At 40.5% G+C, this 72089-nt stretch overlaps 1 protein-coding gene across 1 annotated transcript; it reads left to right on the top strand.

Moving 5' to 3' along the window:
* Window positions 1-36158: 36158 nt before the first annotated feature.
* LOC126168751 (sulfotransferase 1C4) lies at window positions 36159-64178 on the top strand. The gene is made up of 7 exons (XM_049920627.1): window positions 36159-36369; window positions 36910-37009; window positions 37233-37431; window positions 39700-39826; window positions 40090-40184; window positions 56369-56552; window positions 64057-64178. The coding sequence occupies exons 1-7, from the start codon at window positions 36159-36161 to the stop codon at window positions 64176-64178; spliced, it is 1038 nt and encodes a 345-aa protein (XP_049776584.1).
* The last annotated feature ends 7911 nt before the right edge of the window (window positions 64179-72089 follow it).

Raw genomic sequence — 72089 nt, 5'->3', positions numbered from 1 at the left:
AAATTACTTAATTAGAACTGAATGCTCCCGTCGGAATTGTTCTCGAGCTGGTATTCATTAATGGATCACACTTGAGTATACGTCGTTTGTGGAAATGAACGAAGTTTTATTGTCCTTAGTGTCAATGAAATTCTTCTCGCACATGAATTAGCGTTTGTCTATTATATATACCGATGTATATACAAATTTCATTTATGATCTCGCAAAGGCTAACTATTTGAACGCCATAATAATTAATTCTTAACAAGAACAAAAGCTTACTATCTAAGAATAATCATCTAATCGCACTACGTCACAGAGTAATAAAGATTAACTTTGTCTCTCTCTCGCAGTGTCACATTAATGCATATCAATCTTATTACATGATACATCATATTGAGTCACCACAGTCATAAATATAACAAATTAACCCAATGTTGTGGCATAGCACAATGGTTGGTGTATAAATCTGACCGTGTAGAAAGTCGTAGGTTCAGATTTCGTCAAATATAACGAAATTCTTTTTATTTCTAAATCTAATCAAAAGAGTTTGATTATTATTTTTATTGATTAATTGGTTCAAATATAATTTTTTATTTCTAATTCTTTGCCACATAATTTACGTCATCGTATTTACTTTATCTTAGTTTTCTTCTTATTCTTTTTCGTATGGAATCTGTGTATGTCGCCTATAATGTGCAGCCAAGTCCCAACGAGGACTGACCATTTGGTTGGTAACGCGGCAGCTCGTGCAGCCAGTGTGAGGATAGTTCCAGATAATCTATGATATCGAGAGCCGCGCGGTCTAGGATGCCTTGTCACGGTCCGTGTGGCTCCCCCCGTCGGAGGTTCGAGTCCTCCCTCGGGCATGGGTGCGTGTGTTGTCCATAGCGTAAGTTAGATTAAGTAGTTTGTAGGCTTAGGGACCGATGACCTCAGCAGTTTGGTCCCATAAGACCTAGCCACAACGACAGCCAGAAACCGTAGTTTGCTTTTAGCGCTGAAAGCAAATTATTTCTGTCTTCAGTTTACTCGTCGAGGTTAGCTTTAACAGCAACGAATAAAACGATCGTTATCTTAGTTCTGCCACAAATTGTTGACCACCTTTTACTCGGATACGTTTCACAGCATGAGGTTGTGGTTAGCTTGAAACACGGCGAAACTGACGGTTTAGTCGACTTTCGTCATCATCATCTTGGACAGTTTCCAGCCACTGGCTGGGTCTGTCGGGAACACGAGCCTCTCCATCGTGTTCTGTCTTTCCACCATTCCCCCTCTTCCACCTTCGTCCAGTTCTCTCCACTTGGCATCACACATTCCTTCACTCCCATCACCCATCTATCCCTTGGTCTTCCTCTGGGCCTCTTCCCCTCCAGTTGCAGATCAAACATCCTCTTTGGAATTCTTCCCTCCTCCTTTCTCTTCATGTGTCCATACCAATGCAGTCTTGATTTTTCTATCCTGTCCTGTACTGGTTCCTCCTTTAGTCTTTCCCTCACATACACATTTCGCAATCTGTCTCGTCTTGTTACACCCAACCTGCTCCTCTGGAACTTCATTTCACTAGCCTGTATTCTACTTTTGTCGCTTTTGTGCATTACCCATGTCTCACTTCTGTATGCCAATATGGGGACAAAGTAGGTTCGGTATATAATTCCCTTGGATTTCTGTGGCACCTCCTTGCTCCAAATAAGCCCCCTTATGCATTTGTAGAACTGCCCTGCTTTTCTGCACCTATCATTTATTTCCATTGCGTTTCCCCCCTTACTTTCAATCACGCTTCCCAGGTACTTGAAGTTCTCTACCACTTGTAGTTTTTCCCCTCCACAAGTTATATCCACATTTGGCCTATTCTTCTTCCTTGTTGTTACGATTATTTCACTTTTCTTTGCAGAGAAATGCATTCCATATTGTGCTGCCGTTGCCTCCCATGCATCTAACTGCTCTTGCACCCCCTTCTCGCAATTTCCCCATAACATCAGGTCATCGGCAAAAAGCAGTACTTGTAGGCGTTTTTATATTTTGAGAATTGCGTTTGGCTGGGCTGGCAATTTCACACACAGACAGCAAATCAAAGCGGGCCGAAGGCGACCATTAAATTAACGCAGGTTGTAAAAAGCGACGCCGGCGATAGGTAGGACAGCGTTCGCCGAAGGCTGTTTTGTGTAGCGGACAGGATGAAAGGACGCCCATCGCGGGTCGACACATTGCGGACAGGAGGTAACGCCGCGGAGGAGTCATTAAAATTCTGCACGAGATGACCGCCGCTCCCACGTCCCTCAAACGTTTTTCTGCGGTTGAGGGCATTGTTAAGTACAGCAAAGATCCCAGAAGGTGGGCAAGAGTGCGCCTTGGGCGGAGAACGCGGTGAAAACGGCGCCAGTCTGACGACAGGAGAGCCATATGCTGTAGACACTGCGCAGGCTCTGTGAAAGCTGCAGGTATTTATGGCTCTATGCTCTCGGCGCAACACGGCAGGCGAGATTGCGGATTCTGTTAGTGTGAGACTGCAAACTTTCTCGTCCCAAAACTACGTGTACCTGACTCCGCACGTATATAAAGCAGGTACACTGTTACACTATGTTATCAAAAGTATCCGGACACCCCCAAAAACATACGTTTTTCATATTAGGTGCATACTGCCACCTACTGCCAGGTACTCCACATCAGCGACCTCAGTGGTCATTAGACAACGTGAGAGAGCAGAGTGGGGTACTCGGAGTGAGCCGTGGTAAAATTTGCTATTTTGAAGAGCGCGGCGCAGCGCGTAGTGTGAAGCAGTCGCCCTCCGTTTCTGGCGGTGGCGCCGCTGTGGCAGTTGCAGCTTTGGTGTCTCCCTCTGGTGGAAAAGGGGAAAGGTTGCCTGTTCACGTGCATTTAAGGGGCGCTATAAGCTCGCCAGTGGCCCCTCACCCCCTGGTTGCTCCTCTCCTCTCCCATCCCCGCCCCCTGCCACGTCTTCACCGTTGTGTCCCCCCTACCCTCCATCTCTACACCCTCCATCTCCTTTCCCAAGGTGGCTTCCGTCAACTCCCCCTCCCGGACGATGCCCTCTCTCCCTCCATTTATCCTTATCAACTCTGATCCTCACTCCCCCTCCTTTCCTCTGTCCTTTCCCTGGGCTCCCTCTTCCCCCCCTTCCGTCCTGTTTTCTCCCCACTAAACCTCTCCCTACCTCCCTTCTCCCCCCCAAGTCCTTTTGTATTCCCCTCCTCTGCCTACCCCACTCCCTGTCGCGTCTGCCCCCCACCCCTCTTATGGGTCCTCATCCTCCATCAGCTCCTTTCCCGGTTTCCCCCTTCGCTTTTACTCTCCTTTGCCCCCTTTTTTGTTTTCCCATCTTCTGTCCAGTTTCCCCCCATCTGCTCTCGACTGTGGTATGTCACATTTGCCAACCTTTTAGTGCAGTGTTCCAGTGACTATTCAGTGTTGTTTGTCTTTCTCGTGTTGCGTACAGAAACCATGCTGTCGCTAGGTGTGAATTTTATGTCTTTTGGGAACAGAATCCAGACTGTCGCCGTGTTTTTTAATTGTCTGTCTATTGTTTTCCCTGTCTGCTTCGTATGTATTTTATTAGCATCATCATCCCTCTGTTGTTTGTTTTAAGTTCCACGATTTCTTTTCGTCATGTAACTCTTTAAATCTCCGATTGTATCGCCTGTTTTTCATTATTTATTCTCTTGAACTTTCTCGCAAAATCTGTAGGCTGAAGAGCGGCATACTAAGCTGCTGCCAGCCCGCCCCCTTCAGGGAGACCTGAAATTCAATAAAGAAAAAAAAAAAAAAAAAACTCGCCAGTGGCAGTTGCTGGTCGGTCTCTCGTTCACATTTGTGCGGCAGTTAGTGTCTGACTGTCGTCGGAGTGCTACTAGGTCTGTCGTTTGGATCAAACTTTACAGCCAGAAAATGAGAGTCTTGCCACTCAGCCAGTAACAGATCTTAGCTAGTAGTCGCCCGGTCGGGGCTGAGTTCCTGCGTCTGAGTCCGCGCCTTAGCCCGCCAGTCTGCGCGAGTTGCTGGGGCAACGGTCATTGGCGGTTGGATCTATCGGTTGGTCGGTCGCGCACTGAGACACGAGACTGCAGCGAATTGACGCATGGTTCAGGGAATGGCAATTGAATCTCAATGTAGACAAGTGTAATGTGCTGCGAATACACAGAAAGATAGATCCTTTATCATTTAGCTACAAAATAGCAGGTCAGCAACTGGAAGCACTTAATACCATAAATTATCTGGGAGTACGCATTAGGAGTGATTTAAAATGGAATGATCATATAATGTTGATCGTCGGTAAAGCAGATGCCAGACTGAGATTCATTGGAAGAATCCTAAGGAAATGCAATCCGAAAACAAAGGAAGTAGGTTACAGTACGCTTGTTCGCCCACTGCTTGAATACTGCTCAGCAGTGTGGGATCCGTACCAGATAGGGTTGATAGAAGATATAGAGAAGATCCAACGGAGAGCAGCGCGCTTCGTTACAGGATCATTTAGTAATCGCGAAAGCGTTACGGAGATGATAGATAAACTCCAGTGGAAGACACTGCAGGAGAGACGCTCAGTAGCTCGGTACAGGCTTTTGTCAAAGTTTCGAGAACATACCTTCACCGAAGAGTCAAGCAGTATATTGCTCCCTCCTACGTATATCTCGCAAAGAGACCATGAGGATAAAATCAGAGAGATTAGAGCCCACACAGAGGCATACCGACAATCCTTCTTTCCACGAACAATACGAGACTGGAATAGAAGGGAGAACCGATAGAGGTACTGAAGGTACCCTCCGCCACACACCGTCAGGTGGCTTGCGGAGTATGGATGTAGATGTAGATGTAGATGACGTGTCCGCCTTGAGCGTCAGCGCAGGTGAGGTCGCCAAGTGAGTCCAGTGGGCCGCGCCGTATAGAAAGGGGTAGTGGCTTCGCGGTCGACACGAGACCAACAGGAGTCAACCTACAACATCGGTCTGGCCGGTGCGAGCTGCGACGTCGCGAGACGGGAGATCGGCGCGCCTTCCTGCGTCCGTTGAAGCGGCTGGCAGCGGACGGTTCGGGAGAGCGTTGGGGGTGCTGCGCCAGGTCTTCGCCAGAAATCGCAGTTTATTAGAAGTTAAGTGATTGGAGATATGTTGTTTCATTTACTTGTTAAATTCTATTTGTTTTCTTGGTGGGGTCACCAGCCGCTTTGTTTTGGGGTCGTCCCACCATTCTTCTCCGTTTGCCCACCCGCGGGAAGGTCGTTATTTATGAATTGGGTGGTCAGTTTTTCTCTTGTGGAGTAGGAGCGGGTTAGAGCAATCTGCAGTTCGGGTTGTTCAGTAATCCCCCTGTCAATCTGCCATACGTTAATAGCTGCCCCTGTCATGTTTGTCGGATTCGGTGTTAACGAATTTATTGCTTAAGGTGTAAAGGCCGAATTCGAAAATGGTTCAAATGGCTCCGAGCACTATGGGACTTAACATCTATGGTCATCAGTCCCCTAGAACTTAGAACTACTTAAACCTAACTAACCTAAGGACAGCACACAACACCCAGCCATCACGAGGCAGAGAAAATCCCTGACCCCGCCGGGAATCGAACCCGGGTACCCGGGCGTGGGAAGCGAGAACGCTACCGCACGACCACGAGATGCGGGCAAAGACCGAATTCCTGAAATATGTTTTTATTTTGTCTATCATCTTGAGAGGCGGTATATGTATAATGTAGAGCACGTTTGTACATTTTATGTAAGACTGAATTTCATGGGTTTTTATTTACATGGTCATTTTAGTATATAAAATTGCCACCCTTCCACCGTAGGAGTTTTCTTTTAAAAACAAGTTACACTTTCGGTGGCAAGTAATTTTTTTTAATGTGAGTGTTTTGTACCATTTCCATCCCTCCTACGGGATACATAGTTATGTGTTTGTGTGAGTTGTTAAAATTTTTAGTTTAAAGTAATCTGGTGTGTTGCAGATTTGCACCAGTGTAGTCTTTCAGAGGTTGTTGTGAGCGGTCGTGTCAACGGCCGTGTTTAAACGGAGCGGCAACGTTCTCAGCCAGAAAGCTCATACTGTCAAAAAAAAAAATATTTGTTATTTCTGCCTCTGAATAAATTGTAACTTGATATTTAGAGGGTGCTTTCTGATTATAATTTTTAAATCTGTTTTTTTTTTTTAAAGAAAGGGTTTTTAGGAATAAAATTTCCATTTCTTGAAAGAAATTTGTTTTCATCAGTAACCCACTGGCAACTACTTCCACGCTCACGTAGTGTGATTAAATGTGTTAATGTTCTTGATGAATCGCTAGTAAATAAAGTAAATTCTTTAAGAAAAGATTATGAAAGTAAATCCACGGTACACCACGGAACTCACGGACTTCAGACATGGTCAGGTGATTGGGTGCCACTCGTGTCATACGTCTGTACACGATATTTCCACACTCCTAAATATCTCTAGGTCCACTGTTTCCTATGTGATAGTGAAGTGGAAACGTGGAGGGACACATACAGCACAAAAGAGTGTAGGTCGACCTCGTCTGTTGACTGACAGAGACTGTTGACAGTTGAAGAGAGTCGTAATGTGTAATAGGCAGACATACAGGGCTATTACAAATGATTGAAGCGATTTCATAAATTCACTGTAGCTCCATTCATTGACATATGGTCACGACACACTGCAGATATGTAGAAAAACTCATAAAGTTTTGTTCGGCTGAAGTCGCACTTCAGGTTTCTGCCGCCAGAGCGCTCGAGAGCGCAGTGAGACAAAATGGCGACAGGAGCCGAGAAAGCGTATGTCGTGCTTGAAATGCACTCACATCAGTCAGTCATAACAGTGCAACGACACTTCAGGACGAAGTTCAACAAAGATCCACCAACTGCTAACTCCATTCGGCGATGGTATGCGCAGTTTAAAGCTTCTGGATGCCTCTGTAAGGGGAAATCAACGGGTCGGCCTCCAGTGAGCGAAGAAACGGTTGAACGCGTGCGGGCAAGTTTCACGCGTTACAGGACACGTGTATCTGGACATGCTGGAAAATTGGCTCATGTCACAACTGGAGACCGACAGCGCCGACTCCATCTTTCAACAGGATGATGCTCCACTGCACTTCCATCATGATGTTCGGCATTTCTTAAACAGGAGATTGGAAAACCGATGGATCGGTCGTGGTGGAGATCATGATCAGCAATTCATGTCATGGCCCCCACGCTCTCCCGACTTAACCCCATGCGATTTCTTTCTGTGGGGTTATGTGAAAGATTCAGTGTTTAAACCTCCTCTACCAAGAAACGTGCCAGAACTGCGAGCTCGCATCAACAATGGTTTCGAACTCATTGATGGGGACATGCTGCGCCGAGTGTGGGAGGAACCTGATTATCAGCTTGATGTCTGCCGAATCACTAAAGGGGCACATATCGAACATTTGTGAATGCCTAAAAAAACTTTTTGAGTTTTTGTATGTGTGTGCAAAGCATTGTGAAAATATTTCAAATAATAAAGTTATTGTAGAGCTCTGAAATCGGTTCAATCATTTGTCATAACCTTGTATATCCAGACCATCACACAGGAATTCCAAACTGCGTCAGGAGCCACTGTAAGTAAAATGACAGTTAGGCGACAGGTGAGAAAACTTGGATTTCATGGTCGAGCGGCTGTTCATAAGCCACACCTCACGCCCGTAAGTGCCAAATGACGCCTCGCTTGGTGTAAGGAGCGTAAATATTGGACGATTGAACAGTGGAAAAACGTTGTGTGGAGTGACGAATCATGGTACACAATGTGGCGGTATGATGACAGGGTGTGGGTATGGTGAATGACCTGTGAACGTCCTCTGCCAGCGTGTGTAGCGCCAACAGTAAAATTCGGAGGCTGTGGTGTTATGGTGTGGTCGTGGTTTTCATGGAGGGTGCTTGCAGCTCTTGTTGTTTTGCGTGGCACTATCACAGCGCAGGCCTACATTGATGTTTTAAGCACCTTCTTGCTTCCCACTGTTGAAGACCAATTCGGGGATGACGATTGCATCTTTCAACACGATCGAGCTCCTGTTCATAATGCACGGCGTGTGGCGGAGTTGTTACACGATAATAACATCCCTGTAATGGACTGACCTGCACAGAGTCCTGACCTGAATCCTACAGAGCACCTATGAGATGGTTTGTAACGCCGACTTCGTGCCAGGCCTCACCGACCGACTGGATAACTCTCCTCAGTGCAGCATTCCGTGAAGAATGGGCTGTCATTCCCCAAGAAACCTTACAGTACCTGATTGAGCGCATGCCTGCGAGAGTGGAAGCTGTCATCAGGGCTAAGGGTGGGCCAACACCATATTGAATTCCAGCATTACCAATTGTGGGCGCCACAAACTTGTAAGTCATTTTCAGCCAGATGTCCGGATACTTTTGATCACATAGTGTAGGAATCTTAGGAGGGTCGTATGAAACAATACGCTAAAGCGTTCTTTCGAGACAGGACAGAGGCAAAACACGTTCCTTTCTTTGTCAGTAGGCTTCTGGGCGCGAAAATGTGGGAGTTTCATTGGTCAGCCTGGTATGACGTAGTAGTGTTGAAAAATCATTGAGAAGTGGGAGGACGCTCCAGGAGAACTGACACTGGTCATCGAATGACCGCTCATGAGAGGCTAGGATTGGCTCTCGAAGAAGGGGCGAATGTTACGCGGGAAGACAGGAGAAACTAAGGTAGCTTTCCGTCCACTGCTAGTGAGAGAATCGCTTCGAATTCTTCTCGCAGAATTCAGTGTGGGAAGTAGTCATTTCACTTTGCAGCTCCAGATGGACCATTGGGTAAAGTTTGCGTTAGGTAGCTTTTCGGGATTTGAGTAGGAGGAAGACTTCCTTCTGACGTGCATAATTTTAAGAACTCAAAGTTTGGCAATCATTGTCGCTAAATCGCGGAAACCGATCATTGTGCTAATAATATAGTAACCTACCTATCGGTTCATTGTCTTGAATTCCCGCCTACCTTAGCTACTTTAACGGTTTCATGTTCGTGTGATAATTTGTCAGTGAATAGGATATTGTTAAACATGTTCGTGTTATACTTCAGTTCAACTACTGCGCTCGTTTTGTGTGAGGACTTATAATAAACAATATGACTTATGGTGATTTTGACTTTCATTTTATACGTATCTCACTTGATTCTTCTGAAGTTTGTAGGGCCATAATTTAGCGTTAATAAAAAAAACCTTGCACAACAAATGGTAGTTTATAGTTTTCGTTGGGCATCTACATATCGATACAGGTTAATTACGCGAAGACGTAAATGATGGAGTAGTACAGGCATAGCACACGAGTCTATACGCCTTTCATCATAAGAGTAAACCTGATGTAAACAAACACAAATGCGATGATTGGTCAGCAACCGTAACTCCCGTACACTGGTGCTGTTCCGCTCTTGGAAGTAGGTCCAAATTATGTATTAGATATTTTATTACTATGTCTGTCCTGATGTATTTTTCCCAAAATCGCCCCAGGCAAATGTCGGGATGGTTACTTTGAAAGGGCACGGCTGACTTCCTTCCCGGACTTCCATTATCCGATGAGACCAACGACCTCGTTGTTCGGTTCTCTTCCCCCAAACAACCCCAACCCATTCTGATGTATTGTTGTTGTTGTTGTTGTTGTGGTCTTCAGTCCTGAGACTGGTTTGATGCAGCTCTCCATGCTACTCTATCCTGTGCAAGCTTCTTCATCTCCCAGTACCTACTGCAACCTACATCCTTCTGAATCTGCTTAGTGTATTCATCTCTTGGTTTTCCCCCTACGATTTTTACCCTCCACGCTGCCCTCCAGTACTAAATTGGTGATCCCTTGATGCTTCAGAACATGTCCTACCAACCGATCCCTTCTTCTGGTCAAGTTGTGCCACAAACTTCTCTTCTCCCCAATCCTATTCAATACTTCCTCATTAGTTATGTGATCTACCCAACTAATTTTCAACATTCTTCTGTAGCACCACATTTCGAAAGCTTCTATTCTCTTCTTGTCCAAACTATTTACTGTCCATGTTTCACTTCCATACATGGCTACACTTCATACAAATACTTTCATAAATGACTTCCTGACACTTAAATCTATACTCGATGTTAACAAATTTCTCTTCTTCAGAAACGCTTTCCTTGCCATTGCCAGTCTACATTTTATATCCTCTCTACTTCGACCATCATCAGTTATTTTGCTCCCCAAATAGCAAAACTCCTTTACTACTTTAAGTGTCTCATTTCCTAATCTAATACCCTCAACATCACCCGACGTAATTCGACTACATTCCATTATCCTCGTTTTGCTTTTGTTGACGTTCATCTTATATCCTCCCTTCAAGACACCATCCATTCCGTTCAACTGCTCTTTCAAGTCCTTTGCTGTCTCTGACAGAATTGCAATGTCATCGGCGAACCTCAACGTTTTTATTTCTTCTCCATGGATTTTAATACCTACTCCGAATTTTTCTTTTGTTTCCTTTACTGCTTGCTCAATATACAGATTGAATAACATTGGGGAACGGCTACAACCCTGTCTCACTCCCTTCCCAACCACTGCTTCCCTTTCATGTCCCTCGACTCTTATAACTGCCATCTGGTTTCTGTACAAATTGTAAATAGCCTTTCGCTCCCTGTATTTTACCCCTGCCACCTTTAGAATTTGAAAGAGAGTATTCCAGTCAACATTGTCAAAAGCTTTCTCTAAGTCTACAAACGCTAGAAACGTAGGTTTGCCTTTCCTTAATCTTTCTTGTAAGATAAGTCGTAAGGTCAGTATTGCCTCAAGTGTTCCAGTATTTCTACGGAATCCAAACTGATCTTCCCCGAGGTCGGCTTCTACTAGTTTTTCCATTCGTCTGTAAAGAATTCGTGTTAGTATTTTGCAGCTGTGGCTTATTAAGCTGATTGTTCGGTAATTTTCACATCTGTCAACACCTGCTTTCTTTGGGATTGGAATTATTATATTGTTCTTGAAGTCTGAGGGAATTTCGCCTGTTTCATACATCTTGCTCACCAGATGGTAGAGTTTTGTCAGGACTGGCTCTCCCAAGGCCGTCAGTAGTTCCAATGGGGCCCTGTTTCGACTCAGGTCTTTCAGTGCTCTGTCAAACTCTTCACGCAGTATCGTATCTCCCATTTCATCTTCATCTACATCCTCTTCCATTTCCATAATATTGTCCTCAAGTGCATCGCCCTTGTATAGACCCTCTATATACTCCTTCCACCTTTCTGCTTTCCCTTCTTTGCTTAGATCTGGGTTTCCATCTGAGCTCTTGATGTTCATACAAGTGGTTCTCTTATCTCCAAGGGTCTCTTTAATTTTCCTGTAGGCAGTATCTATCTTACCCCTAGTGAGATAAGCCTCTACATCCTTACATTTGTCCTCTAGCCATCCCTGCTTAGCCATTTTGCACTTCCTGTCGATCTCATTTTTGAGACGTTTGTATTCCTTTTTGCCTGCTTCATTTACTGCATTTTTATATTTTCTCCTTTCATCAATTAAATTCAATATTTCTTCTGTTACCCAAGGATTTCTACTAGCCCTCGTCTTTTTACCTACTTGATCCTCTGCTGCCTTCACTACTTCATCCCTCAAAGCTACCCATTCTTCTTCTACTGTATTTCTTTCCCCCATTCCTGTCAATTGTTCCCTTATGCTCTCCCTGAAACTCTGTACAACCTTTGGTCCTTTCAGTTTATCCAGATCCCATCTCCTTAAATTCCCACCTTTTTGCAGTTTCTTCAGTTTTAATCTACAGGTCATAACCAATAGATTGTGGTCAGAGTCCACATCTGCTCCTGGAAATGTCTTACAATTTAAAACCTGGTTCCTAAATCTCTGTCTTACCATCCATGTATACAACCTTCTATCATGATTCTTAAACCAAGTGTTAGCTATGATTAAGTTGTGCTCTGCGCAAAATTCTACCAGGCGGCTTCCTCTTTCATTTCTTAACCCCAATCCATATTCTCCTACTACGTTTCCTTCTCTCCCTTTTCCTACACTCGAATTCCAGTTACCCATGACTATTAAATTTTCGTCTCCCTTCACTATCTGAATAATTTCTTTTATTTCATCATACATTTCTTCAATTTCTTCGTCATCTGCAGAGCTAGTTGGCATATAAACTTGTACTACTGTAGTAGGTGTGGGCTTCGTATCTATCTTGGCCACAATAATGCGTTCACTATGCTGCTTGTAGTAGCTTACCCGCATTCCTATTTTCCTATTCATTATTAAACCTACTCCTGCATTACCCCTATTTGACTTTGTGTTTATAACCCTGTAGTCACCTGACCAGAAGTCTTGTTCCTCCTGCCACCAAACTTCACTAATTCCCACTATATCTAACTTTAAACTATCCATTTCCCTTTTTAAATTTTCTAACCTACCTGCCCGATTAAGGGATCTGACATTCCACGCTCCGATCCGTAGAACGCCAGTTTTCTTTCTCCTGATAACGACATACGACATCCTCTTGAGTAGTCCCCGCCCGGAGATTTTAATGGGGGACTATTTTACCTCCGGAATATTTTACCCAAGAGGACGCCATCATCATTTAATCATACAGTAAAGCTGCATGCCCTCGGGAAAAATTACGGCCGTAGTTTCCCCTTGCTTTCAGCCGTTCGCAGTACCAGCACAGCAAGGCCGTTTTGGTTATTGTTACAAGGCCAGATCAGTCAATCATCCAGACTGTTGCCCTTGCAACTACTGAAAAGGCTGCTGCCCCTCTTCAGGAACCACACGTTTGTCTGACCTCTCAACAGATACCCCTCCGTTGTGGTTGTACCTACGGTACGGCTATCTGTATCGCTGAGGCACGCAAGCCTCCCCACCAACGGCCAGGTCCACGGTTCATGGGGGGGTCTGATGTATTAACAGCCATCAAAGTTTTTCTTAATCATACTTCAGAAACGTAATTTTTATTTCGAAAATCGTGAACAGTCACAGTCTTTCGGCGTTACTTGTGCTCTGACTGTCTCGCTCTTCACATGTACTGTGAAAATGGGTGTCACAGCTTCCTGCTTCGCAATGAAACACGCGCGCGGAACACCGTTAATGGCTTGAGACAAGTTGTTCTTAATGTTTTTCACAACATTACAGAGAAAACTGAGCTTTGACGTTTGTTGAGAAAGACGATATAATAAATATAACAGACGCAATTATAACTGTAATCGTGGCGTAATCTGTAGTGTCGTTAGCTGGTAATCGTGTGGGCGGTGGTGCATAATCCGTTGTGAGCAACAATTTCTTTTGTTCCGTTTGAATACCTAAATCATTTAAATAAGAAATTTATCAAAATGTGGTAATTAACTTATTCGATGCACGTCTTCTAGATTATGATTACGTATCACACGCAGAATTCTGGTTTTCATTGGAAATACACATTGTTAATTATCGTTGTATTATGAAGGATTGTTACAAATTTTCAAGTTAAGGAAATACTACAAAATTAAATTTTTTGGAGAAAAATGAAAAATCAAATACTCTTTGTTTGAATACGCCCACTGTTTTATAGGACAAATGTGGTCTCACACGAGACAGAGTGATAAGCGTCGTAGAAACACGGAAAACAATTTTCACGGCGTCGAGCACACTGTGCAAATGCTGCATTTCTACAGTTGCCACCGTACCACTGTTATCTGAACCCAGTAGAATTGATCTGGAGCAAGAGAAGGGATTTGTTGCGAGAAATAACAAGACATTTAAGATTCCAAACTTACTGGACTTAATGCACGAAGCTTTGTGACACGTCACTGCCGAACGATGGCGAAATGCAGAACAGCACGTCGTAAAAGCGGAGGAGTAAATGTGGACTGTTGTATGGAAGAAGTTCAGAGATTACCAGACGACTGACTGTTATACCCTCAGTGGCTTCAATATTTAACTACAGCAGTGCTCTTTTACGCCGCATATTGCTCATGCAGAAAAATTACGTTTTCAAAAGTCAGGAATTTTCATCACTCTCATTTTTAATTACAGTACCACGTTAGCTAAGATCGAGAGCATGATTCCCTTCAGATCGCGTAGAATGCGTCCGCCCCCGGTAGCTGAGTGGTCAGCGTGACAGAATGTCAATCCTAAGGGCCCGGGTTCGGTTCCCGGCTGGGTCGGAGATTTTTCTCCGCTCAGGGACTGGGACCCTAGCGCGTCGCGGCCATGTGGACACTTGACAGCGCAAAAAAAGCAGACGGACACGGTGCAGTTCCTCACAGATATCTGGGATGAGCACGAGAGAGCCAGGCAGAAAAACAACTACCACCGGCATAAGTTCCAGAGCTATCTGCAGATAGCGCTGGACGCCGCCGTCAAGGACGCCCTCCGTCCTCAGACGCGGCGACCGCTGCCGCCGCCGCAGCCACCACATCACGCCCTGCCATAGCCCCTCACGCCACCGTTGTTGCTGACGCAGACACCCTCCCACCCTCCAACATTCTCAAAGTGCGTGTTAAATACAGGGTGTTTCAAAAATGACCGGTATATTTGAAACGGCAATAAAAACTAAACGAGCAGCGATAGAAATACACCGTTTGTTGCAATATGCTTGGGACAACAGTACATTTTCAGGCAGACAAACTTTCGAAATTACAGTAGTTACAATTTTCAACAACAGATGGCGCTGCAGTCTGGGAAACTCTATAGTACGATATTTTCCACATATCCACCATGCGTAGCAATAATATGGCGTAGTCTCTGAATGAAATTACCCGAAACCTTTGACAACGTGTCTGGCGGAATGGCTTCACATGCAGATGAGATGTACTGCTTCAGCTGTTCAATTGTTTCTGGATTCTGACGGTACACCTGGTCTTTCAAGTGTCCCCACAGAAAGAAGTCACAGGGGTTCATGTCTGGCGAATAGGGAGGCCAATCCACGCCGCCTCCTGTATGTTTCGGATAGCCCAAAGCAATCACACGATCATCGAAATATTCATTCAGGAAATTAAAGACGTCGGCCGTGCGATGTGGCCGGGCACCATCTTGCATAAACCACGAGGTGTTCGCAGTGTCGTCTAAGGCAGTTTGTACCGCCACAAATTCACGAAGAATGTCCAGATAGCGTGATGCAGTAATCGTTTCGGATCTGAAAAATGGGCCAATGATTCCTTTGGAAGAAATGGCGGCCCAGACCAGTACTTTTTGAGGATGCAGGGACGATGGGACTGCAACATGGGGCTTTTCGGTTCCCCATATGCGCCAGTTCTGTTTATTGACGAAGCGGTCCAGGTAAAAATAAGCTTCCTCAGTAAACCAAATGCTGCCCACATGCATATCGCCGTCATCAATCCTGTGCACTATATCGTTAGCGAATGTCTCTCGTGCAGCAATGGTAGCGGCGCTGAGGGGTTGCCGCGTTTGAATTTTGTACGGATAGAGGTGTAAACTCTGGCGCATGAGACGATACGTGGACGTTGGCGTCATTTGGACCGCAGCTGCAACACGGTGAACGGAAACCCAAGGCCGCTGTCGGATCACCTGCTGCACTAGCTGCGCGTTGCCCTCTGTGGTTGCCGTACGCGGTCGCCCTACCTTTCCCGCACGTTCATCCGTCACATTCCCAGTCCGTTGAAATTTTTCAAACAGATCCTTTATTGTATCGATTTTCGGTCCCTTGGTTACATTAAGCCTCCGTTGAAAACTTCGTCTTGTTGCAACAACACTGTGTTCTAGGCGGTGGAATTCCAACACCAGAAAAATCCTCTGTTCTAAGGAATAAACCATGTTGTCTACAGCACACTTACACGTTGTGAACAGCACACGCTTACAGTAGAAAGACGACGTACAGAATGGCGCACCCACAGACTGCGTTGTCTTCTATATCTTTCACATCACTTGCAGCGCCATCTGTCGTTGAAAATTGTAACTACTGTAATTTCGAAAGTTTGTCCGCCTGAAAATGTGCTGTTGTCCCAAGCATATTGCAACAAACGGTGTATTTCTATCGCTGCTCGTTTAGTTTTTATTGCCGTTTCAAATATACCGGTCATTTTTGAAACACCCTGTATGTGTGCTTGTGTAAAAAGTGGCAGTGCTTCATCTGTGTTCTCATATGCGACACAACAAATTATATCGTCACACAACTAGGGAAAAGTGTTAAAATACTGGAGATCTTCTGTGTGTCCAAAAGGTGTTTATGTAAATACCATACCAAATAAGCAATACGACTGCAATTCATTTCAATAATCATGCAGGTCACAAACAATTGTGACTCGATGCAAATATGACGATTCGCAAAGAGTTCATTTATCATATATCAAATGTTTTCCTCTCTCTCTCCCTCTCTCTCTCTTTCTCTTACTCTCTCTCCTTGTCTCCTCTCTCCCTCTCTCTCTCTCTCTCTCCCCCAATCACAATCTAACAACTACTTCTCGCTAGAAACAATATCCATATGTATATATATGTGTTGAGTGTAGCCATAAGTGTATGTCATGCCTAGCTATTTTTCTTATTGAGCACTGCTCAAAATGTTGCAATTTGCTGCTGACATTAGAGGGGTCCAAGATACCGTTAATTCATCTTCTGCAGTCTAAGCTTGGTAACCTTGCAAAGAGCCTTAAGTTACTAGAGGATGCATTTTTTATTTTATTTTTTTTATTTTTCGGGACAGCCCAGAAAAACTTCTTAAACTGCCAGAGCATATGCAAGTACAGTTAACATCACTCTTCCAGTCTGTAGGTAGAGGAAGTCCTACAAAACTGAACCACTTGATGGAGTGTGATACAGAAAAAAATGTCATTTCTTCTATAGGTAAATTGTTTGATCCGAGAAACATAACAAAAGGCAATTTAGACAGTGCTGAAATCTCTCAGCTGATAAAGAAAATTCCCATTCTACAACAACTTCCAACATCAGAATTTCTTGTACCATACACATTGTTTAGGGATTTAGGAGCTAGTTCTTGTAGAGAAGGTAAATATGTTGATGTGATAGTATTCTTCTTTCCCTGAAAGCAGAGTATGGACTTTTTATGGAAGCTGCAGTGAAGGCTTTGTGGATCCCAGTCAGTAATGCTGATGGTGAGAGATCATTTTCTAGGTATTGCAATATAATGTCTGACAGGAGAACAGCTCAGACTCCCAGTAATATGGAAGTCATGGTATCCTTGTCTTTGTCAGACTGACTTGTGTGTTGTGAACATAGACTAGGACAGGATAAATGTTTTCCAAACTTTCATGATTTGGTATTTGTGTTTTAATAAGATTTATAATTTTTATGCTTTTTCAATTTATGTAAAATAAAAGATTTTTCACTGCAAATGTGCCATAAATGTATTTCCTTTACCTTTTACTGCTGAAAAGTGGAAATAAAATTTAACGAAATTATTGACGAAATGGGAAAAAAACTAGCGAAAAATATACCGAAATAGCTTTTTAAAAATGACGAAATCGGGCAACAATTTTCACCGCAAACAGGTGCCTCTAGTCATAGTCACTAAGTTCAAACCAAATTTAAAGGACGCCATCATTTGGCACCAATCAAAATTAATCTCACGAAATATCATGTTTTTTTTTACAAAGACAGCATTATCAATCTCATACAGAACTATAACTAAAAACAAAAAGACCACAGCACTGCCATAAATCAGGCTAGACAACAAACAAATACAACCAAGTAGATAATTAGAAACAAAAGTTGCATATCAGAAAGAACCAAAGTAAAAAGAAAACATAAGAAAAGTAGCAAACGATAGGAAAAGTGTATGTGTGAAACTTAAACGTACCTTTGATCAAAGCAATGTAATTGTTAACTTGTAAATAAAAGTTAATAGTTACAAAAAAGGTGTTTTGTTGTCCTAAACTTCATCATTTTTCATCCCCATCGACGCGCAAGTGGCATCAAATCGAAAGACTAGCACCCGGCGAACGGTCTACCCGAAGGGAGGCCCTAGTCACACATTTACATTTACATAAGATTCGTGTCGCCTGAATTGTACCATTATTTCATTCTGTTCAAAAATTAAATGACATTCAAGGCTTTATTGTTCTCAGCTCGTCTCTCTTTACGTCTTTACTACAACTGTCCACATCACTGGAGATTAGTTGGACCAGATGGCTGGCCATGACTTTCCAAGTTAAATGTGACGGTAAAGTTGTTGACCTGTATTATCGCTGAGTCGATGTACCCGTAACGCACAGCATTAAACGTATCCTTATTATCGTACTTGACTACTCGAAATACACTCCTGGAAATTGAAATAAGAACACCGTGAATTCATTGTCCCAGGAAGGGGAAACTTTATTGACACATTCCTGGGGTCAGATACATCACATGATCACACTGACAGAACCACAGGCACATAGACACAGGCAACAGAGCATGCACAATGTCGGCACTAGTACAGTGTATATCCACCTTTTGCAGCAATGCAGGCTGCTATTCTCCCATGGAGACGATCGTGGAGATGCTGGATGTAGTCCTGTGGAACGGCTTGCCATGCCATTTCCACCTGGCGCCTCAGTTGGACCAGCGTTCGTGCTGGACGTGCAGACCGCGTGAGACGACGCTTCATCCAGTCCCAAACATCCTCAATGGGGGACATATCCGGAGATCTTGCTGGCCAGGGTAGTTGACTTACACCTTCTAGAGCACGTTGGGTGGCACGGGATACATGCGGACGCGCATTGTCCTGTTGGAACAGCAAGTTCCCTTGCCGGTCTAGGAATGGTAGAACGATGGGTTCGATGACGGTTTGGATGTACCGTGCACTATTCAGTGTCCCCTCGACGATCACCAGTGGTGTACGGCCAGTGTAGGAGATCTCTCCCCACACCATGATGCCGGGTGTTGGCCCTGTGTGCCTCGGTCGTATGCAGTCCTGATTGTGGCGCCAAACACGCATACGACCATCATTGGCACCAAGGCAGAAGCGACTCTCATCGCTGAAGACGACACGTCTCCATTCGTCCCTCCATTCACGCCTGTCGCGACACCACTGGAGGCGGGCTGCACGATGTTGGGGCGTGAGCGGAAGACGGCCTAACGGTGTGCGGGACCGTAGCCCAGCTTCATGGAGACGGTTGCGAATGGTCCTCGCCGATACCCCAGGAGCAACAGTGTCCCTAATTTGCTGGGAAGTGGCGGTGCGGTCCCCTACGGCACTGCGTAGGATCCTACGGTCTTGGCGTGCATCCGTGCGTCGCTGCGGTCCGGTCCCAGGTCGACGGGCACGTGCACCTTCCGCCGACCACTGGCGACAACATCGATGTACTGTGGAGACCTCACGCCCCACGTGTTGAGCAATTCGGCGGTACGTCCACCCGGCCTCCCGCATGCCCACTATACGCCCTCGCTCAAAGTCCGTCAACTGCACATACGGTTCACGTCCACGCTGTCGCGGCATGCTACCAGTGTTAAAGACTGCGATGGAACTCCGTATGCCACGGCAAACTGGCTGACACTGACGGCGGCGGTGCACAAATGCTGCGCAGCTAGCGCCATTCGACGGCCAACACCGCGGTTCCTGGTGTGTCCGCTGTGCCGTGCGTGTGATCATTGCTTGTACAGCCCTCTCGCAGTGTCCGGAGCAAGTATGGTGGGTCTGACACACCGGTGTCAATGTGTTCTTTTTTCCATTTCCAGGAGTGTAGATCGGCTTCTGCTCCACGGGAAACTAAATCCAATGAGATTCCAGTAGATGCGAAAAAATACATGGTGTAATGTTTACATGAAGTTTATTCTTATGATGAACGGAGTATACACTCGGGGTTACAAAACGCGTCGTCTGCCGCAGTTGTCATTCGTCACTTAAAACCAGTTGCTCTCGCAGCAGCCACTTCCAATCCAACATTGCTCCGCTTTATACAACTACAAGTTGAGTCAACCAAGTTTCTAGGTGTACACATTGACAACAGTCTAAATGGTCTGAAAATATTTTGCACCTCCACAAAAAACTCAGCTCAGCAACATTCGCTGTTCTTATTATTTCCACTGTATGTGACCGAGACACCACAAAAACTGCTTATTTTAGTTATTTCCATGCATTATTGCTGTATGGCATAGTTTTCTGGGGTAATCAGCCACTATCCAAAAAAATATTCATTGCCCAAAAGAGAGTTATTAGGATAATGAGCGGAGTCCAGCTTAGACATTCTTGTAGGAACCTTTTCAGAAAATTAGGGATGCTGACAACTGCATGCCAATATACCTACTTCCTGTTATGTTTCATGGTAAAAATGGAGAATCGTACAAAAGCAATGATTCATACTATACCCATAATACCAGGAGGGAGATGGACTCCCATTATGAATCAAAAAACCTTACTATTGTACCAAAAGGAGACCATTACATGAGCTGCAAGGTGTTCAGTGCTCTCCCACCACCATTGAAATTACTTATCCACGAGCTTCCCAAATTTAAACAACAGCTCAAACAGTATTTATTAGATAATTCCTTCTATTCGGTAAAAGAGTATTTCAGTAGAGTTAACTGTAATTGATTTTTTCATTTACTAATTTGATGTGCTATTGTGCATTACGATACAACCACTGTGTATTTCATTTAGCTATTAAGATCTACCATATTTTTTAATGTAATTTTTTCTATACCTATTAGTGTGTACTTTGGCTTATACCAGATATCCTCTTGCAAGAGGTACTTTTATGTATTCCTTTTGTATTATTTGTAATAATTCTGACACGTCCTACATCCATGCGAATGCCTCGCAGTATTGGATTTATGGGATATAAATAAATAAATAAATGAATTAACAACATTTGCGAAGTGACAGGACAGTAGCCAGCAGCCGATGTGGCAACACTGTAGCAGCAAGTGACAGACATAAACTGCGAAGTAATTCTGCATCAGCATCGAGCTCTGTTGTCAAATCTACCACTGATGGTTGCCTATGCTGCTTTACGAAGTGTGCAGGCCTCTGACCTCCACATTCTGTGATGAGGCGTCAACTTTTTGTCACGTACTCGACTGTCCCACCGTCTTTCCACGACAGCAGCACATGAACAGTCGACCAGCTTTGCCATGTCCGAGATGGTCGTCGTCAGCGTTGTCAGAGTCGCCTGTGTCAGTGAATTTCTCTAACTCTGGCCCATGTCGCCAGTCATTCATTTCACTATCTTATGGAAGATTCTGCAGCAGTTGTCGTCGAACTGCGGCCCACGCGTCGCATGCTCCTGGAATCAAGTATTCATGCAGCCCTCGGTTTTCAGCCGTATTTTATAACAATATGAACCTAGCAACTAACAGCCAAATCTAAAACGTCAACTAACATTAAAAGCCTAAGAGTGTGGTTTTCCTGCTCAATAACAAAGAATAATAACTCATGGAAACCATAATACAGTGTGTATCAAAAAGAATCATCCGATTTGGTACTTCTATATTTCTGAAACTAATAAATATATAAAATGAATTTTGTTTTTATGAACGGGAAAATCAAAAAGTTTTTTAATACTTTTTCATAAGTGTTCAATATGCCCTCCCTTGAGATGCACGGCATATGTCAATGCGATATTCAAATTATACCCAAGCTGTAGCGAGCATGTCTTGAGTCACAGCTTCCACAGCTGTTGTTATGTGATGTCTCAGTTCATTCATTGTTGTTGGTAACTGTGGCACATAAACAAAATCTTTTATAAACGGCCACAAGAAATAATCACATACAGTCAGGTCCAGTGACCTTGGAGGCCAGTAATGTAAGGCTGAATCATCTGGTCCAATGCCACCGATCCATCATTCAGTAACCCGTTGATTTAAAAATTCCCACACTTTCAGATGACGGTGTGGCGGTGCCCCATACTGTTGGTAAATGAGTCATTCGAATCAGTCTTCAACTGTGGGAAAAGAAAGTTCTAAAGCATATCGAGATATGTACTTCCTGTAACAGTGTTCTCGGCAAATAAAAATGGACCATACACCTTTTCCCGTGAAACTGCGCGAAACACATTAAATTCTGGAGAGTCCCTCTTGTTGTACAACTTCATGTGGTTGTTCTGTACCCCATATTCTCACATTATGACAGTTCACCATTCCATTTAAATAGAGTGTTGCCTCGTCACTAAACACTAAGAATGGAAGAAAACTGTCATTTTCCATCTTGCCAAGGACGAAGTTACAGAACTCCACATGTTGTTGTCTGTCACCTTCCAAAGATCTTGCAGCAGTTGAATTTTGTATGGTTTCATGTCTAAACGGTGACGAAACTCGCGCCAGACAGGCATCCGGGCCATGTTGAGCTGTCGAGCTGCACGGCGAATGGATTTCTGTGGACTCCTTGTGAGATTATGGCGGATGCGTTAAGTGTCTGTGTCAGACACTCGGGGATGGCCCAGCGATCTGAGTTTTCACCAACAACCTGTTTCTCGGAATTGTTCATGCCATCAAAAATGTTCAGTTGTGTGTGAAATCTTATGGGACTTAACTGCTAAGGTCATCAATCCCTAAGCTTACACACTACTTAACCTAAACTATCCTAAGGACAAACACACACACCCTTGCCCGAGGGAGGACTCGAACCTCCGCCGGGACCAGCCGCACAGTCCACGACTGCCGCGCCTCAGACCGCTCGGCTAATCCCGCGCGGCTTCATGCCATCGTCTAATGCTCTGTGCTGTAGGAGGATTCACACCATACCTAGCGTGAAAGTCACGCTGAACCGTTATTACTGACCCTCACTGCACAAAACGTAGAGTCCGCAGCTCGTGGTCGTGCGGTAGCGTTCTCACTTCCCACGCCCGGGTTCCCGGGTTCGATTCCCGGCGGGGTCAGGGATTTTCTCTGCCTCGTGATGACTGGGTGTTGTGTGCTGTCCTTAGGTTCATTAGGTTTAAGTAGTTCTAAGTTCTAGGGGACTGATGACCATAGATGTTAAGTCCCATAGTGCTCAGAGCCATTTGAACAAAACGTAGAACACAAATCGCTTTCTGTTATCCCGACACCATTTTACTTTACTAGAATTGAGGTGGGTGCACACTGCTGCTACCTAGCAGGAACCGTGTAAAACTCCAGAGTTTGCCCTTTCCAACAGTATGTTGTTCACATACTTTTCTCAAACAACATAATAGTTATGATTTTTTTTAAAAATTGCACGATTCTTTTGATACACCCTGTATATTAAGATGTTCTTAATTTTAAACGATGTTGGTGAATTCCACCGTGGACTAAGTAAAGTTGGCAGCTTACTGCAGGGGCAGACAGGTAAGTAGAATGTCCTCTGCAGGGCTAGAGGATGTGACAGATGGAATGTTTTATTGTTTGTATTCCAGCACTTACATAACTGGTGGGTGTGCGTAACTTGTTCCGTTCAGCTGTTATGGTATAAATTATGATATAGAAGTAACATGAATTTGAGAATGCGTATTACAGAGAGAGTCGTTTTCAAATGTGGTACACATTTGTATCAAGGAATATGAAATGAAGGTTGTTGCAATACAATGCAATGAGTAGAAGCAAAATGACGTTTAAAACAAATTAGTTAACATTTGTGATCGTGGCTTATATTGCATAACGCATTTAAATGAATGTACAGTTTCTGTTAGTCTAAAACTTGGGGCTTGTTGAAGGTGGCAGCAATCAACTAGAGCAGTTGACACAAAGTGTTCTGAATGGTCAGTACTGGAGGGGGGGGGGGGGGGGGGTGGCGGCCAAATGTTCGCACCTTTATTATAGCTAGTGTATTATGGGCTCATAATATAATAATTTATGTAGGTTAGCAATTATTAATATGATTAGTATACAGTGTGTAACCAGTATAAGTACAGATAATTTAACTGGTGAGTGAGTACAATGTACTGCACAACATTGTATCAGTATAATTTGCAGACTGATAATTCTAGCTATTAGAAGTAGTATTTTTTTAGCATGGTTAGTACCTCCAAGTACATGTGGCAGATGTTTAAATGTGAACATGTGGACACAAAAAAAGTAAGAGCCTACGGAATATCAGACCAGCTGTGTGGCTCGATTGAAGAGTTTTTAGCAAACAGAACACAGCATGTTGTTCTCAATGGAGAGACATCTACAGACATTAAAGTAACCTCTGGCGTGCCACACAGGTGTGTTACGGGACCATTGCTTTTCACAATATATATAAATGACCTAGTAGATAGTGTCGGAAGTTCCATGAGGCTTTTCGTGGATGATGCTGTAGTATACAGAGAAGTTGCAGCATTAGAAAACTGCAGTGAAATGCAGGAAGATCTGCAGCGGATAGGCACTCGGTGCAGGGAGTGGCAACTGACCCTTAACATAGACAAATGTAATGTATTGCGAATACATAGAAAGAAGGATCTTTCATTGTATGATTATATGATAGCGGAACAAACACTGGTAGCAGTTACTTCTGTAAAATATCAGAGTATGCGTACGGAACGATTTGAAGTGGGTCATATAAAATTAATTGTTGGTAAGGTGGGTGCCAGGTTGAGATTCATTGGGAGAGTCCTTAGAAAATGTAGTCCATCAACAAAGGAGGTGGCTTACAAAACACTCGTTGACCTATACTTGAGTATTGCTCATCAGTGTGGGATCCGTACCAGGTCGGATTGACAGAAGAGATAGAGAAGATCCAAAGAAGAGCGGCGCGTTTCGTCACAGGGTCATTTGGTAAGCGTGATAGCGTTACGGAGATGTTTAGCAAACTCAAGTGGCAGACTCTGCAAGAGAGGCGCTCTGCATCGCGGTGTAGCTTGCTGTCCAGGTTTGGAGAGGGTGCGTTTCTGGATGAGGTATCGAATATATTGCTTCCCCCTACTGATACCTTCCGAGGAGATCACGAATGTAAAATTAGAAAGATTCGAGAGCGCACGGAGGCTTTCCGACAGTCGTTCTTCCCGCGAACCATACACGACTGGAACAGGAAAGGGAGGCAATGACAGTGGCACGTAAACTGCATTCCGCCACACACCGCTGGGTGGCTTGTGGAGTATAAATGTAGATATAGATGAACAGAAGTCAATACTGCAGGTGTAGTCCACTCAGTGGTGCAGTTACAACTGCGCAGAAAACATCAAGTAGTAAATTATGTAATGCGACCATTTGACGCAGAAAAAAAAAAGCTGACAACCAACAGACTAATGAAATTTTTACTCTGCAGCAGAGTGAGTGCTGATGTGGAACTTCCTGGCGGATTAAAACTGTGAGCTGAACTAAGACACAAACTCTGTGAAGTTTGAAAGGCAGGAGATGAGATACTGGCAGAAGTTAAAATTTGAGGACAGGTCATGAGTCATGCTTGGGTAACTCAGTTGGTAGAGCACTTGCCCATGAAACGCAAAGGTCCCGTGTTCGAGTCACGGTCTGGCACACAGTTTCAATTTGCCAGGAAGTTTCAACACATTGATGTGTGTATATATTAAGGTGCCACATATACAAATATATGAGCTTATACTAGTTACAAACTGTACATGTGGCTCGAGACGACAATTCACAATGTCAGTATTGGATCTTGAGCGAAAAAGTTTGATGAAGACGGCTACAACTGGTACGGTGCTATGTACCCTCTACCATGCACTTCACAATGATACACTTCATGCAGATGTAGATGCAGAAATAATGTGGAGATTGTTCACACTCCCTAGGCCCAGCCAATTGAGCCTTTTATAAGCCAACAACATGGTGAAAGTTACAGAGCTAACAGAACACATGTACAAACACAAGTGAGTGTATGTGTGTTCTGTTAACTCTAATGAAGGATTTCTCTGAAAGGTTATCAGTGTTCTAACAAGGGAACCTCCCCATCGCACCCCCCTCAGATTTAGTTATAAGTTGGCACAGTGGATAGGCCTTGAAAAACTGAAGACAGATCAATCGAGAAAACAGGAAGAAGTTGTGTGGAACTATGAAAAAAATAAGCAAAATATACAAACTGAGTAGTCCATGCGCACGATAAGCAACATCAAGGATAACGTGAGCTCAGGAACGCCGTGGTCCCGTGGTATGCGTGACCACCTGCGGAACGAGAGGTCCTTGGTTCAAGTCTAACCTCGAGTGAAAAGTTCGATTTTTAGTTTTCAGACAATTATCAAAGTTCAGGTACTCACACATAATCAACTTCGCTCTCCAAAATTCCAGGACATGTTCAGATTTTCTTGGACATATGCAGGATTTGACGGTATACACACGGAAAAATTTGAAAACGTTAAAAACATATGTTTTGACAGAGCACAGGGAAAAGTGTGCGACTGTGAAACTGTTGCATTCATTTGTTGCAGTTTATGTGACAAACTCTTATGTTTTCATCACTTTTTTGGGAGTGATTATCATATCCACAAGAAAACCTAAATCGGGCAAGGTAGAAGAATCTTTTTGCCCATTCGCCAAGTGTACAAGTTAGGAGGGTCGACAACATACTCCTGAAACTTCCTGGCAGATTAAAACTGTGTGCCCGACCGAGACTCGAACTCGGGACCTTTGCCTTTCGCGGGCAAGCGCTCTACCATCTGTGCTACCGAAGCACGACTCACGCCCGGTCTCACAGCTTTACTTCTGCCAGTATCTCGTCTCCTACCTTACAAACTTTACAGAAGCTCTCCTGCGAACCTTGCAGAACTAGCACTCCTGAAAGAAAGGATATTGCGGAGACATGGCTTAGCCACAGCCTGGGGGATGTTTCCAGAATGAGATTTTCACTCTGCAGTTTCATATCAGCGCACACTCCACTGCAGAGTGAAAATCTCATTCTGGAAACATCCCCCAGGCTGTGGCTAAGCCATGTCTCCGCAATATCCTTTCTTTCAGGAGTGCTAGTTCTGCAAGGTTCGCAGGAGAGCTTCTGTAAAGTTTGGAAGGTAGGAGACGAGATACTGGCAGAAGTAAAGCTGTGAGACCGGGCGTGAGTCGTGCTTCGGTAGCTCAGATGGTAGAGCGCTTGCCCGCGAAAGGCAAAGGTCCCGAGTTCGAGTCTCGGTCGGGCACACAGTTTTAATCTGCCCGGAAGTTTCATATCAGCGCACACTCCGCTGCAGAGTGAAAATCTCATTCTGGAAACATACTCCTGTCGTGTGACGCACATGCCGTCACCAGTGTCGTATAGAATATATCAGACGTGTTTCCTGTGGAGGAATCGGTTGACCTATGACCTAGCGATCAAATGTTTTCGGTTCCCATTGGAGAGGCACGTCCTTCCGTCTACTAATCGCACGGTTTTGCGGTGCGGTCGCAAAACACAGACACTAAACTTATTACAGTGAACAGAGACGTCAATGAACGAACGGACAGATCATAACTTTGCGAAAATAAAAAAACTGAATTTTTTACTCGAGGGAAGACTTGAACCGAGGTCCTCTAGTTCCGCAGGTGCTCACGCTAACCACGGAACCACGGCGCTCCTGAGCTACAATTATCCTTGTTGTTGCCTATCTTGCGCATGGACTACTCAGTTTGTATATTTTGCTTTTTTTTTCATAGTTCCACACAACTTCTTCCTGTTTTCTCGATTGATCTGCGTTCAGTTTTTCAAGGCCTATCCACTGTGCCAACTTATGACTAAATCTGAGGGGGGTGCGATGGGGAGGTTCCCTTGTAAGTATTCTTTATGCTATAAATGAAAAGCGCAAAATTATGCTGTTCTGCTTTATTAAATTATTTTGTTGCCAGTTTATAGCTTACAAGGTCACCACAAGATCATAACTAGCTGCTCATTGTAGTATGATTATGCACTGTAAGCAGAAACTGGTTAGCAAAATAAATATGTACTGTAGAATAACATCATTTTTGCTTATGATTTATATCCACATGAAAACAAACAGAAGAACAGTTAGGAGGTGTCGATAAAATTTGAGTTTGATTACGCACAAAATCAATGGACAGTGTGACGTCCCTCTCGCCTTTTGTTGTCGCTGTTGATGAGCCGCTACTGCTACAGCTCGGTCGGTGGAATGGAGACGCGACGCGCAATGATGGTTGTCCACGTCGGATAACGTGGAACAGCACCTGAAAATCTCTAAAGAAAATTGTTCCTCGCGTAATGTATGAAAGTCCGTTTGCGAGTCCGCACAGTCTTCTCAGCGATGCAAACTGCTGATTTTAGTTGTCTGTTATGGTTTTATGATGATTTGCTATGCCCGGTTAGTTAGTTATTGCAGTATTGAGTGAATCATTCATCACCGGCGTCGTTTCACACCACTGAAGCGAGGAAAAATTCATTTGCGATTCAATATCTGTAGTTGTTGTTACGTTGCTGCGCAGAATTGTTCACTAGGCACGACGCAAATCCAGAAATAATCTATAATGCTATCTCGCTTTCGTGCGTCGTAATATTTTTTCGGCGAAACACTCCTTTCAATGCTCAATGTTCATCAAGTCACTCTTTCAATTAAAATGTTCACAGTTAATTAATTTTGATCATCAACTACCTCACAGTTCAATTAATGATGGAGCCAACGCGTGAGATTTCCATTACGAACAATTTTTATTGTTTTTTCTTAGCAGTTAGTTTATAATCATTAAACTACCAGCACACCGATGGATCAGATCAATTACGATTCTTTTCAGTTCGGTGATCGTGACAATTACAACTTTTACAATCGGCATATTTGTATTATTTTCGTGTTGTCGTATTAATGTTTCCTACTTACGGTTAAACAGGTATTGCAGTCATCGATACTATGTGCATTCTTCGTTGTAACTGTTCACTTTGATGAAGGTTGAGTCCAACAATGATATCTCCAATAATTAAAGTTCATTAGCTCGACGTACACTATTAAAATATCACTTCAGTTCAAATTCTCAAGAAAGTCCGCTCATGTCTATAACGCAATAGTACTTTTTTTAATAGAAACAATCTCATAGCGTTCCGTTTGTAGTACTATAACAAACGGTGCTCTCTCTCGATTTGATTGCAAGCAAGCTAGCAAGCGATTAACATTTCCACGATCGAGCATTGTAGACGCATTGAATTTCCTTTTCGCCACGTGTACAACTCTCTTTCACAATAAATGTTATCTCTGACCGACATATTACTTTGGACTTAGCTTTCGTCGTACTGATTTGCAATTATTACTGACATGTTTGATAGATAATTAAAAATAACCTTTCTTTCTTTCTACCTTTATATTATGACATACTCAGTAATTATTGAAATTCGTGTTCATCAAAACTTTAAAGTGTTATATTATTGTCAAAGTTGTACCTGTCAGGATAACACTGTTCCCTACTTTAAATTGTCATGACATTCTTATTTGGGTTCTCGGGTTTCTTGGGGTTTTAAAACAGTCAGTATTGACATTCTTAGCCAGTGGCATCCATTGATGGGCTATATTATTAAATAATAATTAAGGCTACTGATAGTTTAATTTGGATAAGCAACACAGCATGAAGGTGGTACTGAAATTAATGTTAACATGAGCTTGGTTGGGTCTAGTCATTGTTAGAAAGTGTTACACTTATATGAACTCGGCAACCAAAATAAATTGTATGAACAGTTGTGTTTTGAAAGCGCTCTTTTCACTTAAATGGAAGGACTAATTGATTTAATATCCATAAATACAAGAGAGACATACTTGTCCTGGCATCATAGCTAGGGTTTGTACAAAGGATATTGTCGAGGTTACAAATACACTACCCACTTGTCAAGGAGCTTTACCAAATAACGTTGTTATTTTCCATGTGGCTTATGAGAAATAACAATGCTTGAATCTAAGTAATGGGTAACTGATATGAAAAGTGGATACTGAAGTCTTTCCTTAATTTTCTTTGAACTGATAGTGATTTCTGACTTCTTATTTTAGATTATAAGGGAGCTCACTGAAGATCTTTGCACGAAGGTACATAATTCCACTATAAAGCATCAAACTGAGGCAAAGTCTACACAATAATTGTTTTTGCATCTTTTATTGTGATTGTGCAAATCACTGGTCATCTTACAATTATTTTCGCTATCAACAACAAATATCATTGTAGTCTCTTTCCTCAATGTTCCTGTAATTCTACCAGAGAAATATGTGAGTTATTCTGCAAACTGAAGTGGGATTCATTTGTTTGAAACACACTGATGAGCCAAAACATTATGACAACTGAAACTTCCTGGCAGATTAAAACTGTGTGCCCGACCGAGACTCGAACTCGGGACCTTTGCCTTTCGCGGGCAAGTGCTCTACCATCTGAGCTACCGAAGCACGACTCACGCCCGGTACTCACAGCCTTACTTCTGCCAGTACCTCGTCTCCTACCTTCCAAACTTTACAGATGCTCTCCTGCAAACCTTGCAGAACTAGCACTCCTGAAAGAAAGGATGTTGCGGAGACATGGCTTAGCCATAGCCTGGGGGATGTTTCCAGAATGAGATTTTTCACTCTGCAGCGGAGTGTGCGCTGATATGAAACTTCCTGGTAGATTAAAACTGTGTGCCCGACCGAGACTCGAACTCGGGACCTTTGCCTTTCGCGGGCAAGTGCTCTACTATCTGAGCTACCGAAGCATGACTCACGCCTGGTACTCACAGCCTTACTTCTGCCAGTACCTCGTCTCCTATCTTCCAAACTTTACAGAAGCTCTCCTGCGAACCTTGCAGAACTAGCACTCCTGAAAGAAAGGATATTGCGGAGACATGGCTTAGCCACAGCCTGGGGGAAGTTTCCAGAGTGAGATATTCTGGATTATGACAACTGCCCACCGCAAGGCTGTATGCTGCGTGGTGACACTGAGGGCACATGATGCAGTAAGAAAAGTCTGTGAGTGGATGAATGGAGAATTATCATAGCGACAATAAGTGCCGCTAATGTGGAAATCTGGTGACTTAAGTGACTTTGACAAAAGCCACGTTGTTGTGTCTTTGTGCCTGGCAGCGAGCATCTCAGAGATGGTGAAGCTGGTTGGCTGTTCAGTCGAGTGTCTGCTCTCTAAGGCAGGGCAGGCAGTAATCTGTGGCACCTCTGATGACAGAGTACAGTGCTGGTGCAGTCGTAAATGTTTTGGAGCACACCGTTCTGCGCACAGTGTTGAATATGGTGTTCTGCAGCAGAGGCTCACTATGTGTTCCCATGTTGACCCAACATCATCATCAGTTATGACTGCAGTGGGCACAGAATCATTAAGAGTGGTCCACGGATCAATGGAATCATGTCACCTGGTCAGATGCATACCATTTATTGTTAAACCAGGCTGATGGTCACGTCCGGATACGCTGTCATCCAGGTGCACACCTGCTGAAAATATGCAGCACACCATGGATTCAGGCCAGTGGCATCAATACTATGTTATCTGGGACATTCACCTGGTATTCCATGGGGCTTGTGATACTAATCAAAAGCATCATGACAGCTACGGGCTACGTGAACATTATTAGGGATCACCTGTAACCCCTTATGTTTGATGTCTTCCTGTACAGTGGTGGCACCTTCCATCAGCATAACTGTAGGTGTCACAAGGCCAGAATTGTGCTGCAGTGATTTGAGGAGCCTGATAGTGAACTCACATTGATGTCTCGGCCATCAAATTTGACTTACCTGAATCTGATGAAACCCAACTGGGCCACTATCAGGTACCAGTTCTGCGCCCACAAACCGACTGCCCGCAAATCACAGGAAGTGTGTGACCTGTGTGTAGGCATCTGGTACCACAAGCCTCTGGAAACCTACCAAATACTTGTCGATTCCATGGCACGCAGAATCACTGTTGAACTGTGTTCCAGAAACGGACCAACACACTTTTAAATAAGTGGTCATAATGTTTTGGCTCATCAGTGTAAATTCATACATTTATTCATGTGTTCATTTGCTCATTCTTCCCTTATCTCTTTCTTACTGACTACATAATAATTGGACCAATCTCTCCTCTGCCAAACATCTAGCATGGAAATGGAAAAAAGAACACATTGACACCGGTGTATCAGACCCACCATACTTGCTCCGGACACTGCGAGAGTGCTGTACAAGCAATGATCACACGCACGGCACAGCGGACACACCAGGAACTGCGGTGTTGGCCGTCGAATGGCGCTAGCTGCGCAACATTTGTGCACCGCCGCCGTCAGTGTCAGCCAGTTTGCCGTGGCATACGGAGCTCCATCGCAGTCTTTAACACTGGAAGCATGCCGCGACAGCGTGGACGTGAACCGTAAGTGCAGTTGACAGACTTTGAGCGAGGGCGTATAGTGGGCATGCGGGCGGCCGGGTGGACGTACCGCCGAACTGCTCAACACGTGGGGCGTGAGGTCTCCACAGTACATCGATGTTGTCGCCAGTGGTCGGCGGAAGGTGCACGTGCCCGTCGACCTGGGACCGGACCGCAGCGACGCACGGATGCACGCGAAGACCGTAGGATCCTACGCAGTGCCGTAGGGGACCGCACCGCCACTTCCCAGCAAATTAGGGACACTGTTGCTCCTGGGGTATCGGCGAGGACCATTCGCAACCGTCTCCATGAAGCTGGGCTACGGTCCCGCACACCGTTAGGCCGTCTTCCGCTTACACCCCAACATCGTGCAGCCCGCCTCCAGTGGTGTCGCGACAGGCGTGAATGGAGGGACGAATGGAGACGTGTCGTCTTCAGCGATGAGAGTCGCTTCTGCCTTGGTGCCAATGATGGTCGTATGCGTGTTTGGTGCCGTGCAGGTGAGCGCCACAATCAGGACTGCATACGACCGAGGCACACAGGGCCAACACCCGGCATCATGGTGTGGGGAGCGATCTCCTACACTGGCCGTACACCACTGGTGATCGTCGAGGGGACACTGAATAGTGCACGGTACATCCAAACCGTCATCGAACCCATCGTTCTACCATTCCTAGACCGGCAAGGGAACTTGGTGTTCCAACAGGACAATGCACGTCCGCATGCATCCCGTGCCACCCAACGTGCTCTAGAAGGTGTAAGTCAACTACCCTGGCCAGCAAGATCTCCGGATCTGTCCCCCATTGAGCATGTTTGGGACTGGATGAAGCGTCGTCTCACGCGGTCTGCACGTCCAGCACGAACGCTGGTCCAACTGAGGTGCCAGGTGGAAATGGCATGGCAAGCCGTTCCACAGGACTACATCCAGCATCTCTACAATCGTCTCCATGGGAGAATAGCAGCCTGCATTGCTGCAAAAGGTGGATATACACTGTACTAGTGACGACATTGTGCATGCTCTGTTGCCTGTGTCTATGTGCCTGTGGTTCTGTCAGTGTGATCATGTGATGTATCTGACCCCAGGAATGTGTCAATAAAGTTTCCCCTTCCTGGGACAATGAATTCACGGTGTTCTTATTTCAATTTCCAGGAGTGTAGAATGATTGCTCTGTGACCTGAAAAGAAAGTTTATTAGGAAATTATGACTCTCTGAGGCAGGTGTGGAGTTAAAACACAACTGCTTTGGAGCTAGAATTGAGTTTTGTCATACGATTAACTTTTAGAGTGGTTACTTTTTGCGAATCTCATGTTAGGCTACAGTGTACATTATGATGTCTTGGAACAGTATTTAAGTCAATGATTGCTATTGATATAGGGATTTGTTTCTAACTTATTACAAGCTGTCTCAGGGTTTTATCGTACAAAACAGGGTTCAACTAGCATTTTTGCATTGGTACTATGTAAACTTCACCAGAAACTCATAATCAACATGGAAATTGACAGGCATGTGTAATATATACACACTGCTTTTCATTATATTTTATTTAAATATTGATTCATAGCAAGGACTTCTCATTTCCTGTACAGATTTTCCTTCTTTTTCAATTATGACAAACTTTAGGACCAAACAAAAGTTACTCAGATAGCTCATTATCAAATGCATAATATTCACTCAAGGTAGCATCTGTAGTTTTTGTTGTGGCATATACAAACATTTGTTTCAGTTCCACCTGCTTATGAGCTGCACAATATTCATATAAGTCTAGATTGTTGTCATTCTGCTTATGTGTAGGGTCATTTCTCCTTTTCTTGTATAAGTACCACAATAAGGAAAGAGTATATTGCAACCTTCAATGCAAAACTACTCTCTTTCAAGTGATATTCTGATAAGATGCACCCAATACTCAAAGCTCAAAATTATCACATTCATACATTTTCATTTATTCACACATTGCGTTCCATAATAATTATAGGAATTATTTTTAGACGTAACATCCCTGAGTGCAAATATCCACACAATGTTAAGACAAGTGTTTAATAATACTCTTTACATTGTTTTTGAATATCTTGGTATTGCCCAGTTTCTGCCTGATCTCTTCTATCAACCTGTTAAAGACTTCTACACCAGAACACCAACTCCATTCTGAACCCTAAATAAAGATGGAAAATCTATACTGAATTTGTTTTACTTCTCTTGTTATGCCTCATCAGCATGGAGCTGTAAGACTCCCAAAGTCTCTGCAGAGCCTTCAACAATATGTTATCAACTTTACACAATATTTTTCATCCATGCTTCTGTGTGTTATGTCAGAGACTATAAAATCGATCAAATTTACATAGAACTTTGACACTGCTGCACTGCCCTATGAGAGTATTGAGTGATATACTGCAAAGTGTGCTACCAATGCCATCAACTGGTCAACAAAATGAGAGATTTATAAGTGCAGAAGTGAGCTTATTGCTTAACTGAGGCGTATGTTGTTCCCACCACAGTTTTTTTTCCACCTTCATCTGAATTCCACACACACACACACACACACACACACACACACACACACACACACATACACACACACACGGAGTTTCATTTGGAGTTGTGATCTCTACTACTGCTGCTATTTTTAAGTCATTTTTACTTTCCTGGAATTGCATAATATGATTTTTTTTAAGGTTAAGAGTTAAGCTGTTTGCTGTGTACCAGTTGTAAGCATGTTCAGCTGTTTTCCTGACAGCATCTGGTAGTTGTGGTTTTGGGGTTGTATCATTAGCAAACACTACAGTTTTTGAAGAGGCCCCCCTCATGTTTTTGGTATGTATTTAAACCAAGAACATGAATAAGCAGACTACCAAACCAGGTGGGAACCAATATGAATAATTTCCCACTCTGAATTTAGTATATTCTTGTTTAATGCAATGTTGTACTGATAAGTGGGCTCATTCTGCCAAGTTATTTGTAAATTTGACTCAATTTTATAGTCTCTGAAATAATATTCCACATCCTCTCAACCTTAAAAGTTTTATTTCATTTCCACCTCCCTTCTTTGGTGCTTCACATTTTGTCAGGCAGCATATTTTGAGAACATGGGACAAAAAAAGAGAGAGCGATTGCTTTTTAGTGACTAATGATTTTGCAGGCTTTTTATATTTTCATGAAAAGTACTAAATAATATTTATTTATAATCATGCCTCTGAATCAACTAAAGCTTCTAACATGGCCATCCTTTGCCTCAGTTGCCTATATCTACTCTGAAGCACCATCTTTCATAAACAATTAATCTAAAAGTCCTTTTTAAAGTATTTAAAATGACAGGAATGGAACGGACAGTGACGTTTGTTGGACTGATCCAGGGACAGCAAATAAATAAGTACATGCATGTTTTAAATGAAATGAACTTCAACTAATTACTTTTTATTGTGCTGTCTTTTCATTATGAAAAACTTCCTGTGTATTAAACAAAAGTGTTGTTATTACAGAGTGCGGTATGTTTCTATAGAAAACAGCAAAATTCTTCCTCATTGTGCTTATGTCCATCTATGCCACCCAGGAATTTTTCTGCGCAGTATAAAGAAATAAAAGATGAATAGCTACATAGAAATATTTTTAAAGCTTTGTCATATCATTGTTTACTGTAGCCTCATAGGTAATTTATTCATTTGATGCAGCATTTTAGCACATTCTTACATAATTTATAGTGCTTTACAATTGCCTGTGGTAAGAAACACTGAATACTCAGCAAATACATATATTTTTTTATTTTGAAGGCATTATTCCATTTTTATTTGGTGAACTGGTAATTCTGTTCTACTTCTATTTTCAGTGACAACATGTAGAGCGATTTCTGAAGGGAACAAATGACAATAAGGTTTATATATTTTTCTCTCCGTAAAACTATTTTACATTTAATGTGTACATTTGTTGTGACATAATATGATGCTAGCAAACACCAAGAGATAACAATAGGGAGGAAATAGGAGGATGAGAGAGAGAGAAATATAACCTTTGTTCTTAAGCAGGTCAAGCTCCTTCCCCACTTTCACCAACAATGCTGCACATCTCAGCAGCTTCTCTGCTTTCTACAGGCACAGTATATAAGAACAGCTCAGTTACAAAGAACACTCAGTCATCGATGTGATGGAAAGCCGGCTAGACTGTACTGCAGTTGTTTATCTCTCTTAAGGTTTAAGGTCTTAATTCCCCGAAATGTCTACAGTGTTTCCATTGTCTATTAACTATGTGAGCCCGGACATAAACAAACAATTATTGGAAGATTTTACTGGGGAAAGAACTGGTTTTGTGCAAGTAGGTGATGACCAGTGGTTTTTCCCAAGCAAGTATGCATCTGAAGGAGTTAATTTCTACAATTTCAGTGTACGGAAAGATGACACTTGGGTGGTAACATTTCCTAGATCAGGTAAGATATTTTAGATGAGCATTTACTGCTTAAATGCCTCATTTCTGAATAGCACCACAGTACTTGCTATTGATATACAAGTTTTGAGTGTGATTTTTAAAAAATATGTTCAAAGCAGGCTTACATTGTGCAATGTGGATGACTAGCTTAAATTAATAAATGAAACTAAGTTTTTCTCACATAGTCCAGAACAACAGCAGTGCTTGAGTCATCTTTCAAAAGCTTATTTCAGACTGAGTATATACCATTTGTCAATTAGACATCATATACATTCTTTTGAGAATATCATATATTTTTTGGTTATCACAAATGTCAAATTTCCACCTGCTTGCTGCTATTTGGAACATTTTATTAGAGGCCATATTGAACCAATTTAGAAAAAATTATTACACGTTTTCTTTTTTTCCTCCAAAGTGGTAAAAAATAACTTATTTTGTTAGTCCACTTTATATATATAAAGTGGACTAACAAAATAAGTTATACATACATGATTTTTATATTATTTATGGTGTGAAGAAAAGCAACATTTTCTATCTCCAGGAACAACATGGACACAAGAATTAGTCTGGTTGATAGCAAATGATCTTGACTATGATACAGCTACCAAAATTCCTCTGGTCGACAGATTTCCTTTCCTTGAGTGAGTGAGTTACTAACAATAAGTTCAGTACACTAAAAATATTTTACACCACAGTCTATTTACAATATTTATCTCCAGTAATTATTTAAGGTGACTTAACTATTATCACTTTCACTTATTTAATATATACATGCAATGTAAGTAGAACAGAATTGTAAACACCATAGAAAGTCTTCTGGTAACTTCACAATGACACACTAAAAACTGATTTTTTTTTCTGCAGATTTAGCGTATTTGTGCATGATGAAGTAAAGAAGGAGCTTCTTAATCAGTCTGAAGGTAATCCAGAAAAACAGGCCCTAATAGAAAAACTCAGTAAGCCGGGATATGAAGTCCTTAGTGAAATGCCATCACCTCGCTTCATCAAAACACATTTTCCATTTAGTCTCTTGCCACAAAATCTTTTAGAAGAAGGATGCAAGGTAAACACATGTATATAGGAATAAACTTGTGAATTGTCTACTGAAATGTCTGCTAGATAAAAATCCACAAATTTCTTCTGATAAGTACTAAGCACTGTTGTTATTTTGGTTACATTAGTTTTTGCCAGCATTTGTACATTTTTTTAATTAGATAACAGCCGTTAAAGACCACACTAGGTGACAATTACCCATTAATGGAGGTCGTCTTTGTAGCCCAAAATCTTTGCAGTCTTTCTCTCACTTATGCCTATTATCTTGATCTTCATCCTTTTCATTACTTGGATGGCAGTGTGTCTTTTCCCACTGTGTCATTGACTGTGCATTCCTCATGCATATCTTACTGTATAGATCAGACTGTTCTCTCCAGAGATCCAAATGAAGGACTATATCTGGAACATTTTGCTTCAAACTCAGTCATAACTATGATGATAATACTAAGGATATACATATGGATCTTTAATGGAGTGGTTTCCCCTTGCCTTCTTCGTTTTATGCCATTGACCAACTATAGTTTTATCCACCTTTAGAGGTAATTTCTTACTTAAGGGACAAGAGACCCTCTCATCAACCCTCCTGAGAGGCCATTGGCACCTGTTACAGAAGGACTCCTTCTTCCAGGACTCATTCAGTCCTTGCATCTATTAGCTACCTAAGGATAACAGTCTGTATATTCAAATGTTTCCTCCTCTCTACCACAAGGAAGTGGATGACAGGAGTACACATTCATTGAGTCTGTGAGCACAATGGCATTTCATAAACTCTCCAGTACTTTTAGAGAGGAACAGCATACTGAATCTAATTGAAGGACAGTTTTCATTCATTTTGGAATAAATGTTGGTGAGCATGAGAGGTGTGTGCATGAGAATTTTTCTACTGGAGGAGTGCATCTTCGTGATACCACTAGAAAAATATTATAACGTAACATACAATATAAACAAAAAAGGAAAGTCTTTGACAATGTTATTACTATGTGCTAAGTACATGCTTTTAAGGTGAGTCTGCTGCTTAATGAATGCTACTTGAGGTTTCATTATTTAATGCTTTTATTTCACTCATAGTTCCATCTGGGTTTGTCTGATATACATATTCATACAGTCATCTGTAGCCATTGACCTTCTGTAAAAATATGTGGGTGGTTCTTAAGAGTGTACCTGAATGATGGTTTCAGCTGGTGGTGTGAAGTATTCATTGAATTTTTTGAGAGCCAGTTCTGAGTCTGTCACATTGTCTCCAACAAATAATAAAGATATATTCTTTTTTATGCGGTACACCACAACTTGCTAGTTTGATAACCTTTCACATACCCCTCATTTTATTTGATTATTACCTTATTTGATCATCACTGAACATAACTTTTACATGTCTGACAATTCTTGTAACGAGCAATGCAGTTCATCTGATCAGGTGGTCCAGGCAAGAATTTGCATGCTGTTGTCATCTGGAACCAACATGCTGAGCATGTTTACCATCCTATTGTCATTGACCAATTCTTGTGAAGCTGTCATTTATTGACCACAATGCAACCTTGCTACACATGTCATGTTTTCAATGCCATGCTGGCATTTTTACAATGTTTATTTATCTGAAACAATGTTAGAAACAACAGACCACTTTTTCAGCAAGCCAAATACATTTGTAATGGACTCAACAGTTCCATACTCAGCACATTGTTCCTTATCTGTCCACAGAACAACACATTAAATCATTACCTTTATTGCCCTCTGACAGTGCCAGATGAAAATATGCTCAACTACAGTTGCATAAAGAAAATTCATGAAATAATTTCTTTTTGTGTGCTATAAACTTGTTGTATCAAACATTAAGTGTTAGGGAAACTTCCAATGTGATATATTTTGTTGGAAATTATGGGAGATAAACTAGCAGACTGAAGCTATGAGGTAGTCATGGGAGAAATGCTCGGTAACTCAGCCAGCAAGAGAATTCTCTATAAAAGGCAAGGATTTCGGAAAGTTTCATAATAATATACACACCACTGTAGAGTGGAAAATACATTATATTTTCATGATCTTTAATTCTAATCATCATTAAATCATAACTTTAAAATTTCCAGTCTATACACTATTCTGAACTGCACTGCAGTCTCTTAGCTTTTGGAATTGGAAAAAATTAGGATATCCTCCTTATTCCTTGATAAAATATGATGGAGTGTATGAAGTTGCTCTGAACATTTTGTTTGATAGAGGGAATTATATTAAGCACATAATTATGACGTTTTAACTAAGTAAAAATACTTGACCACTTTTTCAGGTGATCTATGTTGCAAGAAATCCAAAAGATGTTGCTGTATCCTTTTACCATCTAAACAGACTCTTCCGTACACAAGGATATCGAGGGGATTTTAAAAAGTACTGGGACTACTTTGAAAAAAATCTCCGTAAGTATATCTGCATGAGTCCTTGTTCAAATATTCACACCACTTCTAGTGAAAGGTATGAACTTAATGATCCCTCTGCAAAAACTAAGAATTATTTGTCGAAACAAATATGAAATAAATGAACAAGCTCAGTAAGAGGATTTCTTTCTCAATGAAACTGCCATTTTATTTGAAAATATCAATTGTCAACAAAACTAATTTGTTTGCACAGTAGATAATAAAATGTAATTCTGAATTTCTAAAGAGGATGTGAACTTTTCTAGATCCATGGACACCTTATTGGACACATGTCACTGAAGGATGGAAGAGAAGGGAACACCCGAATTTGCTGTTTTTGTTTTATGAGGAAATGAATAAGGTAAAAATAAAATTTTTGAAATTTATTCTACTGAAATGCAAATAAATGTATTCAAAATAACAATTTTATAGTGTTTTGTGTTAGTTAAATTGCTTCATGAAGATTAATATGCAGTAAAATCTAATGTAAAATATGTAGCACAAAACAAAGTGAAACAACTCACCTCAAAGGAGAAGCACAAAATGTTAAGCCAATGACACTACAATGTGCTTTACAGCCAATTTATCTTCCACATTAAACAGAACATGAGGAATGGACACTACTCATAATTTTAGTACAAGCTTGTGTCCTCTGCTGAAGATGAAGCACTGAGTGTGATGGGTATAAGAACAATACCCACACTAACTTAAATTTCTTTACCGACTCTCACAAAATGTTATGTATCCTGTTGAAGCATCCTGGATCAAATATTTGACTGTATTTAGTATAAAATCTTACTTGGGAAACTGGAATGTTATGGCATTAATGAAACCTTTCATGTATGGATGAATTATTTCCAATTATGTTGACCCTACAATGAAAGTGATGCCTTTTTTGCAATTCCCTGTTGTCTGATGGAGTTATCTTGTGGGACATTGCAGCCAAAGTACTTAATCTTTTTGTTCTGCAAAAATGAGCTGTATTAACATTGTTTACAGTAGGTAACAGTGCTGGTACATATTTTCTTTGGAAATTATTAGAATATTTTGGACACTACCAGAAAGTTTTGTCTAGCCAGAGAGTCTTCAAAATTTTGTCTGAAACTTTTGTTCCTCCATAAACTTCCATTTTCTGTAGCAACTGACTGGGTTTCATATCACCAGTTACCAATTCACTAATTACATTCTTAATTTGATGTTCACTTTCCTTAAAAGTCATTAACAGTTTTTCTTTATGTTGTTTCATATATTTATTTATTAGCCATTCAGCATGTTTACCATGCAATTGGCTTAGTCAAAATACATTTTACATATTTCATATAAGTACAGTTGTTACTAATTTTTACATTATACATTATGCATACATATACATACATCTTTTTAGCAGTTAGCAATTTGCACATTTTACTCACATCATCATTTTTACATATACATAAATACATATAAATACATAAACTTCTTACTAATCAGACAATTTCAGCAATAATCATTATACAGTTTACGTTCAAGAATTAATTATATGGTTTTACACATTTAGTTAATGATAGTTACATTATTTCATTGTTTATACATTCCTTTCAAATTACTTCCAAGATATTCTTCAGTTGAGTAATATGCTTTATTTTTGAGCCATGTGTCTAATACCTCCTTAAATTTAAAGTGGGTGAGGGTTTTGACGGATTGTGGCAGTTTATTATATAACTTTACACTTAGGTGTTTGTGACTGTTGTGTGTCAGTAACAGCCTAGAATACAGTATACGAAGCATGCAGCTGTTTTGAGTGCTGTGCAAATGTGAATTCATTCTCTGTGTAAATTGTTGTACATTTTCTTTTACATGTATTAAGCAGTTATACATATAGAGACTTGGGAGTGTCATTATGTTTAATATACTGAAGTACTCCTTACAGCTTTCTCTTGGACCTAATCCTTGTAAACATCTAATTGCTTTTTTTTGCCATTTGAATACAGTTTGTGCCTGGTGAATTACCCCATAACAGAATCCCATATTGTAGCTGTGACTGAAAGAATGCATAGTAGCAAAGCATCAATAAACTTTTACTGACAGAATATCTTAGTTTATACAGCAGGAATATTATGCGTGCAAGTTTGCCTGTCAGATAGCTTATATGCTCATCCCATGAGAGCCTTTGGTCTATTTTTAGTCCCAGTAGTTTGACACTGTGATTCTCTGCTTTCCATACCTTCAGATTAAAATAAATTTCCTCTGTTTTTGTGTTGTTTATAATTAACTCATTAGCAATACACCACACCCTACATTTTTCGAAAAGTTCATAATTTTTGTTTACCACCTCTTGCATACCCCCACCTGTGGAGATCATGGTCATATCATCAGCATATAAAACATATTTGCAAGCTATATAGTTTGGGAAGTTATTAACATAGATAATAAAGAGGAAGGGTCCAAGAACGGAGCCCTGTGGATTCCTCTCTTAATTTTCATTAGATCTGACCTTTCACTGTTCACACACACTGACTGTTGCCTGTTATTTAAGTATGGCTTAATCAAAATTAAGTGGTTTGTCTGCAATACCACAATATTCTAATTTTTTTTAACAAGTATCTCATGTGATACTGAATCAAATACTTTGCTTTAGTCTATGATTGTTGCACAGGTGGTCAGTTTCCTTTCAAAAGCATTGTGGATTTCAGTTAGCAGGCTTTCAATAGCTTTTATGGTTGACTGATTAGTTCTAAATCCAAACTGGCTGTCATTAAGTAATGTATTGCTCTCAAAATACATGTAAATCTGTGTGTGTGAGCAGCTCTCTATGATTTTGGCGAGTATAGGGACAATTGATATTAGTCTATAGTTATCTGGCATTTCTCACCCTTTTTGTAGATGGGGAGTGTAACTGTAATTTAAGGCAGTCAGGGAAAATGCCATCATCAAGAATTTTATTTGCAAGTAGAGTAGAGGAGTTCTAATTTCCTTAATTATAGCCTTTATTACAAAGTTACTGAATCCATACAAGTCTTCTGTTCTACAGTTGTTCAACCTGTTTACAGTGTTATTTATATCTGTAACAGTTATTCTACTCCAGTTAAATCTTTTATCTATTTTATTCTGTGATTGTGAAAGAAAAGCTTCTGCATCAGTTAAATCATCACTTTTTGGTACCTGGGCATTTACTGAATTTATGGTGTTTGTTGAGAGTGTTGCAATTAATTGGGTTACTGATTTCTTCTTTCCCCATGTTTATCTCACTTTTAACTATGTTCCAGGCACCTTGTTTTTAGAATATAAAATATACTCCTCATTTGCTTTCGTTTTTGGTGCTTTAATTTCAGATTTGTATATTTTTCTTAAGTTTATATATCTATTCTTGTTTTCTTGATTGCCTTCAATTTTGTCCTTCAGCATGAGTTGAAGATTCTAATTTTATTGAGGTGCAGGGTGTACCACTTTTTTGTGTGTTGTGGTTTATGCATATTGCAACAGTTACATCTCTTGGTAATAAGAGGGCAGTTACTCTCTATTGTATTTTTTATATTGGATCTGAATGCAAAAAGCTTTCATTTATATATTTGTCAATGGTTAGTAATCTAGCCATTCTATTCTACTCAGTTCACTTCTCATTACTTCTGTGTTCTCTTCCTTGAGAGCTCTATATGTAGTTAGCATCCTGGTATCATCAAGAGTTAGATTTCCAATTTTGAGCAATATGCCATCATGGTCAGATAGTCTTAATTTGATGGTATCCCATTCTACTTGATTCCCACACACATTGCTAATTATATTGTCATGGCATGCCTCCATTCTGGTTGGTTTTTATTTAAGCAGTAGTAATTCATTGATCTTAAGATACTTAGGATGTATACCACAGTTTTTATCTTTACTCTTACATCTATATTAATGTCTCCTGTGATAAATGTTTTATTCTGCTTGTATTTGGTAGTCAGTAAGATTAATTCATAGAGTTTTTCTGTGAATATCTCCTCATGAGAATCTGGTGATCAGTAAACTGTTGCAATTAATGTAGCTAATGAATATTTGTTGCTTTTGTCACTGTTCACGAGATCCCATATATTTTCAACAAATTTGGACTTTATTAGAAAGTAATTGAATTTATTGTTTTATTATTAGATGTGCATCATTTAGCAGTCATGTTTGGACAGACTGCATCAAGATTACATACACACATACGATTTATTTACAATTTTCATATATATTCAGACAAATATTCATTATATATACAGGGTGTTCTAAAAAAAGGTGTCGAATATTTTGAAAGCTTGTAGTACTCATCAAAACATGGGTCCATAAATGCATACTTCCTGTGATAAACAGATGTTTACAGGAGGTGTTCAATGTGGAGTTCATTCATGGCAATGCACCCTTCTGTCGTCTCTCATAAGGAATGGTGCACCCTTTGAAGTACACCCGGTTGCTGTTGTACTAGCTGTCACACATCAAAGATGTGACCCTGTAGTGTCTGCACAGAGTGGATTAGCATAGTGTAGACTAATTTCTTCAAGTGTTCCCATAACCAAAAGTCTAGGATCTCCAGGTCTGGGGAACAAGCAGGCCAAGGTGTGGGGGCTCCCTCAACAATCCAGTGGCCCTGAAATATTAGGGTCAGATGTTTGCGCACATTGTGACAGAAGTGTGCTGGTGGATCATCATGCATTAACCACGTTTTTATTCATTGCTGCAATGGCACAGCCTCCAGCAAGGTAGGATATACATTAATGAGTCCATATAATGTGCCCTAGTTAACCTTGCTCATAGCATATGGCCCTATTAATCTGTCACCAGGTACACCTGATTGAGAATCAGTGTTGATGCCCTCTTTTCTGAATTCCTTGTGGATTTATATCTGCCCATGAATTCTGGTTATGGAAATTCACAACACCATCTCTTGTGAACCCTGCTTCATCAGTAAACAAAATCTAGGGTGTGAAGAGTGGATCTGTCGCCCCCTTCTGCAATTGACATAACCACCATCTGTGATGATGATCCTGTGGCCTTAATGCCTGAATGCACTATAGATGATATGGGTACAGCAATTCTTCATGAAGTACCTCTCAGATAAGAAAGTGAGACACGCCTTCTGCTCCTGCTAATCATCACACACTGGTCCCAAGGGTTTCTTCCATTGAATGTAGCACATGCTTCTCCATGTCAGGCATGCAGACTGCCTCGGGCCTTCCACAGTCAGGCTTCTGAGCAAGAAGGGTACCTGTGTCAGTCAGACACTGGAAAAGTCTGTCGAACAACTTATTACTTGAAACTTCCTGGCAGATTAAAACTGTATGCCCGACCGAGACTCGAACTCGGGACCTTTGCCTTTCGTGGGCAAGTGCTCTACCACATGAGCTACCGAAGCACGACTCACGCCCGGTACTCACAGCTTTACTTCTGCCAGTATCTCGTCTTCTACCTACCAAACTTTACAGAAGCTCTCCTGCGAACCTTGTAAAGCCGTGAAAGGCAAAGGTCCCGAGTTCGAGTCTCGGTCGGGCACACAGTTTTAATCTGCCAGGAAGTTTCATATCAGCGCACACTCCGCTGCAGAGTGAAAATCTCATTCTGGAAACTTATTACTTATCAGAGGGCACTCTGCACTGTGGATATTTTTCATTGTAGAGGGTACAGGCACATAGGCTATATCCATTTGCTAAACCGTATTGAATATTGTATCCACCATTTCACTTGTTGAGTAGTAGACTTCGAATGCTAAAAAAAATGTAAATCCATTTGCTAAACCATATTGAATATTGAATCCACCATTTCACTTGTTGAGTAGTAGACTTCCAGTGCTAAAAAAAATGTAAATGTACTACACCCATTGTACATAAAAAACAGAGCTATAACAGTAAATACATAAGTGAATCACATTTGGAAGAAGGCAAAATATCATGATACATACCCAGGATTGACAGTGCTGTACAATAAGGCACACAAACATGACGAAAATCAATGTAGCCTACAACATGACTTGAACCAGACAACTAACTGCAGACCACATAATGGTACGGAGAGTACTGTGAGTAATACTGCCAACACATTTGATGGAGCATCAATGCAATGACTGTGCTAAATTTTGCAACCAAGCATTGCACAGCCCTTCCTATAAACACATTTTTATCTCAGAAAGTATGCTTTTGGCCATTGGACTTATTTTTCTTGTTTCAATGAGTACTACCACCTCTCCAAGCATTCCAAAGTATTAGACAGTTTTGTCTGAACATCCTATACATATCCTGGTGACAGGGATTGCACTTCTCAGGGCAATGAGTTAAACATTTTTAAAGCAACCACTGTGAAACCATCTGTTGTTCCATAGAGTCAACATCTAGGTGTATCAATGTTCCTCTTGTTGGGGGTGTCATGATTATGTATATCTTGTCTTATGCTGGAGACCCTTTGGTTTTCTTTTACACTGATGAGGTATAAAAACACATGCTAGCTGAAGGTTTTCATTACTCCTGACCAGGTGAATATAGGCTTGCAGTGCTCCAGTCTTGCTTGATGCAATGATTCTGACAGCATTCTTTTATAGCTTTAATACTTCCTTGTAACCTTCAATGTGTCTCCGTAACAGTAGACCACAATTTTTAAGACCATGAAACAGTGCATAATACTCTGTTATAAGGTATGAGTCAGTTAATACACCTTGTAGTCTCCTCAGAAGGTATATTGTATGGGACGGCTTGGAGCATGCACATGCACATGCACACACACACACACACACACACACACACACACACACACACACACACACACACACGGGACATTCATTGATAGCTCGCTGTCAATCATGAGTCCCAGCAGTTTGACAGCCCCCATATTATCATGGTATCCAATGTTGCTAAGACTGTGTAACGGATGTGTTTTTTCTTCAATCATTTTCATTTTATTTTCAATGAACCATTCTTTGACATTTTCAAAGAACATATTTGTAGTTTGCAGAGCTTGTGCAGCATGTTTTCCTTTCACAAAAGGAGTGGTATCATCAGCAAACTGTGGTTGTTACAAACCAGATCATTAATGTAAATAAGGAACAGGAGAGGCCCTATGGTGAACCCCTGGGGTACATCATGCTCCAGTTTTTGTTCTTGGGAGATTTCACCAAGAAAAGATACTACTTGCTATCAGTTTTGAAGATAGGATTGGAGAGTAGCCACCACAACAACTCCAATACTGTAATACTTTAATAAGCAATATCTTGTACAAGATGCAGTCAAATGCCTTCTGAGGTCACAGAGTGTCAGTGCCAGACTTTGCCTGTCTTCAAACCCTTGCCTTAACTCCCTAATTACATCCATTTGATTTCTCTTATGAAAACCATGTTGTTGTCCTGAAAGAATTTATTGTATTTGAAGTAATTTTTGTAGCTATTGTTTCATTACAGACTGCATAACTTTAGCTAGGATGGGGATTATGGAAATTGTAATGAAACTGGACGCTTCACATGGATCACCTTTTTTGTAGACTGGTACTGTCCATGCCAGGTTCAGGAATTCTGGGAAGACACCAAAGGAAAAACATTTGTTGATTACTATGGCTAGTGGTTGAGCAAGCTCTGGAATAATTTCCTTCAGGAGTGTGTGGCATATGCCATAGATACCTGCTCGCTTTGAGTATTTATATGTATTCACTATTTTTACAATGTTCTTAGGGTGCGCTTACTTCCAATTTTTAAGCAACACCTTACATTTTTATACGAGCTGTGGGATCTAAGCCTGAGTCTGGAATTTACTTTACAATATTTCTTACTATCCTTATGAAGCACTGTTTGAAGTACTGATTTACGGCATGCTCATTTATCAGAGTCCAAGCTGCTTTACATGGATTACGAGCCTCTTGAACAAACTTGTCATAATATTTCTTCTTTGCATCCTCCACTCCCTTTCTTTAAAACCTCTTGGCTCTTAAGTAGTTACCATGAAGCAGGTCTTTAGCTGGAAGTTCTAAAGCTGTCTTCATGCAGTCCCTGAACATTAATACAATGCCTTTTATTTATCTAGCTCAGGTGTATACCATATCTTCCCTATAATAGCTTTTTCCTTCCTTGTAATTTACCTGCAGGATAATTTTTGAGGACTTCTGGGAATATGTCATCAAATTTTGTTTTCAAGGTTTGGAACACATTCAAATGAAGCACTGGCCCCACTGCATTTTCCTGCTGCCATTTCACACCAGACAGTGCTACTTTACTATCATTTAATGTCTATTCTTTAATAACCCTCCTACTGAATGTGTAGCTTGAATGAAATGTACTTGGGTGCAATTTACTCTTATTCTTCATGCTGAGTTCCATTATTAAAGCACTGTGGTCTGTGCGAATAAAAATAGAAAATGACCAAAAACTAATGCAAGAACCACGGGAAGTAGGGGGTTTTGGTTGGGGCAAACTAAAAATATGACAATACCAATAACAGCACCACTTCAAAACAAAAATTAACCCAAAAATCAAGTGCCCAACATTTTCAACAACTGACAGCCAAAAAAAGCAAAACAATTCATACTGAAAATTTCACTTAACATAGGTCAAACGAGGAGTGCAGTACCAGTAACCCAAACACAACCCAAAAACTTTGTCTCACAAATTTTGCTTGACCTATATAGCTCAAACAAAGCCCTCTATACCAAACTAATCACAGGCAACTTGGAAATCCAATATCACAAATTCTTATTGACCTACATTGTTCAGGTGTATACTGTGGTACCAGCTACCAATACACATTTCGAAAACCACAAATTTTACCTCACCTATAAAGATGAAATAGAGCCCACAATATCAAAACCATACCACTCATATTGTCAAATTGTGATCCAAACCTTCACTTAACACAGCTAGATAAAATGAAGCCCTGAGTACAAGAAAACAAAATTGATTCCCATAACTAACAAATACATGACCCAACTAATGACAGTAAAACAATCTTGACATTCAATATTGCAGTGCCTGTGCTATTCCAAATTATGATGCAAAGTTGCTTCGGGTATGCATGCATGTTCAAAGGAACAGGCACTGTGGGGACAACAACCGTCATGAAATACATTAAATGCATTCACATCTGCGGGTATGGGCAACCATCAGCTGTAGAGTGGAAAGATGACAGTGAATATTTGTGCCAGACAGGGTCTCGAACTCTTATTTCCCGCTTATTGCAAGCAGTAACCTCACTGTTTGGGTAACCATGCATAACTCACGGCCAGCCCGAACTACCATATGTCGCCAAACATGTGTCTACAACCTGTACTCATACATCCATTATGTATATACCCATACAGGTGAGACATTTTACTTTAAAGTCACCTGCCTGGTGTCAGCGAATAAATACAATGTTGCAGTGCCTGTGTTATTCGAATTTATGATGCAAAGTTTCTTTGGACATGATGCATGTCCGAAGGAACATGCACTGCAGTGACATCGGTGGAGAAATATGATGTTGAAGTGTCTTTGCTATTCTGAATTACAATGTCTCTGCAGTGGCTGTTCCTTTGGACATGCATGCATGATCAAAGAAACTTCGCATCATAATTTCGAATAACACAGGCACTGCAACATCGTATTTATGCACTGACACTGGGCAAGCGTCTTTAAAGTAAAATATCTCACCTGTACGGGAATATACATAATGGAAGTATGAGAACAGGTTGCAGACACATAGTTGGAGACATACGGAAGTTTGGGTGTGACTGTGAGTTGTGCGCGGATAGCATAATTGTAAGGTGACTGCTTGCGATAAGCAAGAAATCTGGGTTCGAAACCCAATCCGACACAAATTTTCACTTTTGACTTTCCATTCGACAGCTGATGGTTGTCCATATTCACCATTGTGATTACATTTAAAGAATATCCACATTACCTATCAACCAAAAACCAATACAATTACCAAAAATGAATACTAAAAACCCCAAAATTAAAAACAAAGAACATGCATCATCATCTTTTTCTGTATACAAACACAACTACAAACATAAACACACATATCTCATTTCCTCAAGGCACACACATTATATGTAAACAGTCCAAGTAATTGTAAGAAGGAGTGAGAATTTGACAATGGGCAACATATCTTTGCCCATAGCCACATACAATGACCTCCTAGTAAATTTATTTGTCATATCCATAACTGACAGAAAAGAAAAGTAATATTAAATCTCCAGTCATAAGAAATGCAGAGCACTAAAGGTAAGACTGCAATGAACAGAACTGCACTGCAGCAGAGCTGCATGACATGAAAAGACTAAGTATAGTTTATAGGTAGCCATATGAGGCAGAATGCAATACGGGGCAGTGAAACTGTGCGGAAAAGTTGACCAACTGACCAACTATGCCATGCCATGCAGCGTCACATAGTTCTGTTGTTGCTAGTGCAGTATAGCAAGAGTCACAACACCACACGTCATATAAGTCATAGCTATTTTCACACACGAAACGAAATTTTGTTTACCAACATGGCATTAGGCGAGGAAAAGTTAATTGTGTGTGCACGTCAATACCCAGAGTTTCAAGGTATGTTCAAAAAATTCTGGAACTTTGTTGATAAAATTTTTCTGTGCTCATTTTTTACTTATTGCTCATGGTCTCCTTTGACATACTCTCTTCCACAGTTGATACACCAGACCCAACACTGTTTCCACTTCTGGAAGCAGTCTTGGTATGCCTCATGCCGGATCGCACAATGTGCTGTTGGCGAATTTTCTTTTATCTCGTCTATTGTTGCAAATATTCATCCTTTCAACAGGGTTTTCAACTTTGGATATAAAAAAAGTCCACAGTGGCCAGGCCTGGAGAGTACAGAGGATCAGGCAGCACAGTGATTTCGTTTTGTGCGCAACAGTTACACACCAACAGAGATGAATGTGCCAGCATGTTATCATGATGCAAGAGCCATGAATTGTCTCGCCACATTACAGGCTATTCCCTTCTCAAATTTTCTCACAGGCATCACAACACACCCTTTTATATCAGAGTTGCACTTACAACCTACATCTTCAATTATTTACTCGATGTATTCCAATCTCAGTCTTCCTCTACTGTTTTTACCCTCTACAGCTCCCTCTAGAACCATGGAAGTTACTCCCTGATGTCTTAACATATGTCCTATCATCCAGTCTCTTCTTCTTGTCAGTGTTTTCCAAACATCCTATTCCTCTCTGATTCTGCACAGAACCTCCTCATTCCTTACCTTATCAGTTCACCTAATTTTCAACCTTTTTCTGTAGCACCACATCTTAAATGCTTTGATTTTCTTCCATTCCAGTTTTCCTAAAGTCCATGTTTCACTACCATACATACTCCAAACATACATTCTCAGAAATTTGTTCCTCAAATTAAGTATTATGTTTGATACTAGTAAACTTCTCGTGGCCTGGAATACCCTTTTGCCAGTGCCATTCTGCTTTTGATGTCCTCCTTGCTCCATCTGTCATGGGTTATTTTGGTGCCTAGGTAGCAGAATCCCTTAACTTCCTCTACTTCTTGACCATCAGTCCTGTTGTTAAGTTTCTCGCTGTCCTCATTACTTCCATCTTTCTTTGATTTACTCTCAATCCGTATTCTGTACTCATTAGGCTGTTCATTCCATTCAACAGATCCTTTATTTCTTCACTTTCACTGAGGATAGCAATATCATCATTGAATTTTATCATTGATATCCCTTCACCTTGAATTTTAATTCAACTCTTGAACATTTATTTTATTTCCATCATTGCTTCATTGCTGTACAGATTGAATGGTAAGGGTAAAAGACTACATCCCTCGCATACACCCTTTTTAATCCAAGCACTTCATTCTTGGTCTTCCACTCTTATTATTCCATCTTGGCTCTTGCATATGTTGTGTATTACCCATCTTTCCTTAGAGCTTACCCATATTTTCCACAGACTGTCAAACTTCTTGCACCATTTGACACTGTCAAACTCTTTTCCAGGTTGACAAATTCTATGAACATGTCTTATTAATCTATGTCCAACTCCAAACCTCTTATCATTTGAGGTGAATGCACTAATATGCCACATGGTGGACAGTGTGTTACTGTGACTCAGATGGATTATTAGTCAGTCTTGTGTCCCTTACTGACCAGTTTAAAATGGACAAGTTAATACCTAGGAAGAAAAGTACTGATTCACCAAGTGTTAGTGATGGTGAACCTACAGCTAGTGTTAGAGTTGCTGTACGAGAAAACAATGACAGAAGTATTGACGAAAGTGTGGCAGTGACAAAAAAACACTGTTTCATGAAAATAAAGCATCACATTTATCAGCCCTCATGCAGTCAGCAATTTGCATGGATCAATTACAATAAGGTAAAAGGTGTTACTTTTGCAAAAAAAATGTTCAGGGAAATATGGGAATACAGAAATACAAGTCCCTTAGGAAAAATAAATAGAAATTGTAGGGAAGCTAAGGTGAAATGGTTTCATGAAAAATCTGAAGAAATTGAGAAAGAAATGTATGTTGGAAGGGCTGACTCAGCATATGAAAAGATCAAAACAATTTTTGGTGAAATTAAAAGCAAGGGTGGTAACATTTAAAGTGCAATGGGAATTTCACTGTTAAATGCAGAGGAGAGAGTGGATAGGTGGAGAGAGTACACTGGTGGCCTCTATGAGGGGGAAGACTTGTCAAATGTGATAGAAGAAGAAACAGGAATTGATGTAAACAAGATAGGGTGTCCTGTATTAGGATCAGAATTTAAAAGAGATTTGGTAGACTTTTGATCAAATAAGGCAGAAGGGATGGATAACATTCCATCACAATTTCTAAAATCATTGGGGGGAAGTGGCAACAAAATGATTGTTTGCATTGGTGTGCAGAATATATGAGACTGGCGATATACCATCAGACTTATGGCAAAATATCATCCACACAGTTCTGAAGATAGCAAGAGCACAATCAGGTTAACAGCTTGTGGATCCAAGTTGCTGACAAGAATAATATACAGAAGAATGGAAAAGAGAATTGGGAATGTGTTATATGACGATCAGTTTGGCTTTATGAAAGGTAAAGGCACCTCGGAGGCAGTTCTGAATTATTAGTGGGGTTGGACATAGATTAATAAAAGGTGGATACTTTTACTTGGTCCCTGGCTGTTTGGTGAAAGTTGGCTGACTTTGAGCTGCTCCAGACTTTTTTTTGTCACTGCCAACAGCAACACTATAACAGTATTGTGTTCCCTAGCAGTAAGGATACACTGTATGATTAGTGTACATTCGTGTGTGGTGTTGCACCTAGTGATTCTCAATATTATTTATAAAAATGAGTAAAGAATCTTTACTAGTACCTTGTCCTTCTAGTGACTCATCAACAATTTTCTTGTTACAACTGCTATGCACTAATCTATTACACATTCATTTCTTTTATAAACTGTAAGTGGGCTGCTCTGCAAGAAAGAGGAGGCGATCGTTCAAGAAGCGCATCCGCAACAGTCTGATCATAAGCTTCTGCTCCCCACATGCCCCTGTATAGGGGCAAAATAAAAATACGAGATCAATACAGATCCAGGGGAAACCGTCTCAGAATGACAGCTCATCATGCAAACAGGTTAGAGCAGTAGCAGGGATGAACTCTCAATAACTTGTCAAACCAGCATTTTTTCGTTCTTAATTATTATGTACGCTTATGCAACAATGTAAATGCAAGTTTAACAGATTTCCCAGTAAAGAGGTGGGTGGTGGTGGTGAGAAATGTATGTTTGAACATTGGAGAAGTGAGGACCCTACTTCTAAATATTTGGGGAGGGGGCACAAAGCACCTTGTCCCCCCTCCTCTTCCCCACCGAAGTTAGTGTCTCTGGTGATATTTGTTTCTAGTTTAGATAACGTTGAGGTCTCCAGTTGTTGGTCCTGTTCTACAGCTAAACACAAAAGCAGTTAAAATACTAATATGTCTTAATCACAAGGAATTATTAAAAACTTAAAATCACATTTCAAAGTGGTAATTGGTTTCGATTTTATCAAAAATCATCTTCAGACCATCTCTCTGAAACGTTAACCATTGATATTCTTGAGAGGGGAACAGGCATCAAAATTACACACTTCATCTACATTATAAATGTGGATAGACAGACTTAATAAAATAAAATGTTTTTATACATCAGATGGTGAGCATAGAGGTGGAACTTTGGGAGCTGTTGGAGAACACCTCTGGTAACTGCTAAATAGTGTCGAAATGCCATATATTATAAAGACAAAGTTGCACCCCTCACCTGTTGCATGACATCATTGAGAGCCAATAGGGCCTAACATATGACGGTAACATAGGTAAAACATAAAACCTTGATCTAGATGTAGATAAAATACAATATTAAGGATTATATAAAATAAGCAGTCCACAGTAGTAATTATTTTACATTGGCTAAAATAATTATGAACATACATAACCAACCAACAGAAACTGAGTTAATAACACTAAACTGTTATCTACACCCCCTCCTCCCCTCCCCCATCACCCAATCTTGACCACTTGACCATATGTGCCCTCGTTTTCTGAGCATATCAGTGCTCTTGGCTGATCTAGTGTTTCAGGGGTTCAGAGCATTCCTTTATATGAAGTTTGCATCCTGGGAGGTGTTCTTATGACATCTTTATGTGAAATTACTACATTTAGCCTCGTTATAGTATAGCGTTCTGTTTGCTCCACACTGTTGTCAAAGTATTGAGTCAGTTGTTCTCGGCTTCCTGTTCACATAGTCTGATGAAATTATCTCCCAGCTCAATTGTACTTCACATCTACCATGTTGACATTTGGTTATGACACAGTTGCATAGCCAGCAGATGTGCCCCACTTAGCAATGTTTCCATCAGTTAGAAATGAAATTTTATTCCTGTAGTTACTATTCTGCTGTCCAACGGCACCATTACTTGTATTTTCGTGGTTTCAATGAAAACTTCAATCTGAGATTTGGTCAAACTGAAGCTGATACCAGCATGAAATGTGAGGAGCTCTTTTTCAAATGTGGAGACATATAATTACATTCTATGTGAGAAAAAAAGCTAAAAGAGAACTACAAGGTCACAAAATGACAGCAAGTAAGTTGTATGGGAAACTAAAGCACATAACTAAATTGTGTTTGCAACATGATGACATTGTCAGTCTCCTGTTTGGCTTTATACAGAATCTATGTTACCAAAATTTTGCATTCAAGATCTCTATGAGTTGGTTGATTTGATAACTTAAAGACCAAAATGTCTAAATTATTTTTGTGTGAAGGGAAAGCAAATTGTCAGTGAAGTTGGTAGCATGTTTTTTCTCATACATAAATGAATGTTTACTCCTATAAGTAACAAAATAAAAAAAGAAACCTTTTTTATTATGGTTGTCCAGGACAAATCTGGAATCACTCAATGATCTGATCCTGTCCTACTCTGACAGGCCACATAAATAAAATAATACATTAACTCTGATCAGTGGCCATTCCTGCCTTCCCAATAAGTGGGATTCTGGTACAATAAAGAAAAATCTCTGTTCATTTGACTGCATGTATGTTCTAAAACACTACGAGGCCCTAATAAAATAATCATACATTAAGACAAGTGATGAATTTGGAATCTCCCACACATTTTGGATTGTCATAGTTGGTGGAAAGACTGTTAAAGAAAAGTCCTGCAGCCATAAAATCACTAGGAAAGATTGTTACTGCTCAATAGAAAATTAAATTTTTCCTTAGTGAATATATGGAATTGAAGTACAATTCATGACAGAAGGGGCATGAAACTGTCAACAAATTTGTTGATGGTTTAGGGAATCAGTCATATTCAGAATTTGCCCATCTTTCTATGTTATCCTTCTGGGGCTGTTCCAGTAGACTAAAAAACTTGGAGGATGTGAAGAAAATGGTATAAAATATATACTGCAGGATTTGTTTTTGATTTTATGAAAATCTCTTTCAGTGTGTATCAGTAATGAGGTGGACTGTGAAGTATTTTACTAAAAGTGTTGAACATGTCAGATGTTTTGTAGTATTTGCATGTTTTTCATATAGGGAGTAAAGAGTGATTGTCACTTTGAGATCCATCTGCTTTGATGATGAAACACCTACCCTCTCTAAGTATAATCAATCATGAGTCGATATTCATTTAGTGGAGAAGCAAGATAAGCTTTTTCCCAAATTGTATTCTTAGGAAGTGCAACTGAGATCAATTTCAGAAGGTGAGTACACCAAAAGATTTTATATATGTGTATAAAAAAATTGAATTTCTTCTCAATTTGGAAAATCAGACATTTCTGCGATTGTCAGTTCATTTGTAGAAGGAATCTCTAATCTGGTTATCTTAAATTTTCATTTAAACTTCCAGGTTTGCCCACTATGCTCCTTTATTTCTGACAGTCACTTTTTGAAAGCATTTGCAGCAGGACGGGAATCCATGTGCCATGGTTTTGTGTGTGTGTGTGTGTGTGTGTGTGCGTGTGTGTGTGTGTCCCCATAGTCATTTATGGCTTGTTGTGTCTATTGATACTATGGTGATAGTTCAATTAAGGTAGAAGCATTAATAGCTTTAATGAAGATACAGTTGTAGTTCATGTGCTGAAAGTATATTTAAACTAATCACTAACTCCTTGCAGGATATTTCAGAAACTGTTGAAAGAGTGGCAGGCTTCCTTGGGAAATCTCTAACTGATGAACAGATATCAGAGCTCACATCATATTTACATATAAATAATTTCCGTAAAAACACAGCAGTCAACATGGATCAGCTGAAAGACATTGGACTGCTGCAGAATGGAGAGCAGGATTTTATAAGGAAAGGTATTATTAACAAGTCAAGCATTATCTCAGCTACTATCAACTTAACCTACTTTTTTTTTATTAGGTCATAGAATTTACTACCTGATTCAGATGCACCACTTGTGAAATATAAAATTTATTGTGAATCTAACAAAAAAGAAGACAAAAATTTAGTTTTCTCCTTTCAAAATAGAAGCACCCTCCTTTTTTGGAACCTGCGCTTCTGCCACATGAAATACAATGTGCTGATCTTAGGTGTTTCATTAACATTTCTATTTCTTTTGCATATATTAATGAAAAGTACAATACTTTAATACTGTAAGTGAGCAGAGGATTAAATTCTCATCTTCCTTCCTTTCTTCCAAGGACCTTGGGAAAATGCTAATATGATTTTAGTTGGAGCTGCAGACAATAGTTGGCATCACTTATTGAATAAACAACTGGCACCAGTCACAAAACTGGCAATGCTCCTCTCACAAGTGTGACAATACTGTCACTCTTTGAGCAGTAATTCAAAACTTGGGTAAGGTGCTATGTGGAACTTGCTAATGCAGAGCTTCAGGAGTCACTTGGGAGGAGAGGAGGCAGGAGAGAGACATACATAAATAGCCGTAGATGTAACTGATGCATCATCTATAGTATGGTCTCCATCTGAATGCATCTTGGAAAGAAGTTACTTGCACAATTAAGAGTCAGCAGAGTTCAGTGAGACTTAGGCATTATCTATCCAGTCCCAATGCTTTCCAGTGTTTTCACTATGTCTTTTTAAAGCCTTCCAAAACAAAGTGCTACAACAGCTGCCAGTGAAGAAAAATACTGTAGCTTGGGGAAATGAGTGAACCTGAAAGAACATTTTCCATCAAACATAGGAAGCTCTATAAATAAAAAGGGTGTACAAAATTCTTTTACTGTATCTTTTCAGTCTCAAATCACACAAATGTTACTCTTGGTTTTGGCTTCTTAGAAACTCATCATTAAATGATATTATAAAGAGAAAGGACAAAGGAGAGTAGTAAATCTTAAGAAACTAAATGAAACATTCAAATCTACTTCTGTACGTAGCTGTGGTGACGCACTTCCCAATGTTGACATCTGCCACTTGTATGCTCAAGCAGATGATGCAAATGCTACCCCACAACTGACACTTCCCGTATGGATGCCCAGAAAATAATACATTTGACACTGTCGCTGAACATTACAGGCTACTCACATTATGATGGAGAACCTCTTTAAATAATCCGGCACCCATGTCCCCCTTCCCCAAACAGTTGTTCCAGATGTGACATTGAGCATTGCTTCTCAATTACCACCAACATTAATACCAGCAAGACAGCAGTCTGGCACCTTCCAGACACTCCAATAAATGGTGCAGTGTGTGTGCCCACAAGAGCATGCTTGCAAGTCTTTATATACTTCTCCACAAGTGGCCTTCCAACGCTTATGAAATAATGTTGCCTTTATTAACACCCCTTCGAGTGAACTGGTAGTTAGACATTCGCCACATAACTATTCCATTTAACCTCTCACCTTAAACTGAGGATGTAGATTTGTGTTAGTAGTGAGATGTGTCTGGCCTAGACACAACAGCTGCATCTTTGTACAGGGTGTTTCAAAAATGACCAGTATATTTGAAACGGCAATAAAAACTAAACGAGCAGCGATAGAAATACACCGTTTGTTGCAATATACTTGGGACAACAGTACATTTTCAGGCAGACAAACTTTCGAAATTACAGTAGTTACAATTTTCAACAACAGATGGCGCTGCGGTCTGGGAAACTCTATAGTACGATATTTTCCACATATCCACCATGCGTAGCAATAATATGGCGTAGTCTCTGAATGAAATTACCCGAAACCTTTGACAATGTGTCTGGTGGAATGGCTTCACATGCAGATGAGATGTACTGCTTCAGCTGTTCAATTGTTTCTGGATTCTGGCGGTACACCTGGTCTTTCAAGTGTCCCCACAGAAAGAAGTCACAGGGGTTCTTGTCTGGCGAATAGGGAGGCCAATCCACGCCGCCTCCTGTATGTTTCGGATAGCCCAAAGCAATCACACGATCATCAAAATATTCATTCAGGAAATTAAAGACGTCAGCCGTGCGATGTGGCCGGCCACCATCTTGCATAAACCATGAGGTGTTCGCAGTGTCATCTAAGGCAGTTTGTACCGCCACAAATTCATGAAGAATGTCCAGATAGCGTGATGCAGTAATCGTTTCGGATCTGAAAAATGGGCCAATGATTCCTTTGGAAGAAATGGCGGCCCAGACCAGTACTTTTTGAGGATGCAGGGACGATGGGACTGCAACATGGGGCTTTTCGGTTCCCCATATGCACCAGTTCTGTTTATTGACGAAGCTGTCCAGGTAAAAATAAGCTTCGTCAGTAAACCAAATGCTGCCCACATGCATATCACTGTCATTAATCCTGTGCACTATATCGTTAGCGAATGTCTCTCGTGCAGCAATGGTAGCGGCGCTGAGGGGTTGCCGCGTTTGAATTTTGTATGGATAGAGGTGTAAACTCTGGCGCATGAGACGATACGTGGACGTTGGCGTCATTTGGACCGCAGCTGCAACACGGCGAACGGAACCCGAGGCTGCTGTTGGATCACCTGCTGCACTAGCTGCGCGTTGCCCTGTGTGGTTGCCGTACGCGGTCGCCCTACCTTTCCAGCACGTTCATCCGTCACGTTCCCAGTCCATTGAAATTTTTCAAACAGATGCTTTATTGTATTGCTTTTTGGTCCTTTGGTTACATTAAACCTCCGTTGAAAACTTCGTCTTGTTGCAACAACACTGTGTTCTAGGCGGTGTAATTCCAACACCAGAAAAATCCTCTGTTCTAAGGAATAAACCATGTTGTCTACAGCACACTTGCAAGTTGTGAACAGCACACGCTTACAGCAGAAAGACGACGTACAGAATGGCGCACCCACAGACTGCGTTGTCTTCTATATCTTTCACATCACTTGCAGCGCCATCTGTTGTTGAAAATTGTAACTACTGTAATTTCGAAAGTTTGTCCGCCTGAAAATGTACTGTTGTCCAAAGCATATTGCAACAAACGGTGTATTTCTATCGCTGCTCATTTAGTTTTTGTTGCCGTTTCAAATATACCGGTCATTTTTGAAACACCGTGTATATTCTCTTGTTGACATATTGCTGTCAGCAATCTAGTATGATAATCTGCTAAATAGCCTCCATCCACCACGTACATTTCATTCCACTAAATGGACCACTTGTATGCCAGTGCATTTAAATTGCTTTCTCTTCTTCCATACCCAACATGCCTACCCATTAGCAGTTAGCTTTATGATAGCCACTAGAAGAACAAGTGAGGAAAAAAACTTATTCCCACACTGGTGGCCATGGCGATCAGCCCAGATTTGGCAATCTGTTCCATGCTTACCTCTGACATGTTCCACACAGCCCCAGCATGCCTTGCTTGCTCACACACACTCCCTGCCCGTACCCCACCCCCACCATGGCTTATGATTAGAAACTGCAAATGGATGGGTTTCAGATTTTCATCGCACAGTTCATCAGGAGTACTGATATTGAAGTGCAAGCCACTTGTCCGACATCCAGACATGCCAGGCCTCTGCACACATGCCACTGTTCAATGACCATGACCCCTTTCTATGGTTCTCGACTGCCAATAAATATTTCCAGGCTCCTCCGTCAACAGTGTTTCCACAAAATGCCTACTACAGATGCATTCTGCAAGTTGCAAATTGGTTACCAAGAATTATAAAGTCTACACTACATACTGAAAACGTAACATTTGTTAAAACAAGCTATTACAAAACAAGTGTGAACTGACAGAAAAAAGAATTCCAAATAAACTAGAAAAGAAAAAATAAAGAAGAATCACAATAGATCAGAAAATATTGTTGGGGAACTTCTTCTATTCCAATGGAGAGTCTCTTCGCACAAACCCTAAAAATTAATGTTTTAGATTATGTTGTGTCTTGATCTTCAGTCTAAAAATTGGTTTCATGCAGCTCTCCATAACTGTCTTCCCCATGCTAGTCTTTGTTTCTTTTAACTGCTGACATCATTTTCCAAAACTATTCTAGAATATTATCTCACCTGAGCAATAATAATATCCTAAGCAAATCACAGTTTGGATTTCAGAAGAGTTGCTCTACTGAGAATGCTATTTACATTCTTACTCACCAAATTTGAGAAGCATCAAATAGTGGTGGTTAGTATTTACTATCTAATGGATCTGACTGTGAATCACAATCGTCTCCTAGATAAATTGAAATTTTATGGGACTAATGATATAGTCAGCCAACAGATAATGTCAGATATAACCAAAAGAATGCATAAAGTTGTGGTTAGTAATTCAACCAATGTAGTCCTTACAACATTATTGTGACTGGGGAGAAATCATGTATGGGGTTCCCCAAGGCTCAATCTTAGGTCTGCTATTGTTCCTTATATGTGAAAACAATCTTCCATCTAACATACAACAAGCAGAATTACATTGTTTTTGCACGTCTTTTGCACACTAATATTGTACTCAATCCAAGCATAAAGAAACAAGAAATGCTAAACAGTCTTCTTAAAAGTATTACTGACTGATTTTTTGTGAATGGTCTCATCCTTCTTTTTAAAAAGACACAAAATATTCAGTTCTGCACTATCAGAGTGTTACACCAAGCCGGCTGATGTGGCTGAGCGGTTCTAGGCGCTTCAGTCTGGAACCGCGTGACCGCTACGGTCGCAGGTTCGAATCCTGCCTCTGGCATGGATGTGTGTGATGTCCTTAGGTTAGTTAGGTTTAAGTAGCTCTAAGTCTAAGGGACTGATGTCCTCAGATGTTAAGTCCCATAGTGCTCAGAACCATTTGAACCATTTTGTTACACCAATGACAAGTGTAACACATGGCATGGAAATAATAAATAGGGTGGAAACTTCAAAATTCTTAGGTGTCCATATCAATGAGAATTAACTGAAAAAAGTACATACGGTATTGAAGTTCCTAAAACATCTTAGCTCAGCTACATTTGCACTTAAAATCATTGGAAATCTCGGTGAGAGACAAATCAGTATGTTGACATATTTTGCTTATTTTCATTCAGTAATGTCACAGGGGATAATGTTCTGGGGTAGCTCTTCTTTAAGCTAGAAAGTGTAGCTCAAAAACGCGCTGTAAGAATAATATGTAGTACTCACACATGATCATCTTGTAGACATCTCTGTAAGGAGTTAGGCATGACTACAGCTTCACAATATATTTATATTCCTTCGTGAAGTATGTTGCAAATAATCCACTGCAATTCAAAAGGAACAGTGATGTACATAATTACAATACCAGAAGTAAAAATGACATTCATTACTCCATAGTAAAGTTGTCTTTAGCACAAAAAGAGGTGCACAATGCTGCAATTAAAATTTTTGAAACATTATCCAGCAATATAAAATGTCTGGCAGACAGTGAAGTAAAATTTAAAGGAAATGTTTCTCCTTGACAACTCCTCCTATTCTGTGAAAGAATTTGTATTATTGTTCTGTAAGGAAGGTGGGGGGCAAGAATTACTAACTCTTACTTGTATTTTTTTAAGAGAGAGAGAGAGAGAGAGAGAGAGAGAGAGAGAGAGAGAGAGAAAGCTTATATATGTTCAGCATGTAGCCGTATTTACAAATTAATGTGAGATGTGAACATAAAATGACTCATTCCACATCATTGCAATTTATCATACAAATTATTTGTGGAACATGAAGCTACTAAAAACTAAACTAACTAACTGAAAAAACTGCAATCTATATCGACTTGAACTCTTTATTATTGTTGCATTGCATTGTTTGTTGGTCCTGTTGTCTACATAGCAGCTTATGCATAAGACATTGGGCAAGTCAAGTTATAAATATACAGGCTGAAAGTCATTTCAAGGCATACATATTTAAGGTTACAATAATACACTTTACACGTAAGTATTTATATAACACACTTCATAAATTTAAATATTGTTCAATGAGTAAAAGCAGTGATGTTGTAAATACGACTTTAGAGATTTTCCAAATGCATTGACCTCAGTGATAGCTTTTATGTTTTCAGGAAGTTTGTTATCAAGCTTAACTCCCATGTGAAAAGTACCTTTTTGGCACAATGCTGTGCTGATTTGAGTCATATGTAAGTTTCTGTTTTGTCTGGTAAAGTGATCATGTGTATCACAGTTTTTTTGCAGTCTCCAGTCCTTGCCTATTACATTTAATTTAAAGAACAAAAGGGTTTCCATAATGTATACACATGGTAATGGAGGAATACCAGATTTCTTGAGCAGGGGTTTACAAGAGTCTCTAGGCTTGCACCCAAACAAGATTCTAATGTCCCTTTTTTGTAGTTTAAAAGTGCTATTTGCTGTTTTAGAGTCTCCCCAGAAGGTGACCACATATCTAAGAGGAGAATGAAAGTATGTGCAACATGCATTCAATACTGTGTTCTCACTACTTGGCTACTCTATAATTTTAGTCCTCACACTACCATCCATTACTGATTAACTGTTCAGATGTGACTTATGATGTGCCCTATCAATGTACCCTTTCTTTTAATCAAAATGTACAATTAATTTCTTTCCTCTCTGTTTCTATTCAGTGCCTCTTCATTAGTTATCATTCTGTGCATGTAACCTTTGGCATTCTTCTGTAGCTTTACATTTCAGAAGATTTTATTGTTTCCTTGTCTGTTTATCTTCCATGCCTGGCTACACTCTACAAAAATACTTTCCTAAAATATTTCCTAGATATTATGTGTATTACGTATATTATGTATTTATCTATGCAGAAGCTGTTACAAAAGGCAATCTACATTTATAGCATTTAGGTTATTTATTATTAAAAAAATGGTTCAAATGGCTCTGAGCGCTATGGGACTTAACATATGTGGTCATCAGTCCCCTAGAACTTAGAACTACTTAAACCTAACTAACCTAAGGACATCACACACATCCATGCCCGAGGCAGGATTCGAACCTGCGACCGTAGCAGTCGCGCGGTTCCCGACTGAGCGGCTAGAACCGCTAGACCACCACAGCCGGCTATATTTATTATCAATATTATAAAATAACATTTAATTATGTTTAGTCATTTCATTATATTAGACTTAAGTAAAACATATGTCATGACTCCTTTCTGCATCCCAGAGTACCCTCTCCTAGGGATTCACAGTAATTGACTAATGTAATGTGGTGTAATAATATAACAGTAGAAGGAAAAATATGATATAATAAGTAAAACATAGCATTTAAGTTATTTATTATCAATATTATCACTGTCATTAAATAGTGTTTAATTATGTTTAGTCATTTCACTATATTAGACTTAAATAAAATGTATGTCATGACTTCTTTCTGCATCCCAGGGTCCCCTCTCCTAGGGATTCACAGTAAACGACTAATGTAATGTGGTGTAATAAAATAATAGTAGAAGGAAAAATATGGTATAATAAGTAACAGATGTGTTTAAACTGTATAGAACTAGTCTGTCTCAAACATGAAAAAATGTTTCAGGTCAAAATGGTTCATGGATTGATGAGTTCACACCTGAGTTGGATAAAAGGGCAAATGAATGGATAAAAGAAAATTTGAAACACACTGACCTCAGATTTCCTGTAAAACTTGTAGAAGAATAACAATAAAACATTAGAATTTGTTTTGCTAAATGGTGTCTCTTTTTACTCAAGTTGAATGGAATGTAGAAGACCAACAGGAACTACTTTTGTGAATGTCCACATTTTGTGTAGCTGTTGAAGGCTTGTTACAAATTTTCTGCTGCAGATAACATGCTCCTCTAAAAAGTAATGCTTGCTCTGTGAGAACAGTGCACTTATTAAAGTGCCTGTAAAGGTAAAATAAGTTAGAATGTAAGCTGGCTGCTTGCTACACTTTGACATGAATATTTTGCGTGCAGTATACAACCTCATCTTCCCTAGTGAGGTGATGCTTTGGATCAAGGACGGGCAATCTTTGGTGACCCAAGGGCTTCATTCACTTAATTAAACTCACTGGCCATCTAGTCATGTGATGCAACAGCAGCACTCCCAGTGCATGAAGTCAAAACTATAATGTCCATGATGTTTATGTTTTTGCAGTAACACACTGATATGAATGACACTTCTTTCTCAAGATGCCACACCAGCAAATTATATATCAAAGTGTATGTTTTGAGAGTACATTAATTTTATGGTTACCCAATCTTCAGATGTTTATATTTGTTTATGCATCATGAAAAAGCTTCCTTGCTTATGGTATTTTACAACATCATTAGTGAAGAAACAATGTTCACAGCACACAAATAAATAAAAACACCCAAAGACTAGATGTTGGGCATCTTTAAATATCAAACTTCAAAAATAAATGCCTATAAAAGCAACTAGTTGCAGCTAATTCACTAAATATTACCTTCAATTTCAACAGCTGCAGTGTTCTGATACACCCCACACTCTCTCTTCCATGAATTTTTTCTGTTAGCCAGACTGACGTTAATCCACCAGTTACCCAGCTGTGCTTTAGATGTATGTTAAAATCAAATGAAGTTTGAAGTGATGGTAAACTAATTGCAGTGATTACTTAAAATGTCAATTCAGACACCATGTTAATTTTTATAACATATTTTCTGTTACTCTACTATCTGTATGATAATGTAACTTACATACAGGTATGAGTGGGGGGTAACACATTGGATAAAAGATACATAAGAAATATTGCAAAAGGTGGAGGTCATGCGCAGAAACTATGTTCACTGAGTTGATTGGGGTTGGGTTGATCTGGGGAGAGGAGACCAAACTGCGAGGTCATCGGTCTCATCGGATAGGGAAGGATGGGGAAGGAAGTCGGCCGTGCCCTTTCAAAGGGCATTTGCCTGAGATAATTTAGGGAAATCACAGAAAACCTAAATCAGGATGGCCAGATGTGGGATCAAACCGTCATCCTCCTGAATTCAAGTCCAGTGTGCTAACCACTGCGCCACCTTGCTCAGTATGGTCACTGGGTGAGAGAAAAGCAGCAGCAGAATAAAATGATGAGAAGTACTACACCAGTGGCTGCAGGTATGAAGCAAGGAATGAGAGAGAGGAGTCTGGATCAACATTCTACATCAATGCTAATGACAAAAATATGCTGCCAAATTTTAGACTACTTTCATAAAGTCTATAAATCCTACATAAATAGTGGAATCAGTACATCTTTTTCAGGTTTTCAGAAGTGATCTGTCACACAGGATCAACTTATAGCATATTGCTGGCTGTTGTTATTGAACATACATACATATCATCACTCAAAAACAGTCTTACATGCAGTCAAAGTGTTGATATTTGTATGTTGAGAATGAGGTTGTATTGTGATTTATTTGTCTCATAACATACATATGGTAATTATTTGATAAGAGAACTTGAGACTTGTGGAAATATGATTAATACAATTCCACTGATATAAAACTATAGTTAATAAGATGGAATAGTATTTAAACATTAATGTAACTTTTCTGTGAAAAGACACATTTACATATTTACATAAAGAGACAACTGATAAACTACATTCTGCTCAAATATTCAATTCATTCTTTGTGATATCTTCAACTGAGTAGTAGTGTTGCTGAAGTGGAGTATGATATAGCTTTCTTTCCAATGAATCTAGGGTCATAGTCAGAATGTTCTTGGCTTTTAGTTTGTTGAAATTTTGATTCTCATATACTTCAGAGTGTTGCACATAACTTTAAACCATCATTAGTGAGCATAAAATTATCTTTATTTCTTGTATTATTAGTGTAACCAAGGCAGTGCCCCTTGCATAATTGTACATTGCTATGTAAAAGATGATAATATCATAGATGTTTAGAGAGGGCACTGTAAATAATTTCAGATTTTTAAATAATGGGTGACATAATTTCCTCAGATGCACATCACACATGTTTCTAATAATTGTTTTCTCTATGTAGGTATGTGGATTATGTAGCTTGAATATCCCTAAAAAGCAATACTGTACTTTATAACTGACTGGAAGTAATTATGGTATGCAATTTTCCTTGTGTCCATGTCAGTGGCATTAGCTAATATGTTTGTTTACTAGGTATTCCACATATTTACTCCAATTTAAATTCTTGTCAATGTTGAACCCCAAAAATTTTATAGAATTCACTTCTTACGGATGATGCTGACTGTTTTGTTCTGAATTGGATCATATGAGTTTTTGGAGTGTACTGGGTTAATCCACTGAGATGAAACTGTATTCGTAAATGATCTATTGTATTGATGATTCAGACTGGAATATTTTCTGACTCATGCTCCTCAATTAATACAAGTATATCATCTTCATATAAAACCAGTTGGACATTTCTATTGATCAGCTGATCTTTAATATAGATCAAAAACAAAGTAGATACTAGGATAACCTTGAGGAACACCCTGTGTCTTCCATTTCAAATAATAATTTTCTGCATTGACAGTGATAATCACTCTGTTTCCTATTGCACAGGTATAAAGTAAGCCAATATAGAACACCACTAATCCAACACCCGTCAAATTTATGGATAAAAAGTGCATTATTTACTAATTAAGAGGCTTTAGTGAGGTCACAAAAGATCCCTGCAACTTTTCTCATATTGTCTAACGATGTGCTAACCTTGTCAACATTAATTGCAACCATAATGCTATTTCATCTCTGGGAGATAAATTTGTTTTTAAAAATGATCTTTTATTTTTCAATAAAATTTTGTATCTGGATAGCAGTAGCTTCTTTGAATACTTTGAGGAAGAGATGGGGTGATAATTTCCCATAATGTCTCCTGACTGTTTTTGAACAGGGATTTTACTTCTGCATACTTTAGCACATCTGTGAAAAACCATGTTCAAAAGATTAGTGTATTATTTAAGGTACTGTGTGTCCTATTATTTTATGCAGAAATATGAAAACTTTTTTGGGTATCCTATCCCAACCTGCAGAAAATTTGTGTTTCTACTTCTACTGCTGACACTGTTTTAAACTGTGTGAGGCATTCAGACATTTAACTACTCTGAAGGGAAATACTTCATTGTCATAATCTGCAACATTGATATCTGTTTTAGCTAAGTTAATGAAGGACTCATTGTAGCATTCTGAAATTTGAGTTGAATTTACAATAATTTCATCCTCAAACTTGATTTTATAAATTTTGTGACTAGAGGTTCTAATGCCTAATTCAGATTTCACAACTGACCAAACTGCCTTTGATTTACTCCTATGTCTTAAAATTAATCTATTTGCCATTTGCTTTGCTGGCTTGACAACTTTATTAAATGTTATTTTGTATTACCTATCATATTCAATAAAATCAGTATTTTTATTATATCTTGGTTTCATATGTAGCTGTCTTTTCTTAGTACCAGAGATTTTTGTGTGTTAAGTAATCTATTTAAATTTATTTGTAATTTATTAAAACAAGTTTTAGGTGGAATCATTTCATTGAATACATTTAAAACACTACTTCAGAATGATTTAAAATTCACAGGACTTGAAATAGTTTGCTCAAAGTGCTATTCTGTCTCACTCAGCTTGTCTTGAAATGAAATCATTTTTCCTGATTAAAATTTCTTTTTACATAGAACTTCCTTACATGATCTGGGCAGCTGAATGAATAATGCTGAATGACTGAAAAAAAAATATATGCACATCATCAAAAATGTACTTTTAATTTGTTATAATAGTGTCAATATATGTAGCTAACTGAGCATTTTCTCTTACTGATTCCAAACAAATTTATTTAAAATATTTTTTTATTATGTCAGTGAATATTAATGCTTCACAGGTTTCACTCAACACATTGATGGTTAAATCAACAGCAATATCCTCACTGAAGCTATGGTTCACTGTGATGTATTCTTAGATTTGTATTGTTCTCTACTGCTTTGCGCAAACAATTCTCCAACTAATTTAGTACTGGCATTTTTTCCTCATTTGTTCATTCATTCATTCCTTGTGTTCAGTAGAGTCCATCAAAAAAAGAATCTTCAGGGATGTGGAATGCGTGAATGTATAAGAAACCCATAGAGCTTAATCTGTACACTGTAGTACAACAATATGTAGTCAGTATACTACTTAATACTACTTTTGCTTGTACCACTTATGTGGATGCTAATGAATTATAAGAAAAGTTAGTACTTTGAAAAGAGCCACTGCTTCCTCACTCACAATACGTTTCATGTTGGATGTGCTAAGGCAGTTTTAGAATCTGTTTACGGAAATTTGGTGTGGACTGATCCTTACTTATAGTTTGATATTACCTATACCCTGGATCATGTAACCTGGGCCTGTTCTACTGTAACCCTCTTCTGACATTAATTAATTGGAAATTTGGAAAATTTGTGGTAAGTCCCTAAGGGACCAAACTGCTGAAGTCATCAGTCCTTAGGCTTACACACTAATTAATCTAACTTAAACTAACTTACGTTAAGGACAACACACACATCCATGCCTGAGGAAGGACTCGAACTTCTGATGGGGAAAGCCGCATGAGCCGTGGTAAGGCATCTGACTGCGCTGCTACCCTATGCGGCATTAATTAATTCACACATTTCATATATCCCTTCATTAAGCAAAAGTAACAAGAATGCTTCCATTTATGCTTGTGCAAAGACAGGGATAAGTGACAAAATACGCCTTTAGGAAACGTTAACATGAGGAAATGAGGAACACACAAATGAAATTGTATAAGCTATAGGGTAGCCAATTGCTCACAAACAGCCACTGACAACATCTTTATAGAAAAGTCCAATGAACAAAAGTACACTCCTGGAAATGGAAAAAAGGACACATTGACACCGGTGTGTCAGACCCACCATACTTGCTCCGGACACTGCGAGAGGGCTGTACAAGCAATGATCACACGCACGGCACAGCGGACACACCAGGAACCGCGGTGTTGGCCGTCGAATGGCGCTAGCTGCGCAGCATTTGTGCACCGCCGCCGTCAGTGTCAGCCAGTTTGCCGTGGCATATGGAGCTCCATCGCAGTCTTTAACACTGGTAGCATGCCGCGACAGCGTGGACGTGAACCGTATGTGCAGTTGACGGACTTTGAGCGAGGGCGTATAGCGGGCATGCGGGAGGCCGGGTGGACGTACCGCTGAATTGCTCAACACGTGGGGCGTGAGGTCTCCACAGTACATCGATGTTGTCGCCAGTGGTCGGCGGAAGGTGCACGTGCCCGTCGACCTGGGACCGGACCGCAGCGACGCACGGATGCACGCCAAGACCGTAGGATCCTACGCAGTGCCGTAGGGGACTGCACCGCCACTTCCCAGCAAATTAGGGACACTGTTGCTCCTGGGGTATCGGCGAGGACCATTCGCAACCGTCTCCATGAAGCTGGGCTACGGTCCTGCACACCGTTAGGCCGTCTTCCGCTCACGCCCCAACATCGTGCAGCCCGCCTCCAGTGGTGTCGCGACAGGCGTGAATGGAGGGACGAATGGAGACGTGTCGTCTTCAACGATGAGAGTCGCTTCTGCCTTGGTGCCAACGATGGTCGTATGTGTGTTTGGCGCCGTGCAGGTGAGCGCCACAATCAGGACTGCATACGACCAAGGCACACAGGGCCAACACCCGGCATCATGGTGTGGGGAGCGATCTCCTACACTGGCCGTACACCACTGGTGATCGTCGAGGGGACACTGAATAGTGCACGGTACATCCAAACCGTCATCGAACCCATCGTTCTACCATTCCTAGACCGGCAAGGGAACTTGCTGTTCCAACAGGACAATGCACGTCCGCATGTATCCCGTGCCACCCAACGTGCTCTAGAAGGTGTAAGTCGACTACCCTGGCCAGCAAGATCTCCGGGCCTGTCCCCCATTGAGCATGTTTGGGACTGGATGAAGTGTCGTCTCACGCGGTCTGCACGTCCAGCACGAACGCTGGTCCAACTGAGGCGCCAGGCGGAAATGGCATGGCAAGCCGTTCCACAGGACTACATCCAGCATCTCTACGATCGTCTCCATGGGAGAATAGCAGCCTGCATTGCTGCGAAAGGTGGATATACACTGTACTAGTGCCGACATTGTGCATGCTCTGTTGCCTGTGTCTATGTGCCTGTGGTTCTGTCAGTGTGATCATGTGATGTATCTGACCCCAGGAATGTGTCAATAAAGTTTCCCCTTCCTGGGACAATGAATTCACGGTGTTCTTATTTCAATTTCCAGGAGTGTATATTACAAAACCAATAGTCAATGGCCTCTCAAACCATGACATGCAGTTCCTTCTGTTAAATGTTTTTACTGAACAGGATATAAAATCTTTTAAATCTGAGCTCAAGAGGGTAATCAATAAGCCAAAAGTTGATTATTTTAGAGCACTCCTCAGAGGCATTCACTGGACTGATGATGAAAAATATAACACTTTTGCTAATAAAATGCTTACCTTATTTGAGCACTGTTTTCCCCCAAAACTAACCAAGGTTAAAGCAGAGTCTGCAAAGAAGCCATGGATTACTCAAGGAATAGGGGAATCCTGTAAAACAAAAAGAAAACTGTATCTGTCAATCCGAAACAGTTCTGAAGTTGATGCTATAGCACATTACAAGAAACACTGCAAAATATTAAAAACTGTAATATGGAGATCAAAGCAAATATATTACAAGGAAAAGGTAGTCATATCAGATAACAAAATAAAGACAATATGGGATATAGTGAAGGATGAGACCGGTAGAACCAGACATGAAGAGGGACAAATAACATTAAGAGTAAATGATACATTGGTGACAGATGTGTATAGTGTTGCAGAACTTTTTAACGAACATTTTATAACTGTTACTGAAAAGATGAGGTTGTCAGGTTCTGTAGATGCTGTTATGGAATACCTCAGACCAGACATTTCAAGTAACTTCCATAATATGAATTTGGCCCTCACTAGCCCAGCAGAAATAATGTCCATTATAAAATCTTTAAAATCAAAAACATCTTGTGGATATGATGAAATATCAACAAAGTTAATTAAAGAATGTGATTCTAAGTTAAGTAACATATTAAGCTATATGTGTAACCAGTCATTTATCAGTGCAATATTTCCTGAATGGTTGAAATATGCATATTTCCTGAATGGTTGAAATATGCTGAAGTTAAGCCACTGTTTAAGAAGGGAGATAAAGAAATAGCAGGTCTTTAAATATGTCTGCTTGTGTCTGTATATGTGTGGATTGATATGTGTGTGTGTGCGAGTGTATACCCGTCCTTTTTTCCCCCTAAGGTAAGTCTTTCCGCTCCCGGGACTGGAATGACTCCTTACCCTCTCCCTTAAAACCCACATCCTTTCGTCTTTCCCTCTCCTTCCCTCTTTCCTGATGAGGCAACAGTTTGTTGCAAAAGCTTGAATTTTGTGTGTGTATGTTTGTGTTCGTTTGTGTGTCTGTCGACCTGCCAGCACTTTCATTTGGTAAGTCACATCATCTTTGTTTTTAGGTATATTTTTCCTACGTGGAATGTTTCCTTCTATTATAACCATATATATATATATATTATTGGTGTTTTGCCCTTAAAGAGCGCATTTGGACTAAACTACATGGCCAGTTCCTT

Source organism: Schistocerca cancellata, chromosome 1 (genome assembly GCF_023864275.1).
Source record: "Schistocerca cancellata isolate TAMUIC-IGC-003103 chromosome 1, iqSchCanc2.1, whole genome shotgun sequence".
Taxonomy (NCBI): domain Eukaryota; kingdom Metazoa; phylum Arthropoda; class Insecta; order Orthoptera; family Acrididae; genus Schistocerca; species Schistocerca cancellata.
This window is presented reverse-complemented; position numbering and strand designations above follow the sequence as displayed.

What these genes read in the sequence shown, in the direction of transcription:
- LOC126168751 (XM_049920627.1), top strand. Translation starts at nt 36,159, where the DNA reads ATGTCTACAGTGTTTCCATTGTCTATTAACTATGTGAGCCCGGACATA. An exon ending in GGTAACATTTCCTAGATCAG is followed by an intron (nt 36,370 to 36,909) that starts GTAAGATATTTT and finishes TTCTATCTCCAG; the next exon opens with GAACAACATGGACACAAGAA. An exon ending in TTTTAGAAGAAGGATGCAAG is followed by an intron (nt 37,432 to 39,699) that starts GTAAACACATGT and finishes CCACTTTTTCAG; the next exon opens with GTGATCTATGTTGCAAGAAA.